The sequence below is a fragment of the Hydra vulgaris genome, chromosome 13 (assembly GCF_038396675.1).
Source record: "Hydra vulgaris chromosome 13, alternate assembly HydraT2T_AEP".
Taxonomy (NCBI): domain Eukaryota; kingdom Metazoa; phylum Cnidaria; class Hydrozoa; order Anthoathecata; family Hydridae; genus Hydra; species Hydra vulgaris.
Genome location: NC_088932.1, coordinates 5,030,450 through 5,102,538, shown reverse-complemented (window position 1 = coordinate 5,102,538; position 72,089 = coordinate 5,030,450). Strand labels below are relative to the sequence as shown.

Genomic DNA, 72,089 nt, shown 5'->3' with positions numbered 1-72,089 from the left:
TACATACATACATACATACATACATACATACATACATACATACATACATACATACATACATACATACATACATACATACATACATACATACATACATACATACATACATACATACATACATACATACATACATACATACATACATACATACATACATACATACATACATACATACATACATTTGTGGCAAATACAATAACAACAAACGAACTATATACCAAATATAACTTTGATTTCCGGTAAAAATGCTTCTGAAGGACTGCAAAACATATGATATACGTATAGTATTTTTATGATGATGAACTGCTGTATTTAAGAGAATAAAACTTTTATACTTGGAAACCCCATCGCCTTATTTTTTTTTTGGTTAAAAGACATCATACGAAATAGGGTGCAGTTTTGAAGACGTTACATTGAATTCTTAGTTCTAATATAAACTCCATAATGACTTGAGTTTCAGCATATTCAATGATTTTGAGCAATTTAAAAATCTAATAAAGACAAGTGCTCTGAAGCATACGCAGAAGCAAAGAAGCTAAAACATGGCTAAGCTACATTTTTCTATTTTAAACTTAAAAAATATACAAGTATCAAGTATACAAAAACAACAAAATACTTATTATAAAGTTTTTTTGTCAAACTGCACATTTTGACATCTTGTACCAAATCTGTCCGCTTTTCTCTGTGCTATCTTTCTAACTCAACTTCTTCTCACTTTTACTTTTGTTTACTTCTATTCTTTTTTAAACTCACTTACTCTTGATCCGTCAAAGCAGTTTATGATGCTCTTTAGTGAGCTGAACTTATCTTTACGGGCCTTGGTATGTGGCCTCTATATGGCAATTAACTGGTGGAGGATAAACCACAATATAAAAATATACTAAACATTTTTACTATAGTTATTTTATAAAGAATTTTTTGTGAATTTGTATTTATCAAAGTTTCAATTTGATCATTGCTTGATTTTATTAAACAACATTTTGTCTTACTTTTAAAAAAATTTAGGAAGTGACTATCAGAACATTGGCGAAACAGTTAGACAAAATAGATTTTTCGTTTTTTTATAAAATTTTCAATGAAACGAAATATTGCTTTGAGATTAAATTTTAACTTTAAGCAACCTTAAGACCTTTGTTGTAACTATGGTATTGCAGGACTCGCTGACGCAGAGAGGTCCAATTCAAAAAGGATCTATTTTCTGGCAAAATTGTAAAAAATATTATATTTATTTTACACAAATGGAAATTTTCTATTCAATGTTTGGATTATTTAAAAATAAATATAATATCCTTTAACCATTGAAACTTTAATATTTAATTCTAATAATTTATTTTGTGATTTATAATTGACTGTCTGTAAAGTTATGAAATTTTAAAAATCTTACAGGGTATTAATTCCAGTTAAGCATAGTTTTAAGAACCGTGGCGCAGTGGTTTGAAATCTGGCTCAAAAAGAAAATGTTCATGGTTCTATGCCAGCACATACAAGAAGCGCATGACAATAATGTCACATGGATAAATCACATAAAATTATTCAAAAATAAAATTTTTTAAAATATTGAAATACTTTATATCTACTATCTACTAAGTATATCTACTTATCTTTCATTCATTGTTATCTTAATTATGTTAACAGACCCGTAGCAACCGAGGGAGGGGGGGCAGCAGGGGCATTTGCCCCCCTCCCTTCCCTAATAACTTGTCAATAAATAATTTTTCAAAAATTGACTGAAAAAATGACTAAAAAGTGATAAAAAAAAAAAAGGTCCTTAAAACTATTTGTCTTAATCCAGCACTGCCCCCTCCCCTCCCGCCCATCCCCTTAACAGTATAACTTTTGTTCCTTCGGGCCTGTGTTAACATTTCTTGGTGCAGCACCAATAAAAAAAACTCAACAAACTGTTCAACAAACAAAAACATGCCATAAGGTGTTAGTACCCTTTAAGAGAAAAAAAATTTTAAACTTAATATTTTATAGGAACATTTATGTCTTTCTGAAGTGTTAGATTTAAATTATTTTAAAAAATAACAAAAACTGTTTTTTCAACCCCCTCCTCGGTAATTATGCGCATAAATTAGCAAAATTTAGGCAAAAAAAATTTGACCTTTTTTTAACAAGAATATCTTGGAAACCATTCATATTCTCCAAACCAGACTTTATAAGTAGTTTTATATATTTTCAAAAAATGTGCTTAATTAAAAATCATTTAATAAAACAACATTTAATAACTTTATATCATTAAATTCTGCCAATAAAAAGAAAAAAGTAAAAGTACAGCTTGCTAAAGTTCAAATTTTAATACTTTAATATAAAAAAGTTGATTTTCTTTGGTTCAGCTCATCACTAATACACTCAAGAATAATTGCTGAAAATTTGAAAAAATTCTAATGAGCGGTTAAAAAGTTGTTAAAAAATTAAAAAATGCACAAAAAGTTAATTGCTGGAAAAACGCAATTTAAAAAAATACTAAAAGTACATTAAGTTTTTTACACAATAAAAACCACCGCTATTGCATGCAATATCTTCTGCTTCATTATGTTGATGTAAAACCTTTTTTTACATCAACATAATTTAGCCATAAGCACACAAAAAAACTATACAAATTGGACTAGTATTTTTCAATATATTGAAAGAAATATATCTTTAAGGCCCGTTGCTAAGGCGCTTTATTATCCAGTACCAAATTTATTCAGCCCTTTTAATTTATTTATTTTTTGAATTTCTTTTTATTATTATAAAAAGACATAAGACAGTAGACATAATAATTATTATAAAAAGACATAAGACAGTAGACATAATTTATTATTATAAAAAGACATAAGACAGTAGACATAATAAATAAATAAAAATTATAAAAGTTTAAACTTTGAAAAAAAAAAATTTTAGTTTTTTGGGGTACTACCACCATAAGGATAATATACAGAGCAGACCGTCTTTCTTATTCACAACCACTAATTATTAATCTAAAAATTTTGAGTGTAGCAAATAATTATATATCATCATTTCATTTTTATGTACAAATTTAATAACGATACGATGTTGAATGTTTTTAAAACACTATTTAAAAAAATACAGCAAATGTATCTTTCTAGACATGCAAACAATAATTATATTTAAGTTAAAACTTATTTTTAAGCCGCTAAGTTTTCTTTCACAGCTAGAGGCCCCCAATTACGGAGCATAGTAATCAGAAACGACACCAAAATAATTGCAAACATAAATACTTTTAAATTAAAACTAAACGAAACAAATTTAAGTAATCAAAAAATGGAGAACTTCTTCTAAAGCTATATTTATTTATTGGTCTTTGATAACATTTTTAATAACAAGTTTTTAATTGCTATACTATTTATGGAGTATTAGGGGCTCGGCATGAGGACTATTTTGTCTTCTTCTTGTCCCCACCATTTGCATATTTTACAAAAACAAAAGTGGTAATTATTTTCAACGCCAAATTTATATATATATATATATATATATATATATATATATATATATATATATATATATATAAATGAAAAAAAAAAAGAAAAGTAATGCGACATTGAAATGGAGGGTGGCTTAAACTTCCTTGTCAAATGCTCTTCTGCGTAGCTTTGCATTCTTTTAAAACAAAACAAAATCTAGAAAAAAGATTTATTTAATAAGTCTCAGTAAAGGTGCTTAAAAAAAGAAGTATATAATACCTGACAATTAAGGATAATCGTTACTAGTTCAATTTAAATTAAATATTGAACATTTAACACATAATTAAAATATTTATTTTTTAACTATTTTTGAAATGTAGGGTTTCTCAACCGTCATTAAATTAACAATAGCTTAGAAAGTTTGAATTTCTATCTTTGTCTCAGTTATGGTGCATCAAAAAGTTATACATAAGAGAGTTAAAAACAAATCAAAATCTAGAAAAAAGATTAACGTAATAAGTTTCAGTAAAGGTGCGCAAAAAAAGAAGCATGTAATTCCTGACAAATTAGCATAATCATTCCTATTTCAACTTAAATTAAACATTTAACTTTTTATACATGATAAGAACATCTATTTTTATATATTTTTTGAAATTAAAGGTTTCTTAACCGTTAATAAGTTTACAATGGCTAAGAAAGTTTGAACTTTATCTGAGTCTCAGTTACGGTGCTTCAACTAATTATACAATAGAGAGTTTGAAACAAATCAAAATCTAGAAAAGAGATTAACGTAATAAGTCTCAGTAACGGTGGATTAAAAAAACAAGCGTGTTATACGTGATTAATATGCATAAACGTTTTTAATTCAATTTAAATAAAGTATTGAACATTTAATACATTGCAGTTAGAATTTAATACATACAGTTTGAATATCTTTTTTTATATATTTCGAAATTAAAAGTTTCTCAACCGTTATTATGTTTACAATAGCTTAGAAAGTTTGACTTTTCTCTGAGTCTCAGTTATGGTGCATCAAAAGTTTATATATTTGAGAGTTTAAAGCAAAACAAAATCTAGAAAAAAGATTAACGTAATAAGTGAAAAAAGATTAACGTAATAAGATTTGTCAGATCAGGTTATCCTGCTACTGGTAACATGTAACCCAGTACAATCTGCTTCATGTCCTGCTGCCTTGTAGGATACGCCTTTTGAGGCAAAGGCTAGGAGATGCCAACTCCGATTTAAAACACCCCCTGCCTTGGGGCTCTTGGTTGAGTAAAGGCTAGAGATGGTGTCTCGATAAAAATACTCATCTTGGGCAGATGTTAAATGCACCCAGCTACTGTCTTGTAGAAGGCCTCCTAGGCAAAGACTTAAGGGGTAAACAGATTCTATCTGTTGACCAGCCTCGCACCCCTTCTTCATCTATTAGGCTGGCGCAGATGTATTTTTAATACATTGTTTCCAGTTTAGGATGTTGAATGCTGGATCTTCTTGACTCAATGCATGGGTTTGCTTGTGTCACTGTTTTTATGACTAAGCAACTCATTCTATTATCTCCTTATGAGGGTACAGCTCTAAAACTCAGTTTTATGGTTCTGAGGCCGGCTGGTAGTCAGGTTTCCCGAACTCTGTGGTAGCTCTCAGAGAGGCTGATTCCATCAACAGCTGAAAAATATCAAAGTACTAACAGTGCCATGTTGCGCATGGATGGTGTCCCTGTTTGTACTCTTGGTGTGCATTGCGGAGGCCACATTTGGAGCCCTTTGTTACGGCTTAGGGTTTATTAGTAGTAATAAGGCAATTGCTTGGGCTATTAAACGGTGTTCTGAGTACTATCTATGCTTTGAGTCAAGTTCTTCAATCTAATTTAAAAATGAATAAAGTACCAAAAACTATAAAACACAAAAAACCATCATCATCACCAAGTTCTCTAAACCTATCATTCACTAATATTCGTGGTCTTCGAAGTAACTTTTCTTCTGTTGAGTCTTATCTCTTGCAAATTTCACCAGACCTACTTGCTCTTTGTGAGACTAATTTGAGTTCGGCTGTCTCATTTTGTGATCTTAGTGTTGATGGTTATCTTCCTCTGATTCTTAAAGACTCCAATAGTCACATGCTTGGCCTGGGCATTTACATTCGTAAGAATTCACCTGTTTGTCGTGAAACTAGGTTTGAATCCACAGACTATTCTTTCATGTGCTTTCGTTTAGCACCACTTCACTCTATTGCCTTTCTCTTTGTTCTATATCGATCTCCTTCATCTCAAGACTGTACTCTTTTTGATGTTATTTCTGATCATATTGACCAAGCCCTCTCTCTTTATCCATCAGCTAATATAGTTGTTGTCGGTGACTTTAATGCTCACCACTCTGAATGGCTTGGCTCTAGTGTCAGTGACTCTGCAGGCATTAAAGCCCACAACTTTTGCCTTTCTCAATCCCTAACTCAAATAGTCAACTTTCCAACTCGCTTTCCTGACAACCCTAATCGTTTACCTTCTCTACTCGACTTATGTCTTGTTTCTGATCCTAGTCAGTGCTCAGTTTCTCCGCATTCACCCTTAGGTTCTTCTGATCACAGTTTGATCTCTCTGAAACTAATATCTCATTCTTCTTCATCACCTGAATCCCCCTATTACCGAACCTCTTTCAACTACAGTAAAGCTGACTGGGATTCTTTCCGTGATTTTCTTCGTGATGGCCCTTGGGTAGAAATCTTTCAACTTCCTGTCGACAAATGTGCTTCTTACATAACTTCGTGGATTCAGGCTGGCATGGAATCTTTTATTCCCTCTCGACGATTCCAGGTCAAGCCTCACTCTCCTCCATGGTTTTCCTCACACTGTGCTGCTGCGATTGCCAATCGAAACCGTTACTTCCATATTTATCAGCAAAACAATTCTCCAGAAAACAGACGTCTGTTTATTGCTGCTAGAAACAATTGTAAAAAGGTTTTGTCTAACGCCAAAACCCGCTATTCTCAGGTCATGAAATCTCGTATCTCATCTCAAAAATTAGGCTCTCGTGACTTCTGGAGAATCTTTAATAATATCAATAATAAGGGCAAATCTATAGTTCCACCTCTCTTGTATGGTTCAGACTTTGTCACCTCACCTAAAGACAAAGCCGAACTGTTTGCTAAAAACTTTTCATCAATATCATCTCTTGATTCCACTAATTGCGTTCTACCTGATATTGCCAACAAACAGGTTGATCCATTGCTTGACATTCAAATCACTCCAGCATCTGTATCTAAAGTGATTTCCTGCCTAGACTCTTCTACAGCTTGTGGCCCAGACAACATACCTGTTATTGTCTTGCAGAAGTGTTGTCCGGAGCTGTCGTCTATACTCTCAAAACTATTCAGCAAGTGCTTATTAGAGTCTTGTTTTCCAGCCTGCTGGAAAGCCGCATCTGTTATCCCTATCTTCAAAAATTCTGGACTGCGATCTGATTCGTCTAACTACCGTCCCATAAGTCTTCTTCCTATCATAAGCAAGGTTTTTGAATCTTTAATTAACAAACACTTAATTTCTCATCTTGAATCTAATAACTTACTTTCTGACCATCAATATGGATTTCGATCTTCTCGTTCTACAGCTGATTTGCTAACAGTAATAACTGACAGGTTTTATCGTGCATTAGATGAAGGTGGAGAGGTTAAGGCCATCGCTCTTGACATTTCAAAAGCGTTTGATAAAGTTTGGCATGCTGGTCTTCTCCATAAGCTTTCTTCTTATGGTGTATCCGGCAACATCTTTAAGATCATTGAATCCTTCCTTTTCAATCGTAGCATAAAAGTTGTCCTCGATGGACAACACTCTTCTTCTTATTCTGTAACTTCAGGGGTTCCTCAAGGTTCTATCCTTGGCCCTATACTCTTTTTAATTTACATTAACGATCTTCCAGATATTCTCACATCTAAGGTGGCATTGTTTGCTGATGACACTACCATTTATTCTTGTCGTGATAAGAAACCAACACCCTCTGATTGCTTGGAGGGGGCATTTGAGCTTGAAAAGGATCTCACTTCTGCTACAGCATGGGGCTCACAGTGGCTGGTGAACTTTAATTCAGATAAGACTCAATTTTTTTCAGCCAATCGTTATCGCAATAATTTAGATCTTCCTATATTTATGAACGGTGATGTACTCGATGAGTCACCTACTCTTCATCTTCTAGGATTAACTCTTACTTCCAATCTTTCTTGGAAACCATATATCAAATCAGTTGCAAAATTAGCATCTGCTAAGGTTGCATTTCTTTATCGAGCTCGCCATTTTCTTACTCTGGATTCTATTCTCTATCTCTATAAATCTCAAATCCGGCCTTGTATGGAATACTGTTGCCATATCTGGGGCGGATCTTCTAATGATGCCCTTTCTCTTTTAGACAATGTGCAAAAACGCATTGTAAACATAGTTGGACCTGCTCTTGCAGCCAACCTTCAACCATTATCACATCGTCGTAATGTTGCTTCTCTTTCTCTTTTCTACAAATACTATAATGGGCACTGCTCTAAAGAGCTAGCGTCTCTTGTGCCATCTACTAAAATTCATTCTCGTGTTACTCGTCATTCAATTAAGTGTCATCCTTTTTCTGTGACTGTTCCTAAGTGCTCCAAAAACGCTTATTCGTCTAGTTTTTTTCCTCGAACATCAGTTCTTTGGAATTCGCTTCCTTCATCTTGCTTTCCTGATTCGTATAATTTGCAATCTTTTAAATCGTCCGTCAATCGTTATCTTGCTCTACAATCTTCATCTTTTCTCTTACAGTAACTTCCAACTTTAATTAGTGGCTGCTTGCAGCCTTGTTGGAAGCGAAGATGTTTGAAAAAAAAAAAAAAAAAAAAAAGTATCAGTAACGGTGGTTTAAAAAAAAAAGCGTGTAATAGGTGACAAATAAACATAAACGTTTTTAATTTAATTTAAATTAAGTATTGAAATTTTAATACATGGTTAGAATATTTATTTTTATATACTTTTGAAACTTAAGGTTTCTCAACCCTTATTAAGTTTACAATGTTATTACCGTTATTAATGAGTTTAAGTTATTAAGTTTACAATGTTAGGGCTTCTCAACCGTTTTGAGTTTACAAAAACAAAAACTTGAAAAAAGATTAACGTAATAAGCCTCAGTAAAGGTGCGTAAAAAAAGAAGCATGTATTTCCTGACAAATAAGCAAAATCATTCCTAGTTCAATTTAAATTAAATATTTAACTTTTAATACATTATAAAAAAATTTATTTGTATATATTTTTGAAATTAAAGGTTTATCAACCGTTAATAAGTTTACAATGGTTAAGAAAGTTTGACTTCTCTCTTAGTCTCAGTTACGGTGCATCTAAAATTTAAACGTTTGAGAGTTTAAAACAAATCAAAATCTAGAAAGAAGACTAACGTAAAAAGTCTCAGTAACGGTGGTTTAAAAAAAAAACGTGTAATACGTGACTAATAAACATAAACGTCTTAAACTCAATTTAAATTAAGTATTGAACATTTAATACATGGTTAGAATATCATTTTTTTATACATTTTTAAAATTAAAGGTTTCTCAACCGTTATCAAGTTTACAAAAGCTTAGAAAGTTTGACTTTTCTTTGAGTCTCATTTACGGTGCATCTAAAATTTAAACATTTGAGAGTTTAAAACAAAACAAAATCTAGAAAAAAGATTAACGTAATAAGTCTCAGTAACGGTGGTTTAATAACAATAGCGAGTAATACGTGACAGGTAGGCATACACTATTTTAAGTTCAATTTAAATTAAATATTAACTTTTAATACATAGTTAGAGTTTTTATTTTTATATATTTTTATTTCTTAACAGCTTTTAAGTTTATAATGGCTTAGAAGGTTTGACTTTTCTATGAGTCTCTGTTAAGGGGCATTAAAAATTTATATATTAGAGAGATTGAAACAAAACAAAATCTATAAAAAAAGATTTACTTAGTAAGTCTTTGTAACGGTGCTTCAAAAAAGAAGCATGTAATACCTGACAAATAAGCATAATCGTTCTTAATTCAATTTAAGTTATATATTGAACTTTTAATGCATGGTTAGAATATTTATTTCTATACCTTTTTGAAAACAAAGGGTTTTCAACCGTTACAAAGTCTAAAACGGCTAAGAAAGTTTGATTTTTCTCTTAGTCTTAGTTACGGTGCATTAAAAAATTATACATTAAAGAGATTGAAACAAAACAAAATTTAAAAAAAAGATCAAGTTAATAAGTTACGGTGCCTAAAAAAGAAGCATGTAATACCTGACAAATTAGCATAATCGTTTTTAGTTCAATTTAAATAAAGTATTGAGTTTTTAACATGACTATGATATTTATATTTATATATTTTTTGAAAATAAAGGAATCTTAACCATTATTAGGTTTACAACGGGAACGGGAGAGGAAGGCTACTTTTTTTTGTTTGTTCAATAATTATTCAATAAATTTTTTTTAAGAATGTTTAAAAGCAATTCAGTTTATGTAATTCTTGGTGGTTGGCCTTGTACTTCTATTTCTAATATTTTTAAGATAACAAAAACTTTAAGATATTAAAAAAAGCTACTCATCTTTATGCGTAAATATATGCAATCTAAAATTTGATTTGATAAATTTTGAATGAACAAAATTTTGCGTTGAAACAAAAATGAGTTTTATATAGTGTAAAAAATTCCTTTGAAAAATTTTTGTAAAATTAAAATTAAAAAAGATTACTGCACAGCAATTCATAAATTCGCATCAAAGAACTTGAATGTTTGCATTATTCTTGCAAATATAATTTTAAAAAATTGGCTATATTTTTAAACAGAAATGAAGTAAGTATCATGGGTTAAAAGGTTTAAAAATTTGTACTTAGCTTGTTACAAGGTATTTTTACTTGAGAATCAGATCTCAATGAAGATATAGAAAAAGAGAAAGATCTGTTAAACGCCGAAAACGATTGAAGAATGAAATATTCATTTTAAGGATACAAGTAGATCATTGCCTTAAAGATTCACTCCATTTAAAACCATAATTGTTGATTAAAATACGAAAAAACGACATCATATGTCTACAGAAGATTAAGCTAATAATTTAAAGTTTATGCTTGAAAAATTTGCACAATAATCGTCTACAACTACTTTTTTTTATTTAAAGTAATTGTAGGTGATTAATCTAACAAGGAAGTTCATGCCTCATTAATTTAAAATAAGATTTAAATATTTGATACAGTATTGTATTTTTTTTATTTTTATTTATTTTATTATCTTATCGAAATGGTTTTTCAAAAAAAAAATTTATTTTATCCGTTTAGTAAGATAAAAAAAATTTTTTTGAATTCATTTAAATGATTTTCCCTTACGATTTTTTTCTTCAAGACTCATTTTAAATGTCTCTTTGTTCTTTTGCGTTCCCGTACTCTACAAAACATACGACGCGGGTTTTGTAGTGGATGGGCACAATCATCAATTTCTAAAAAAGTCTTCTAAATCTAGAAACTCTAATAAAAACGAAAAAAAATTTTTTTTAAAAGTTTGGGGGAGGTCCTGTGCTCCTTGACCTTTTTCTCCCGGCGTCGTCGGCCATGCTCTATAATAGAGCCTCTATTGCACATTTTAGAGTTTGTTCAATTTTGTGTCGAATTGACTTTTGTACCTTTTTCAGCACTTTCATCAGTAATTTTTACTAGTTGATGGTTTTAAATTATTATTTTTGTATAAATATTCTGTCGTTCCGTGTTATGTTTCAGTATGCCACGTGCAGTACCAAAAAAGGTGCAATAAAGAATTAAGGTAAGTAAATTCAATTATTAGTTATTAAAAAACATAGTGCTATTGTTTACAAAATGGTTCAAATAATTGTTGGAATACTTTTATATTAGCAAATAATTAGAGTTTTTGTTAGAATATTTCTATGTTCGCAAACTTTACAGTTCTTGATTTAGAAAGTATGAATTTAATCTGAGTTTCAGTTTCGGAGCTTCAAAAAAAATTTTTTTTCAGAAAATAAAACAAAACAAAATCTAGAAGAAAAATAAGCTAATACGCTTCAGTAACTGTGATAAAAAAAGCAAGTGTTATCTGACAAATAAACATAAACGTATTTTATTTATTTTAAATTAAATATTAAATTTTTAATACATTATTGAATTTTTTTATTTTTAGTTATTACTTGAAAATAAACGGGTCTCGACCGTTATCAAGTTCACAATGGGTTAGAATCTTTGATATTTTTTTGAGTCTCAGTAACGGTGCGTTGAAAAAAAAAACAGTAGAAAAAGTTTGACTAATGTCTGAATATCTGAAATTTTAACTCTAAAATACATGACGGGGGTTTGTATATTTTTATTACCTTTTAACTAGTAATAGTAAGTTTAAAAAAAATGAAAATAAGAAAGTTTTTTTTAAATCATTTTCACAAAATTTTTCTTCAAAACTTAGTTTGAAAATGTCTCTGCACTTTTGCATTCGATTGCACATTTTAAAGTTTGGGGGAATATGACTCATGTATCTTTCCCGGCTCTTTTTAAAGTCATTTTACCGGCACATGGTTTCGAATCTTTTTCTGTGTAAATATTGTTGCGTTAATTAGAGTATTAGTTGACAGTGTGCAACGTGCAGTGCCGCCAATGGTGCAATGTAGAATTAATGTAAATTCCTTCCTAAAGTAGTAAAAAAATGTTATCGTTTGAACAATTGAATATATATTCTTTTTATATATTTCTTGAAAGTAAAGGAGTCTTGAACGTTATTTACTTTACAATTGCTTAGAAATTATGATTTCCCAAAGCATTGAGTCTCAATAACGGTGCATCAAAAAAATATTTTTAAGAGATTTAATTAAAATCTTGAAAAATAATCAAATTTCTCAGTAACGGTGTTTAAAAAAAGAATAAATAAATGTTCTGTCGTTTCGTAGTAATTTCAGAGTATGCCACGTTTAGTACCGATAAAGGTGCAATTAAGAATTAAAATTTGTAAACTTAATTTAAAATAATTTATAAAATACATGTAACCGTTTAAACAATGGAAAATTTATTTTTATATATTTATTGAAAGTAAAAGAGTCTCGGCGGTTATTAAGTTTACAATGACATAAAAGTATGATTTCCCCATCGCTCTGAGTCTCAGTTACGGTGCATCAAAAATTATTTTTTGTGAGAGACTCTTAATCTTTAGGTTTTAATTTGAAACTTTTAATCTCTCTCAGAGAGATAATCAAAATCTAGAAAAAAGATAATATTTACAAGTCAGTAAGGGCGTTTAAAAAAGTATTAACTGTAATACATATAAGCATTAAATGTATTTAATTAAAACTAAATTAAAAATTCATGAAACAGTATTAGAATTTTTATTTTTATATATATAAAAAGTAATATATAACTTGTAATTCTTCGCCATTTTTAAATTTAAAATGGTTGAGTTCTGACCATTATTAAGTTTAGAATGGCTTAGAATGCATGATTTTCTCAGAGTCTAAGTTATGGTGCACCGAAGAACTATTTTTTTATAGATTAAGTCAAAACAAATTCTATATAAAAAGGTAATAAGTCTCAGTAATAGTGTTTATAAATCTAATTCATTAAAATTAAATGTATTATTTAAGTCAAAATAAATGTTTATTTGTCAGGTATTACATTCATCTTTTTTTTAAACACCTGAGATATAGTTTAGATTTTGTTTTGTTCTAATCTCTTTTTAAGAAATTTTTTTTTTTCATGCACTGTAACTGAGACTCCGATATTAAATATAAGATTTTATATATAATATGTATAATATCTTATATATTCTCCGATATTAAATATAATATTAAATTAGATATTAAATATAATATTAAGTATATTCCCCAATATTAAATATAGTATTAAATTAGAGTCGATTATCCGGTGGTGATAAACTCTAATTTAATTGAAGTATTTAATCAATTTTTTGTTTTGTTTACCCCATCATTTTGTTTTCTATATCATAAGATATTTTTAAGCATTAAACCTTATATTAGAGTATCTATAATTTACATAGGTATTTACTAAAATTTACATAGGTTACTATAAATTATATTATAATTAAAAGTATCAGCTGTATTATTATTTTAGTCAATTTATATGCATTAGCATAGTCTATATTTATAATTTCTACATAATTTAATGATATATAATGATATTAATGAAATCCAACAAAGTAACAAGTTATTTTTGTTGCTATTGAAAGTTGAAGAAGTTCTTATTTTATTTATTTTTTTTAATTTTTAATTTGAAAAAAATTTGAACTTAAGAGGAAATAAATTATAAAATAAAATATATAAATAAAATAAATTATAAAATAAAATGCTTTTTAACCACCAGTAAAATGGAAGTAATTTAAATAAGTGAAGCTAAAAAAAAAATTTGAAAACCCTAAAGTAATTTTTCAACAAATTTACTCGCATTTTGCACCATTACAAGGACTAATGCATAGCAAAATATAGTCAACACAAACTGTTATTTTGGTGTTCATATGTCCTGGTAATGGTGCCATAAAAATTTATGCACCATAACCAAGACATTAAAACAATATTTTTCTAAACTATGAATGTTAAATTGTTTAAGGAATGTACAGTAATAGTAAAATTTTAAAAAAAGGAAGGGAATATTTTTAAAAATGTAATTAAATAATATATTTAGAACATTTTGAAAACAACTTGGAAAATAAGAGATGGCCATTTAGAAGCAATGTACCTTCTTTAGAATGAGATCCAACTACATATAAATGTTGTATATAAAAAGAGGATCCTGAATATTTCAAAAAATACTATATCAATGCTATTAATTGTTAGTCAAAAGTGAATACATTTATAGTTAGTTTTAAATTTATGGGAATTAAAATTTTAAATGAATTGTTTTCAGGATATAGTGTTTTCACTGAAGTTATACTAAAAAAGGGTCAATTTATATGTGCTTATTTTGGTGAATTAATATCTCTAGAAGAGGGTGAAAGAAGAGAAGATATCTATGAAGAAAACAAAGGAAGTTTCTTTTTTTTTTCTTGAACATGAATGACTTGAGTATTGGTAAGTATAATAATTTATTACAAATAATTTTTTTTTTTTACATCTACAGTTTTTTTTTATTTGCTTATTTTAATGAATTGTTTTAATTTAATATTTTTTTTTGAATTTAGCATAGATGCAAATAACACTGAATGTATTGGTAAATATATAAATGATAGTCCTATGAAGAGTGCAAATGCTATTATTAAAGTTATGATGGTAGATTTTCAGCCATATTTGAGTATCTTTGCACATACGACAATTTTACAAGGTACTGAAATTAGATACAACTATAAGGTGCCTAATCCATGGTGGCGAAAGCTTGTTTGTGAAATCGATCTTCTTTCTAAAATCCCAAGGCATTTAGAATATATTCATAAGCATGAAGAACTTGTTACAGAAGCCCTTAGTTTTCCAAAAAAAAATAGTAAAGAGCGAAGAAGTATGTGGACTTATATAGAGTGGAAAGGTGATTTTAATATAAATATAAATAACATTAAAAATTTAAAAAAAATAACATCTGTAAGAAAATGTACAGTCAACAAAGATGATGAGCTATTGCCTTGTGAATATTTTAATGGTTTCTTCTGAGCAAGGAAACTTTGCCAACATGTTTCAAATTGTTTTAGGAGTAGCAGTGATAACAAGGAAATAAGTTGTATAAAAGCTTCTTGTGTATTAGTAGGAGAATCCAGTTTGACCAGCAATGCTAGAATTGTACACATGCACATACTTACAACTATGAAACATGATGAATTTTATCTAATTATTTGCAATGATAAACTATTATTGACTTATGGAGCAGTAGAAGTTGGTAAGAAAGAAAGAGACCGTTACCGTGATATAAGCTACTTGCTTCGAGTTTTAGCAAAGTTATTGTTGCAATACAGAAAACAATTCAATGCAGAAGATGCATCTGTAAGAGATTTAAGAATAGGATATTCATTAAAAACTCTAGCTATAATAGTCAAGTTAGAGTACCTGAAACTAGGCGTACAAGACATGGTTGAAAACATTCAGATTTTTTTTAGAGCTCATGGAATCAGACTACAGCATTTTATTAAACAATGCACGCAATGTATAAGATTTAAAAAAAGGTAATGCACTAGAAATGTTGCCGGAAGAAAGCGACATAAAAGTTTTAAGAAATTATTGTGTTAGCGAAATCACCAAGTATTTAAACAATCCAATTCTTACATCTAATGAATATATACATTTGTGTAAACTTACTTATGTAAGAATACTAACATTTAATGCTAGGAGAGGTGGAGAACCTGGAAAGTTAACACTACTGGATTGGGATATGGTAGAAAAAGATAGGTGGAAACGCCAAACTGCTGGCATAAATGCTTTATACGATCCAATAGAAAAAAAGCTTGCTGAACGATTCAAACTATGTTACATTGAAGGCAAAAAAAAAAAGGAGAGGTATGGAATTTATTTACTTATTAAAATTTTAATAACATCTTAATATATTTATTTATTCAGATATTAAGAGTTTTATTTTTTATTCAGACGTTTTGTTTTTATTCAGACATAACAATTTTAATGTTTTTTTTTGTTGTTGTTGTATATGTTATTAAATTAGGTTCTACTGTGAAAGCATTAGTTCCAATTATTTTTGCTGAGGAAGTTGTAGATGCAGTCAGACTGTTAATCAGCTCAAGGCATTATGCTAATATTTCCCAAAAACATAATTTTGTGTTTGCCTGTGGTACAGGCTGTCTTAAATTACGTGGTTGGGGTGCACTGCAATCTATAACAAAAAAGCCTTATTTGTCTAAGCCAAAGCTTATTACACCAACTAGAACTAGAAAGTATTTGTCAACCATTCTGCAGTTGGTTAGACGAAAAATTCTGAGCTTTTGTGGCTTACAAATCACATACTAAAGATGTCCATCAAAATTGGTATCGACGTGAGGATTCTACCATAGAATTAACAAATGTTCTTCTTGCTATAGATAATGGTGATGCAAAATGCATTCAAAATAGGAAAATCGATTCACTATTACAAAATGGTTATGGAGGAAATGGTTAGTTTGTTTTTTTTACTTTAGAACTTTTTTATTTTTTATTTGACGTTTTTTTTTTCTGCATATAAATGTTGGTTACCTGTGATAAAAAATTTTTTATATGTTAGTTAAGGTGAGTATATAAGGAGCTCATTTACAAAATGCCTTAAGTTCAAGTAAACTCATTTTAAGAAAGCAACGAAAGACTAAAGCATCAACAACCCTTACATTTAACCCTTAGCATCAACAGAAACTGATATTTTCTTTGTCCAATTTTAAGACCATAAATTTTTTTTATTGGTCTAATATTTAAATTTTCAGTATGTAGTATCTAATATTTAAATTTTCAGTATGTAGTATCTAATATTTAAATTTTCAGATTTTAGTAGAATGTGGAAATGGAATTAACTTACAATTTTTATTTTTTTGACTTAAAGCGTTTTGCAGATAAGGCACTTCATATTTTGTCTTAAACATCCCGTTTTGTAAAATAGTCTTTTTGTATGGTAAGAAACCTTGTTGTAAATCTGTTTCTAACTACTTAGTGTCGTTTTATATACAAATATGATATGAATAATAAAGGTTCTAAGACAAACAGGTGTGGAAAAAAAACATGAATTAAATAATGTTGAGTATAAAAGAATACAAAATTAAAGACAAAACATGCACGAAGAGGTTATTGTCTGAAATTAAATTTACTTTGTTTTTTTTTTAAAAAAAGAAAAATTCGTTTTAAAATCATAAATAAAGCCTTAATAATATAGTATTTAAATTTTGTTGTTGCTTATAGTTTAGTGTTTTTATTTAGTCAAAGAAAACCTGGAAAGGTTGGACGGAAGAAGAAAACGCATCGTAAAGCGTTTTCGATATACATGACGATACACGAGAAAGATTCCGTGTCCGCTTCTTGATGCAAAAAAAAACTAACGAAAGTGTACCTTGTCTTCAAAGAAGAGGGCATAAGATCGTTAAAGACAAATTGAACAATATTATTAGAAGGAAATAATCTATGCGTGTTTATATATTTATATACGTATGTATGTTGGTGGAAAGCTGGGTGTAAAACGGTATCTTCAAATAATGGTGTGTTTTGAAGTTATTATTTTGAAAGCAAATTTATTAACGTTGATTGAATATTTTATTATTGTTTTAAGTGTACATAAAAAGGTCAGAGTGTTAAATTTGTGTATTGAATATATATCAAATTGGTTAAAATTGTTTATTTACTTTGTTTTTTAAGCATATTCTAGATTTCTCTAATAATTCACTGAAAAGGAAGTTTAGCGTGTAAAAAAAGAAACTAAAACTTAATTAATCTTTAAAAAAAAAATTTCAATAACTTCGCTTTAATGATTTTAATTTAACAAACTTTCAAAAAAGAAACTAGAATCTAAAATTAATCACAAAACGTTCCCTAACGAAAAAAAAATGGCTATCGGCATAACAATTTTCATAATTTCATGATGTGATTGCCAAAACGATAGAAAAAGTCGCGGTTAAAGAACGCGAGAAAATGCGCGTGTATGTAAATCGTGTAAGTTAATAACTCTTTAGTGGAGTAGAAGTGAACCACTATTTAACGATATAACATAGTATCTTGAGCATATGAATGTATTGAGCATTAGATTTGCAAAAAAAAAAAACATTTTTTTAAAGTCCCTATAACGGTGAATTTTCTTGTTTTTTAGTGTAAGCTGAATGTTCGTGTAAAGCCCCATTATTGAGACATGAAAAGCAACACTGCCACTCATTGAAATACATCGATTTAACATAGTTTTAGCAGTTATTTTTATCGAGACTTAAAAATGTCCCGACAAAAAAAAAGTCCTCGTAAAGGGTCAGTATAAAAGCACAATGTCTCACTAAAGGTGCGGATGTAAGTATATACATACATACATACATATAAATACATATAAATACATATATATACATTTGGGTATTTATAAACCAGATAAGTTGGCTATTTTTAATAAATTTAAAACTAAGTAGAGAGGTATTAGACAAATATATAATTATATCTTCATAAAAATAGTTCTTAAATCGTAATCTTCACAACACGCCCATACTACTATATTAGTGTCAAATCGCGTCCATATTATATTGCTGTCATATATACAACGTTTTAAAGTTTTTTGGTGATTTTGTCTGAAGACGTTACTTGTTTCACAAAATACTTGGCACTTGAATAGGGTTGCATTTCTATTTTCTCATAATTATTTTGAGTTATGTGCGTTGCATATATTTCTGATTTTTGGGGTGCTTTTGAAAATAACTCATCAGTTTTAAATTTTTTATTGTATCTATAATATCTTCCGTAAAAACAAAATAGTATCGAATTCAGTATCATTTTTATTAGCTTCATGAAAAGTTATCGCATCAGTTGTTATAAATTTTCTCTGGATTATTTTTCGCGTTGCTATTCTTTTAACGGTCCCACCAACAGCACCTACCGGTCCTTGACCATGTGAGCAGCAAAAAAATTCCAGAATAATTTTAAATCAATCCAAACAGAGTATTGCTGATGCAATATAACAATTTTTAAATTGATCACTTGGCCCGTCTGTCCAAACCTGTAGTATTTTAATACTTGATTCAATATGCTTAGATAATAAATTATAAATAAATAACACCTGTTCCATAAAGTTTGAGACTGGCTTTAAACTAGGATAAAAACTTAAATAAACACAATAAAATTTTTTTTATGGAACGTTCTTAGAATTAAGTATGCAGAATAGGAAAACAAAATAAATTTATCACAAGACTCCATATCTTTGAATTTGATCAAGTCTGTTATTGGTGCCTTTTACCAGCTTTTGTACAGCATTTAGGTCAAGTCTACTGTCAAAATAACGATTCCGACGCTCAAGGTTTGATATTATTATTTGTAGACCATCCATTCTTGTACACATCCCGCTTAAACATTGCTCAAAAATCCTCTATAGCACGAGCTTCTGGTAAGTTTGCTGGGTTGTCCTTTTTTTTTGAACAAATGGTATCTTCTGGGTTTTTAACCATTTTGTTACCAAATTGGCATAGTGAGATGTTGCTAAATCGGGCCAAAAGACATACTTGGTGTCTCGATAATATTTATTAATAAAAGGTTGCAAGCGCTTTTGTAAACATTCTTTTAAATAGATCTCTTGGTTTACCGCTTCGCCAGAAGGAACAATGTAAATAGATGTGACCCCTCGAGGAGAGATTGCCATCCATACAAGTAATTTTTTTTCAAATTTTGCAACATCATAATACTTAACAATGTCTGGTGTCAATTTGTGATCATTTGAATAGAATGTATTATTACCAGCCACTCAACGCCGTTAATGCAAGTTCTCAAACTTTTTTGTCTTGTTTGTTCTCGGTGATAACAAACATATTTTTTTCCGGTCTGCAAATTTGTTTATAAACAGTATATGTTAAGTTCTAAAAGATATGTTAAGTTTAAATAATATCTATATATATTGTTTAAAATTCAACATATCTTTTGCGATGGAGTAAGAAACTCTATATACATATTTTCTACAAAAAAAAAAATAAAAAATATATATATATTCAAATAAAATATATATATATTAATCTATGGTAATTTAAAGACCGGAGTTTTAGTTAAATAGTTTTATGACTATAAAATAGGGGTGGTTCACATCACAGTAATGTTTAAATTTTGAGCTTAGACTTTTAAATAAACCTTAAAAGGTTTAACTTTAAAAGTCTAACTAGTCGTATGTCAATTTGTGTGTTCTTCACACTCATATTAATAAAAACTTTCATATAAAATGGAAAAAACAGATTTTAAACTTCAAATGACAAATTTTTTTCGACCTTTAATACGTTTGCAGACATATGACTGGTTAGAAATTAAACATATAACTTAAAACTTGTTTGAAAAAGTTGTTTTCTCAATTTAATGTTTTATCTTCATTGAGAGCAGCACCATTTTATACCAAAAATGGCTCATCAACTATAAAGCAAAATTTTATATCAAAACTTAAGTAATTTAAAAAAAATTTAACTTTGTTTGATTTTAGACAAACTAAAGCGCTAGGAGAAAGAAAAAAAAAATTAAAAAAAAAAAAATTATATGGGCTAAAAAAATGAGGTGAAACATAACCTTTTTATAAAAATGCAAAATTCGTGTATTTTCCAGTACATGCATTAAAGGCGTTGAGCAGTGTTCTATTCGACAAAGTAAAGTATGACTCATCGTCAATAATAAATTCATGTTAGCGATATTTTGAATAAAGTTAACCACATTTTCGGCGACCCCAAAGTCTCTGTTTAGGAGTTCTGTTTGGTCTTTTTTTTTCTTTTGTAACAAAGAATAGGCTTTTTAAACCATTTTAAGATTCGTCCGATGGTGCTTTTGCAACAGCTAAGTCTTCTAGAAGCCTTTGAAAGTGACACACCTCTTCGATTGTTAAACATTTTTCTTAATTTGATAAGATTATTTTGTGTATTAAGAGTAGGCCTTCTTCCATTTCCAGCTTTGCGACCCAATGGTTTATTTTGATCGTAACTGTTAATATATCTATAAATTGTAGCTTTTGAGTAGCGCTCCATCTTAAAATGGTTCCAAACAACGTGTTTTCCATCTTCATGTTTTTTTTATAAAAGTTATACACACAGGGCTTGTTGATTTGGCATTTTAAATTGTTACCTAAACTAAAAATAATCAGAGAATTTATATGCTAATTGAAAGAGGAAAGATAGAGCTTTCATTTGATACCAAGTACTAATTATTTTATCAAGCTTACTAATTAAATACCGCTAATTCAAAGTCTCAAATTTTATGGAACAGGTGTTACAAGAATAGATTCTTTTAAATGGCTTAAATCATCTGAAACTATGACAGCTGATAAGCATGAATTTTGGTACCAAAAAACAGTAAAAACAGTAACTTGCTTTTTGTGCGTCAATGTGCTGACTGCACTTCATCTTGCCACAAAATTGAAAAACTTTCAGCAAAATCCACTTGAAGAACGGCTGTGTTTAGATTACTTTAATATTGGATCTAATGATCACGATATGTCTTTGATTGTTTCTGTTTAATAAAATAATGCCAAAGAAATGAAGATTTTAAAAAGGTGCAGTAAAGATCATCAACTCTTCCCTTTTTTTCAATTTTTTTAATATATTCCTTTCCATTACCTTTTGCAACTTTTTCCCATTGGTACAATGAAATCCATTTATTCTTGTCAATTTCATTCAAAACATATATATTATGAAACTTTGCAGCATCTTTACATGCTGTACACATATTATTATAACAAATGTCTTTTTCACTATCACATACAATGCTGAGAGGAAATTTAGGTGAATACAATGGAAAATTTGAATCAAACTGGAGCAAAGGCTTCAAGGATAGCTAACATACTTTGATTTTCCAACTGATTCTTCAGGATAATCACTTTTAAAAACAGCATAAGCTTCATTAACATTCATATACAAATGACGTTTTTGCACAGTTTCTTTCTTGTTCTTTAATCTCATTACAAAGGCGTCTCTTTTACCGGGTGCTTGACGGGATATATTATCACGCTGGTAAAGATCAAGAACCAATTTTACAGTTAAAGCATCTAATGCATTTTCACTAAGTATTTTTTCTGGGCTAGGGATTTCATTTATTTTTGTTAAAAGTTTTTGTACAACTTTAGCCCTCTTTCTGGGTGATTTTGGTAGTGCTGACTCGGCTCTCTTAACAGCTTTTCCAAGAGTGCTTGCAGATTTGTAAGGGCGTGATGTAACAGCCACAGATTTTGATTCTGCTAGTTTTTGTCTGCTCTTTCTCTGTCGCTGCCTTTTTCTCGTTCTCCAATTTTGCTAGTATTCTTTATTTTCTCCTTTTTGATTATTTTTCTTTAACTACTTTTTCGCCAAACTGCCTTTCACGATATTTCTTTTGACGCTCAGCATGAGTAAGAGGCATGTTAAACCCTTGAAAGATTTAAAAAAAAGGCAACATGTTAGTTGCGGAAATGCACGTAATACAACTAAGGCTCTATGAAGTTACAGCTATCCCTTAGAAGAGCTCTATGTATCCCAAAAGGGAGCCTCAAGGATAGCTGAGCACCCATCCTCCAAATGTTGCCTATTTAAAACATACCTATATTTTGTAGTCTTTGTTGAAAATGTTCATGAAGGTGGGCCGCATTATAATCTGGGTCATTAAAATTGATAAAAACTCAATTGTGGTTTCAGTTTAGAAATTTTAAATTTTTTTTTAATTATTGTTAAAAAACTGTCACGCCATGACGTCACGGCGTGACATAAGAAGATTCAAAAATAACTTGGGGCCTGTTTATATGGAAAAGGGCTGGCCCGTTTGCCGAGCTAGCCCGGAAAACGAGCCAGTTTTAAAATTGCGTTTATATGAACTTTTGCCAAAAAATAAAAAACGATATCGAGGTTAGCCTAGCTTTTTCTAGCAGGGCTAGCCTCTTTATCGGTAAAATAATAACTTTAAAGATGGCGGCTATCGACAAAAAAACACATTGCATTTTAACAATATGTTTAACCGGTGTTATAACACAAATAATGCTTCTTAAAAGCCTAATAGTATTATACAAGCTTCACAAGTTTAAATTTGATAATTTTTTAAATATTATTCTTTTACGAAAACGGTCTCAACCACTTCAAAAGATGAAACAAGCAAGAGAGAGGCGCTTTAAAAGAAAAAATCGTAGTTGCTGGTTTAAAACTGGCAGAACTGATTTATGGTGGGATAATATAATAACTGGTGTAGCTCCAATTGATGTATGGAAAACAAATTTTAGGCTTTCACGGTTTCTTTTCATGAATTTGGTTTCAGAGTTAAGCCCTTATTTATCTCCTGACCCTTTTTCGCCTAACTCTAGAGCTCTATCAGCAGATAAAAAAGTAGCTATTACTTTATATTACTTAAAAGATACTGGATCTTTGGGAATGACTGCAAATACTTTTGGAATTGCGGTATGCACTGCTTCTGCCGTTATAGTTTCAGTTTGTAAGTCAATATCAAAGTATCTTGGGCCAAAGTATCTATTTCTTCCAAGAAATCAAACTGAAATGCGAAATAAAGATCAGAATTTGAAAGTAAATTTGGAATGACACAAGCCTTTGGATGCATCGATGGTACCCATATCCCTATTCGTCGTCCATTAACTAACTCACAAGATTTTTTTGCTATAAGCAATATTTTTCTCTTAGTGTTCAAGCTGTATGCGATTACAAAGGCTATTTCATGGATGTCGAGTGCATGTGGCCAGGAAGTGTACATGATGCTAAAGTGTTTGCAAACTCATCAATAAATATGAAGTTAAGAAATGCTATTCTTCCTCAAACGTTTCAAAACCCAACAAAAAAAGCAGAGAAGATACCTAATTATCTTATTGGTGATCCAGCCTATCCATTACTACCATTCTGTATGAAAGAATATGAACATTGTTCAAATAATGAAGAGGTAATTTTTAACAACATGCTTAGAGCAGCACGAAATCCTATTGAGTGCGCTTTTGGTCGCCTTAAAGCTAGATGGGGTATTTTAACAAGAAAGGTTGACCTTAAACTAGAAGCTGTTCCTACTGTTATTTATGCTTGTTTTGTATTGCATAACATATGTGAAAAAGCAAATTCTTATGTTGACGACGACCTAGCTAAATTACAAACAGATCTCATTAAAAAAACGAAAAAGAATACAAAAATGTACCAAACTCAATATATTCTATAAATGAAGCTGAAGGATTAGTTATACGAAGAACTCTTACAGACTTGATAAATTAAACATACACACAAACACACACATATTTATATATATGTATATATATATATATATATATATATATATATATATATATATATATATATATATATATATATATACATATAATAAACATCTTAAACATTATATTTATTAGACTCTTTATAAAATTATTTGTTTTTATAAAATTATTTTTTCTCAATATTTTCGAAAGTGATTTTATCTAGACAAGTATTTGTTGGTAACACTAAGGGACTAAATTGCATTTGTGAATATACGTTAGGTGAATGTTGATAGAACTGATTTTGGTTTGATGATTGTTGTTGAGTTTGTACTATCATAGCTTGTGCCAAAAGCTCAATAGAACGACTTATGCCATTTCCCAGGTCAGTCATTGATTTACTTACAGTGTTAATACTTTCTGTGAAGCACTTTGTCGATTCTCGCATTGCTTCTGCCATTTCTTTTCTAAATTGAGCATCGTCTCTAGCTTCTTTAAGCAGTAGCTGGTCGCGTTGGGCGGCGCTTAAATTTCGTTCCAAGTGCTTTCTTTTGTTGTCAATAAGTTGTGGTACACAGCTTTTTCTTTTTTTAGGGTTATTAATACTTTCAGCAGTATCACTGTTGTTGACTAACTCTACCTCTTCTGATAAGTCTTGATCAATTGAAAAATGAGTTTCTTCGGTTTCAATAAAATCATCCCCTTTAACACCAAATATAAGTGGTTCAATATTGGCTGAACTACCCCACAAGGAGATGAGCTGGTCGTAAAACTCAAATATAATTTTACCACTTCCACTTCGACTTCCACTAACAACTGCTTTCGAAAACTTTTGTCGAATTTCCTTCAATTTTTCTTGAACTCGTTTAATTCCTCGTTTTATTACTTCTTTTGAGTCCTTTTCATTTAAAGTATCAATGGCAACAGGTCCAAAATAAAACTCTTCATTTTTATTATAGATCTCTGCCATAGATAAGCGAACTTCTCTATATAAACCAACTTTATCGGCATCAAAGTCAAGGTTTTTATAAAGCATCCTTGCTTTATAGCTGATAGCACAGTTTATAAGGTTCTCTACCATATTATGATCCCATTTGAAGTTTTTTCTTTTTGTTTTATCAATAAAATCAGCCATTTTGAGTGAGAGTTGCAGCAATATAAATAAAACTGCAACTAATAAAATCGAAAATTAATTGTAAATTATAAAAGCAAAACAACTAAATTTTTAAGTACACGGAAATTGCCAGTTTTATTATTAAATTTATCATTTTATGCGGAAGCTAATAAATTTAAAAAATGTAAGAATTTGTACGCGTGCGTACAAGTTTATATATGAAATAAACCAGCCCGTTTGCCGAGATCTCGGCAAAAAACAGTGAGATATCGCTATCCGGGCTAGCTCTTTTATTCATATAAACGCAAAATAAAATTAAGTTAAAATATTGATGAGGTCGATATCTCGGCAAACGGGCTGGCTCGGCAAACGAGCCAGCCCGTCTTCCATATAAACAGGCCCTTGAGCTACTTATTTTTTTAAACATGTTTTTTAGATGTACTAGATAGAATTCTCATTGCGCTGGAGTTTTGAAATCCTAAGTTTTACTGGTAGTCTTAGAAATAAAACTATTAGTACTCTAATTGTCAACATTTGATTAAAACAAATAATTTTCTGAATTCGTCTAGCAGTAAGTAAGTTTTTATCATAAGTAGGAATGATTAGTGCAGCTAAAAACCTGAATGCAATGAGCAAGACAGTTTTTGAATTTTTTATAGGTTCAATTGAACTTTTGCGATTAAAAATGAATCAAGTTATCGCAAAAATGCCTACTTTTACCTTCAGTTTCAGCCCATATTTTTTTTTATAATAGCGGCATACTATAACAAGCTATAAATTTTATGAAAGAAGAGAAGTAGAGCTTTCTACTAATATATAGTATTATCTATATTGGCTTGATTTAATTTTTTCATTTTTTGTGAGACGGTCGTGGAATTGCTCTCTCTTTCTCCTTTCTCTCTCTCTCTCTCTCTCTCTCTCTCTCTCTCTCACTCTCTCTCTCTCTCTCTCTATATATATATATGTATATATATATATATATATATATATATATATATATATATATATATATATATATATATATATATATATATATATATATATATATATATATATATATATATATATATATATATATATACATATATATATATATATAACTGTGTGTGTGTGTATAAATTGAGAAGGAAACAAACTTTACAAAGCTCTAAAAGTCAAATTGTGAAGGAAACAAAACTTTCAAGGCTGTAACTTTTGAACACTAGAAATCATTGCGTAAAATTTGTCAATGAATATAAACTTTATAAGTTTATAATGATAAAAAAAATTATAAACTGGTCATTCTCAAACTAAGTATCCTTATATCGCAATTTTTTCTAAAGCATCCTAAACAAGAAATGTTTAGAGTTCAGTTCATGTATGGAAGTTTTCTTCCATACATGAAGTGAACTCTAAACAAATCATGTTTAGGATGCCTAACATGAAATATTTAGAGTTCAGTTCATATATAAAATCTAAACATGAAATGTTAAGAGTTCTGTACATTTGAAACTCTAAACATTTCATGTTTAAGATTTTAAAAAACAAAAAACGCTTTCTACGGGCCTGATTAAAGAATCAAAAAAGTTAAACGAATGGTTTACATCCAACAATTTATCTTTGTATATCATTAAAACAAAGTTCCTGAAAATTCATAAAATAAAGTAAAAAGTATCCATCCTATGTTGCCGACACTATTCGTCAATGAAACTTATATTAAAAGACAATCATCGGCGAGTTTTTAAGATGTCAATTTCGATGAAACTTTATCGTAGAAACCTGAAAAGTACTCAACTAAAAAAATGTTTGAAAAAAATTTACTATTTTTATAGAGTTAAGTCATACTTAAATATAAAATCTCCAAATGGTTTGTAATTTTCATTTATGCATAGCCAGTTGACCTATAGCAACTTTATTTGAAAGGTTATTTGTGAACCTCGTCTACGAAATTTAGTCTACGAAATTTACCTAATATTTTTAAACTAAACATTCATCCTCTTTTATAGTTTATGTAGGAAGCAAAGTTAGGTTTATCTCCTAAAATGTTTAATTCTTACTATTCAGAAACTAAACAAGTACTCTTGTAAATTTTTGGAAGCAACTTCTATGTTAAAAAATCAAAACTATGTTCTTATTCTATCTAAAATTGTGGACCATTTTTTGTAGAAACAATTTGCAAAAAAACATTGTTGGAAAAAAAAATTTCTGCACTTTAAACCAAATCTAATCAATACATATACATATTAAGTTTTAAATTTTCTTTTGATCAATATAAACGGATAAACAGAAATCCCAATTAAACGAATCATTATATAAAAATAAACAAATCTTTACCACAAAAGACATTTTCGTAAACTTATAACATTACCTATATGTAGTTTGATAAAATTCTTGTGAAATATTGCAATGCTGGAGTTATTTTGTTCCATCTCCATATTTTTGAGCTCTTAGCCTTAAGTGCTAGGTACTGCATTGTCACTTAAGTACTAGATACTACATTGTCACTTAAGTACTAGGTACTACATTGTCACTTAAGTACTAGATACTACATAGTATGTTTTCTACACTTATTTGGTTTAGTGTTTTTGGAACATTCTCCTCCATCAATATTTTAAAAAACACTTTTTTTTCTTTTAGGTTCCATTAGTGGAACAGTTCTCTTATTACTGTTGAATTACGATTCTTATTACGGTTGTGTAAATTTAATTTTTTTTCCATTCTATCATACACTGGAAGTTTAAGCCATGAGTAGTACATGTAGCAATCGCTTCATTTGTAAAATATTTTTTTTGTGTTGCCAGTAATTGCTTTAATATCAGCAAGTTTGATTACTTTACAGCCTGATAAAAAGATTTACCTTGTTTTAAAGAAGAATAGTTAAAAGATTCTCTATTTTTCTATTTTTTTTATCCTCTATTTTTTATCCTCTCGTTTATTATATATTTTTTATCCTCAATTAAATATCCTCTTAAAAAACTATTAAGACCTTTTGCTATATTTTGAGATACAAAATAAAAAAGATTTTAAAACCGCTCTTCCAATTGCATCTATGCTGATATGAGAGTTTGTGCTAAATTTGCATAGCTCCATATTTATGCTTAGGAACTGTTAATAAGTTATACTGGTAAACATTTGCCAAGGACTGTCAAAAATAAATTCCACTGCCGATTAGAGCTTTTACAATGTTGCAATTTTGTTATTATTAGTATCATTATCGAATTGGAAACCTTAATATTTCAATTTATTTTAAATATATATTGAAGTTCCGTTAATTTGAATGACGTTGCTTGAAATAGAAATTGTTCCAGAAATTCCATTTTTTCTGTGTTTAATTTTATAAAATTGGCCACTCCACAGGTTTGAAATTGGTCAACTCGTTCTTCAAGGCTAGAAATTGTAAGACTTAGCAGGATTACATCATTTTTATTTGCAATGATACTCATAGTTATACCATTTACTGTCGATCATACTTTGCATTCTAAAACTGTTTTCTTTAGGATGCTTTCAGTATAAATTTTATATAGATGAGACACTTAAAAAAACCTTGCCGCATTCCTTGTGAGATATTCAATTGATTCTAGGTAAGTATTTGATATGTTTGCAGTACAGGATAGATAAAGCGGTAAAATTGTGTGTACAACGAACAATTGCTTGTTTGTTTTTTGAAATAAATCTTTGAGATGAAAATAGTTTTTAAAGAGATTAAAAGTTTAAAACTGTTATTGCTATATAATATAGCAATAACAGTTTTAAATATGTGTATGTATATATATATATATATATATATATATATATATATATATATATATATATATAATATATATATATATATATTAACTATTGTAAATACGGCAAAAAATGGTGCTTGGTGAAAGGCTTTTTTGTTTTCTTCTTGCTCCTTTTATAACCATTTTTTTTATAATTTATTTATATTGATTGTGTTTATTATTTCATATTTCACTATCTATTATTAAATAGTGAAATATGTTTTGAATTTAAATAAAAAAAATTATAACTTTAAATACAAAATATATTTTGTTTTAGCTAAATTTTTTTATAAACTTTAGTAATAAATGTTTAAATTTGACCCACTTTGAGTACCACAGAAATTCGTTACTATTAGCTAAATTTTTTATGAAAATGCGGGTTTGTTTTAAGGCCTATTTTTGACATATTTGCAGTTTTATGAAAAACGTATTTTTGTTCGAAAATTTTCTCAAACTGACTCTATTACTATTCAACAAAATTGAGCTATATTACAAAAGTCATAAAATAAGGTTATATAATAATAAACCGAGCTCGCGAAAAATGCATAATATTTAGTGAGCTCAAATTTTTATTTTTGTAAATAATAATATATTGCAACAAACATACCCTGGTCACAAAGAGATCTGAAATTAGAGGAAATTAAATACACAAAAAACCGAAAAGCTCATAAGGTAGTATAATATGTGCAGATGATTTAAAATTGTTTTATCTACTTCTATCAACAACTTTTTTATTAGAGTCAACTTTTGAGAGTTACCTAAAAAGCTCGAATTATCATCAAAGCTGAATATCCTTCTTAGAGCTGAACCAATACTATCTCAAAAGAGCATAACAATTTTTTACTGATCTTTTATAAATAACTCACGTATATACGCCGGCATAAGAATGCATTTACTAGATTAAAGTGATATCTCTATCAACGACAAACATCAGTGGCGGATCTAGCATATTTTAACCTTTGAGATAGCTAACTTCCAGACATGGAGCTAACTTTGAACATTTATATGTTTATACTTATGTCAAATAATGAGAGTTTGCAAAAAATTGCGATGGTTGGAGGCTGGAAACAAAAAAACCCCAAAATTTATGCAAAACCTGCCGCAAACGTGAGAGTAACGAGTTGTTGAAATATTTTTTGTACTATTCTCAACTAGACTTAAATTAATCGATAATTTTTAAGTTTCATAGTATTATCTCTCAGCGTTCAAAAATTATTACCATTGATAAACAAACTAGAAAGTAATAACCCAATAGAAAGTTCTGATAATTCTGAAATCAAAACAAAAACTCCTCGTCCAACTTTGTTAAAAGTAATTTCAAAACTTATAGAGTTAGTTCAAACCAGAAATAAGATGTTATCGGCTGGAAAAAGACTTTAGAAGTATGGTATTTCCAAATATTTTAAGACTGATACTTCAAAACTCTGAACAAGTTTCGCTCAGATTCTTATATCAAATTTTTTTAATCGAAAATTTTATCTTATATTCATTCACCTTTAGGTTTTTCAGGAAAAAGACAAAGGAAGAATATTCTAACATCCTAAATGATATTTCAACAGTTTACCACGCGTCAAATAGTTGTGCGTCAAAGAATCCTAAAAGAACCAAACTTTAAGTTTATGGGTTTACTACGCTTGGTATTCTACACCTGGTTTGATATGCTATCAATTTTATACACATTGCTTGACAATAGTATTTGCAGTATACCACTCGTTATGATGGTATCTACAAAAAGTAATAGACAAGTCTATATCAATGTATTTACAGAGTTAATACATTGTTTTAGCAGAGTTGATACATTGATCAACAGATTTGATAAGTTGTTTCATCAGAATTATGTACAATTGGATTTTTAATTTTAATAAACAACTTAGATTTGAGCTGACCATGCCATTAATATTATTGTTCACGATATACTTAGACGTTCAAGGACGTGAAATTCCCACTCGGAAGAAAACAACAATGATCATATGAAGATGGAAAATCTGATTACATGACTTTAACTTACGGCTCCCCAAGTATCAAAACATCCCATAAGGCTAAATAATTTTTATATTGATAACCCTAAACTAATTAGTCATCATTGAAACTTCTAGGTGTCATATTTAAAGAGAATGCAACAGGTCAGAACACATAAGAACGATAGAAGGTAAAATATTAAATATTGGCAAAGCCAAACAAATTAAATCAAAACGGCTTGAAAATTCTTTATTTTTCCCTCAAACATTGTTATATAAACTATGCCAATATTGTTTGGTTTAGCTTTTATGTAAGTAAAATTAGAATGCTGTTTAAAAGTTAAAAACATGATGCGAAAAATATTTCAGGTTGAAATTGGTTCAAACTTTTTAATGAACTATTCGAAAGCCATCACATACTCAATAAATTTTAGTTAAACATCGAGTTCTTATTTTTATGTACAAATTTCATAATAAAACAACTTAAATAATATTTAATATACTTTTCAAACAAAATTATTAACATTTAGCATACAAGGTTTTCTTAATTGCAATTGAACCCGTCATTTCGAAAAGGATACAGGTCCATTTATATAAACTTTTCAGGATCAGTAAAATAAGTTTTTTAGAAAAAAAGCCTATGGTGCTAAAGAAATTAAAAATAAGAGCAGCTAAAAAATAATCATGCATAAGTTTTTAGAGTTTTATTTATTATAAAAAAACAAAATATAATACATATACTTTTAATTTTTATTTATGGACTTTTGTCTTTTTCAAAATGAACACTTTTTTGTATATAAAAATCCAAACAACTAGTATTAGTTAATCATCGCTTATTTCTTAGAATTGCCGAAGTTGTTGGCAAAAACCTCTGTATTGAAGTTTTGGTACTCTTTTATTGAATATGGAATGTATTTTTCCTATTTTTTTTAAATCTGATATTTTTTTTAATTGATAGGCAATTTTTCAACATATGCAAGAGCACTACTTAATGGTAAGATTGGCGTTGCACCCATCCTTTATAATAGCTAGAAGTAATAACTGACTGAGAAATTTATGGATTCATGTGTTGTCACTAAACCTGGGATGGTCTTAAGGAATGTGAAATGTGACACTTTAGAAATATCAAAGTTACTTTTTTGTCAAAGTTTTTTTTGTCAAAAGTTACTTTTTTGTCATTGCGTACTCCTTTTCTATAGTAATCCACATATAGCACAAGTTTCTTATAATGGTTCGGCCACCATTTTTTTACATCAATAATATCTTCAGTATTGGGCCTTCTAATTTCATATTTTTTGTTTGCTTCAGCTATAAAATTTTCATATTCTGTTGGTGTGTAAATCTGGTCATTTTTTCAAATATGTTGTTTTGCTGTTCCAAACATTCTATCGTTTGGCAAGAATGAGTGACTTCTTTTAGTATGTAATATTGCATCTCATTTATATTACTTATAGTTCAGCTACCAGTAATAAAAGTTTTCAGACCATGGCATGATTTCTATTTTGGCCTGCCCAATCATCAGGAAATAGATGCAATTCTTTGGCTTCGTTACCAATATTTTTTAAAATATAATCCAGAACAAAGCTACATACTTCGTTAGAACTTTTGTCAGCAACTCCTTCACAATATGAATAAAATACTGATTTACCAGTTTCAAAATCAGATATGAAAAACTCATACAGCCATAGTTGACGTAGATAAAATATTTCCAAGACAAGGATATGTGGAAGTGGCAAAGTTTGCATAAAATCAAAGCAATACCATACACGTTTGGATGAATTTTGCACATAGTTTCAACTTCCTGTATTTTTTTGTAAAATATGTTTGTTTGATTTTTGTGGATCTCAATATCTGCTTCATAGACTTTTTTTGCATTGTCATTAAGGTGTAGGTTTTTTAGTTAAAAACTAAAAAACACACCTTAATGTGTGGTTTTTTAGTTAAATTAAAAAGTTAACTCTTCACGCAGTCCACAGACATCAATTTGCTTTCTACTCAATGATAAACTAAAATTTTCTTGAAAATATTTATGGTAAAATTAATATTTAACAGGATAATCTGTTAATTTTACAAATATGGATAATTTTACAAATATCGAAAATTTGTTTAAAAATATAGAAAAGTTAATTATCAAGAAATTGGAGGAACAAAAAATATGTATTCTGAAAGAAACAGAAAAGTTGTTAAAGGAACAAGAAAAGAGCTTTGCGTCGATAATGAGTGCAAACTTAAAAATATTAACCGAAAGAATTGAAAAAATCGAAATTTATTTAAATAACATTAAATCCAATGTGATGAATATTCAAAAAGACTTATTAGCGATGTTAAAACTACATTAAACTTTCAAGAAACAAACCTAGTAGAAAAAATAAAACAAATTCAGAAATGCTATGATAACGAGTTGAACATTTTCAGCAAAAAAACAATCGACTTAGAAAACAGATCTAGACGAAATAACCTCCGAATAAATGGAGTAGAAGAAAAACCGAATGAAACCTGGACTGATTGTGAAGATACAGTAAAAGATATTTTTAAAAACCAACTTAAAATAAACAACGAAGTAGTTGTAGAAAAACCACATAGAGTAGGAAAAACAAGAGATAGCAAAATACCCAGAACAATAGTTCTGAAACTCTTAAACTCAGGACAAGAACAGAATTTTAAACGCCGTTAAAAACTTGACAGGTACTGGTGTGTTTATCAACGAAGATTTCGCGAAGGAAACGATCGAGAGTCGCAAAAAATTATGGGAAGAGGTCAAAGGATTGCGCGGTGAAGGTAAGTATGCTATTATTAAATATGATAGAATTTTATGCAGAGAATTTAGAAACCCTATCCCTTTCACTAAATTTTAAAAAGAAACTTTTCTAAAATGAATGATCTGATAAATTAAAAAAAATAATAAAAATGGCTGGAATAAGTGATTTTGAATTTATAAGATTTAACTTTACTGAATTGAATTCTGATGAAAATATAAACCCTAATATAAAAAATTGCTCGGATTGCTTATATCACTATCCATGCGAATTAGAAGGGTTTCTTTTTAAAAATGTTTATGGCAAAAATTTAAATAAAATTAGAATTCCACACGTAAATATTCGAAATCTTAATAACAATTTTGAAAAACTTCTTAACTTGTTAGATGAAACAAAAAATCGTTTTAATATAGTTTGTTTAACTGAAACGTGGATTTCGAATGACTTTGATAGTAATTCTAATTTTAATATTCCACATTTTAAATTAATTTCGCTCAAAAGACAAGTAAATAAACGCGGCGGAGGAGTCCTTATTTATGTGAATAAAAAATATTTTTTATTACGTTAGGAATGATTTAAGTGCTTCTGATTGCGATAAAGAATTTTTAACTATAGAATTTATAAACAATCAATCACAAAACATTTTAGTAAGCTGTTATCGACCACCTGACGGCGTGAGCGAGAATTTGAGCATTTTTTTTGAACAAAGTATTTTTAGAAAAGGTATTAAAAAAAAAAAATAGTTTCATTATTGGGGACCTAAATATGAGTTGTCTTCTGTATAATGAAGATAGCAAAATTAAAAACTTTTATGACTCCTTTTTTGAAACGGGTGCAATTCCTTTAATAAATAGGCCGACCAGAGTTACAAAAAACTCGGCATCTTTGATTGATAATATCATTACAACAGATATATTCAACAATGATATTCAAACGGGTATCCTAAAATCTGATATTACTGACCATTTTCCTATATTTTTTACAATTAATTCAAAATATGAAAATAAAAATAAATCAATCAAAATTAAAACACGCACTTTTAACCATACTAATATAAACCAGTTTAAAAACCAATTGTCGTTACTGCACTGGCACTGTGAGCCATAAAGACCGTCAGGTTCAACTTTTCCCCACCTCTAATTTTTTTTTTTTTTAAGTAAATGCAGTTTGTGTAAGTCTTTTTCAAGTGCAGAACAAATCTAAAGTCGATCAGAAGAGTTAGTATTTTAAGTATTAAAAATTAGAAAAACCTAAAAATTTAGCCTTAAAAGTAATGCAATACGCCATTCTTGGCTTCTTTTTCTTTAATAGTTTTGAAATGATTCAAGTAAAAAAATATACATACGGTAAAGATGGCTGATTTAAAACAGTCTGTTTGTGCAGTCTGTTTGGAAAAAAAAGGTAAATATTCAAAATCTTTAGTAAAAGTACAACCATCTGTAGCAAATAAAATCAAGGAGTTTATTTGGCCTGAGTACAATGCAGAGTTTAATGTCTGTCCGGATGTAATTTGTTCAAGTTGTAGAAGAAACATCTTTTTGCTGAAAAGGGATCAAGCACTTATCTTTCGAACTGGATAAGTAAAGTTTCTCAGGTACATGACTTTAAACTTGTTTAAGTTAAATGATTAATACATATAAAGATATAGATTTTTTATTAAGTGTTATTTTGAATTAGGTTGACAGACCAAGAATTAGACGTAGTACTGAGCTTAGTGATATTATACAATCATCTCATGTTAATACAAAAGATGTTGAATCTCTGAAAAAAAATATGTGCAGCTGCTGCTTTACTCTCCTTGCAAGAGGTTAAAAATTAATAACTTACTTGATAAGTAAATAAAAAGTTATCAAATATTCATTTATAAACTTCAATAAAAAGCCTTTAGGCGTATATTAATTTAAGAGTAAATTTTATTCTTCAGGATGTCATAACAACTGTTGTTCTAGTCAGGCTGTTTTGAATTTAATTAATTTGGCAGAAACTCTTGATCCATCATCATGTGAGCAAGTTGCTTCAGGCATAATAAAAAACAAAATGGAGCGAGAAGGCATTGAGAGAGGCCAGTCCTTTAAAATATCTACAGGTGTGTAAGCTTTTATTATCATTTTTAAATAATTAAAAAGAGTTTATATGTTCAGATAAAACTTAAATGCACATATAAAACACTCAGTAGACTCAGTATGAGGCTTTTGTAACTAAGCAATGGTATAGATTGGTAACAACTTTTTCAAAATGTTTGCATTGTAAATTTAAAGTAGGGGTAGGTTAAAGATACATATAATTAATTATACTTTATCTTTAAGGTGAAAATCTGTTAACTTTAACTGTTGGAACTAAAGACAATAAATCTTCTAGAAAGTTTTTTAATCAGATATCATTTCAAACAGTGATGGAATTAACTTCTGTTTTGGAATTGACAAAAAATAAAACAAAAAAACTGATATCAAGTCTCCATAAGAATCTGGGATCATCTACTGTTGTGGAGAATAATGTAATTAGTACGATGACATCATTACAAGAAGAAATTGAATCTAAATATAAAATAGAACAAGAGAACTTTATTTGGAATAATGAAATTATAACAAGACATGTAGTATTTATCTATGACACTTCTGAATTTATTCTTAGTATTTTAATCGAAAGAGGAATGGGTCCTCTCTCCAGTATGGTACGTATATCAATTGATGGAGGTCAAGGATTTCTTAAAGTAATTGTGAATGTCTTTGATAAAACTAATAAAACTGAGATTTACATTGACAGTGGAGTTAAAAGTTGTTTTATTCTTGCTATTGTTGAAGATGTTTGTGAAGACAATGGAAATTTGCAGAAAATTTTGAGTAAATTAAATCTGGATAATGTTACATATCATCTTGCGTTTGACTTAAAATGTGCTAACAGCATTTTTGGTTTGTCTTCTCATTCAGGTAAATATGCCTGCTTGTGGTGTGAAGGCGAATGTTCCCTAGAAAGTGGTACTCCAAGAACGTTAGGTTCTTTTGATCATTGGTACAACTTATTTGTTGAAAATGGGGCAAAGCGGTTAGAGATGAAAGATTTTAAAAATGTTATTCGTCCTCGACTCGTTTATTGAGACAAAAATGCTGAAGATGAAATTAATCACTTAGTCCCTCCACCAGAGTTACATCTTCTTATGGGGATTGTGGCATTACATGGTAGACTACTTTTAGATCATTGGCCTCTTTTTAAAAACTGGCTCAAAGAACATTATATCTTACTTCGAGGTTATCATGGGATAGGCTTTGATGGGAACAATTCCAATAAACTTCTGGAAAAAGTAGATATTTTAGAGAGAGATGTGTTAGCATCTCAAACTAATTTATTGCCTATAATTCATTGCCTCAGAAAGTTTGAAAAGGTTAAAGAGTGCACCTTTGGATGCGAATTAGGCGGCAATGCTTCTTCAGTTATTGAAGATTTTAAAGTATCATTTTGTGACCTACAGCAGTATGTAAAAATGCATTTAAATACAGAGCTGAAGGTTACCTGGAAAGTCCATATAGTTGTCTGTCATATTCTTCCATTTGTGAAGTTTAATTGTTGTTCTTTGGGATCATATGCTGAACAGACTGGAGAAGCTGTTCATAGTGCCTTCAAACTAAGTTGGTCTCAATACAAGCGAAGGATTGAACATAAAGATTATGCTAAAAGATTGAAATCTGCTGTTGCAACTTTTTGCTTAGATAAAATGTAAATATTGTAATATAAAAGTAGTTGTGTTATTTTTGTTGCATTTATTGTATTTTTTTACTTTTAACTATTGCTATAATAGTGTAAAAGGGGTTTAAATCACTTCAATTTTAGATTAGTAAGAAAAAGTAAGGATTGTTTTAAGGAGGATAATGAAAGATTAATTAAAAAAATTTTTTTTTTTTTGAAAGGAGGTAATATCATCATAAAGGAGATAACTTTATCACTTGAAGGGGGGTAAACAGGGTAAAAAAATAAGTTTTTATGTTACTTCTGATCGACTGTAGATTTGTCCAATACAAAAAAATAACATCTAACCATCACTTGTCTTAATATGAAAAAAAATTAGAGGTGGGGAAAGGTTAAACCTGGCGGTCTTTATGGCTCACTGTGCTGGAAGCATATTAACTTCAATGACAATGCAGACAAAATTTACGATAATTTTTTTGAAACCTTTTACTCCGTATATGATGCAAACTTCCCTATTATTCAAAGAACAATAACTCCAAAAAATATAAACATTCCTTGGGTAACAAAAGGATTTAAAAAATCATCCAAGATAAAACAGAAGCTGTATATAAAATATCTCAAAACAAAATCATCTTTAAATGAGAAAATATATAAAGATTGCAAATATCTATTTGAAAAAGTTCGTAAAAAATCCTAGATAAATTCAAAAATAACTCAAGACGCATTTGGCAAGTAATGAACAAAATTAGTGGTAGACAAAAGAAATGCTCAGATTCTCTCCCCCAGATGATTATTGTTGATAACAAACGTATATGTGATCCAAGAGATATAGCTCATGAGTTTAACAAATTTTTTATCGACATCGGTCCTAAACTAGCAAATAAAATTCCTTTTACCAAAGCAAAATTTAACGATTTTCAAGTACAGATGGATAATTGCAATGGTTCCAACGAATTATATTCAAAGCTATCTTTTCAAGAATTTGAAAGAGCATTCAAATCAATTAAAAAAAACAAAGCAAGCGGAACAGATAACATAAACGTTAATATAGTTATAGAATGTTTTGAACAATTAAAAGATATTCTTTTTAAAGTATATGGAGCGTCTATCCATCAAGGAGTATTTCCTAACCGATAAAAAATTGCAAAAGTTACCCCTATTTTAAAAGAGGGAGATCAAAAAAATATCAGTAGTTGTCGTCCTATTTCTGTCCTCTGCACATTTTCAAAAATACTAGAACGCATTATGTACAATAGACTATACAATTATTTTCTTATTAATAATTTGTTATACGTCAACCAATTTGGTTTTAAAATAAAGAATTATACGGAACATGCAATTATTCAATTTGTACGTGAAATTTTAAATTCTTTTGAAAAATATAAATATACTTTAGGTGTTTTCATCGACCTATCGAAAGCATTCGATACTGTCGATCATCAAATTTTGATACAAAAACTGAAATACTATGGAGTAAATTACAAAGTCATAAAATGGTTCAGAAGTTATTTATCAAACCGTAAACAGTTTGTTTTTAGTAATAATAATTATTCTAATGAGTTTCTTAATATTTCATGTGGCGTTCCCCAAGGCTCCATTTTGGGACCACTGTTGTTCTTGATTTATATAAACGACCTAAATAAAGCCTCAAATCCCTATGCGCGCATCACTAGTGATTTAGTACTGCTCAACGGTGATTAAGTGGTGATCACTAGTGATCGCTACTGAATCACCACTCTATCACCACTAATACATTACTTATACGCGAAAATCAAATATCCCGAAATAATTTTATGTAAGTGGTGATTCAATGCTTATTTAAGTAGTGACTGTTTAGTAATATATCAAAATACGAAAATAGTTATAACTCGTCTCATTAAAAAATGGCAGATAATAAGCGCAAGCACTACATGAAAAGCTATATGAGAGATTATAGAAGTTTTAAAAAGTTGTTCAATGAAGAAGAAGAAGGTAAAGAAGAAGACGAAGAAGAAGATGGTAAAGAAGACGGAGAAGAGGAAGCTAATGAAAATGACGACAAAGAGGAAGAAGGTAAAAAAGACGACGACGAAGATAAAGAAGACGATGAAGATAAAGAAGATGATGAAAAAGTAGGATATAGCGAAAAAAATGGTAATACAGAAAGTGAGGTTTCTCAATCTGTCAAGACTCGAAATTTATTCATAAATGGGCTGTTGAAAATAATATCAAGTCTAAACCGTTAAACGAGCTTTTGACACATTTGAACCATGGCGCACTATACTGAAGGCCTATTCATCGCGCAACCGTAAGCCGTGACTGGGGGCCTATTATTTTTACGGATTATCAGCAACTCTGCTATAAAATTATATTTTGGAGTCAAAATATGACTCATAATGAGTTTAATTAGTTTATTTAGAAATATTTATATTAAAATGTAATTAAAAGTTGAAATTTTACATAATTAAAAAAATTAAAACAATGAAAATATTTGCATATATTTGAACAACAACAGATACAAATCATTCTTTTCTAAACAAATTTATGATAACTTTAAAACTTTTAATGCAGGTTCTTTATTAGATCTTGGTGTAATTTGCTAATATATTTTTAAACAAAAATTGTTTAAAAATATATTAGCAAGTGTGTTGCAATGTTTTTGATTAATTTCAAAATAGTAAAATTCAGAAACTAGCAAAAAGATGTCACTTAAGGACTTACGACAAACTTTATCTTTTATCGAATGGAATAAGACAAAGCAAAAAAAACCCCATTGGCAAACATTGTCTGGTGGAATTTTAAGACCACCACGATCTATAGACTTGAGGTACTCACCAAACTTTTCATAATAAAGTAATGTTTGATTGAACAAAATGTTTTCATTATATTCATTTCTACATACATAACCAGCAATATTTTAACAATACATAACATAACAATAACATAACAAAGACATTTTCGTAGTATCGGAAATTGATGATATAGTTTTTCTAAATTGTCAAATATTTCACTACCTGCTTCACATAAAACATATGTACAAAAAGCACACTCATGACCTGAACTAAAATCAAACGAATCTATGTCAATATTTAAAGACAACAACAGTGATGTGTGATTTATATGCCATTTTTCTATAACTTGTTGAACATTTATAAAGTAGGCACCTCCGGAACCTTGTCTCAATTTCCCAAATTCTTTTTCTAAGTGGTCACTTGTAAACATACCAAGAAGAACATAATCATGACTTGTTGCTAATAAATATTTACATAGCTCGACAATACCATAGCAAGTATGGTGAATTGATTTTGCAGTGTCATTAGATAACTGCTTCACTCTTTTGCCATTTTTACAACACATTTCAAGAGCCATATCACCAAACTGAAGTAGAGTATTAAGACGGCAATCATCAGGACTACAAATAGGTGCTTCTAGTGGATCATTGTGTCTTATATCAGCTCCACGACCTTTCACATTCAAAATTTTCCACCAGGCTATAACTTCATTTAAGGTTTTTCTGGAATAGTATGATATAATTTAAAAAATGCTTGGTTTACACGATTACAATCAGATAACAACTTTTACATCGCCAGATGATGATTATATAAGTTTTATGCTGGAGTTTATTTGTTCAAACAGAAAATTTGAACTTAATTTTGAAATTGAAATCATCTTGTACAGAAATTTAGGACCATCTTTGAGACATACTTTCATAATTCCCAAAACAGTTTTAGCCAATAGTGATGGATCATCTAAAGATTTACCAAACAATGTTCCACCATGGTAAAGCATCATTTTTTTGACATATACTTCATCGTGAATAATTATACAAATTTTTTATTTTTCTTCAATGTTTTTGAAAACTGAGTCTAAGAAACTAGCATCATCAATTTTGCAAACTTTTGATGTTATGCGTGTCAAAGTACTAACAATTGAAAATCGTTTCTTAGTTTATTGTATAAAGCACGAGATGTTGAAAAATATTCAAAACTACGTATAATTGTATCTGATTCATTTTTTTTTTCCAATAAGTTTTGCAGACATAACTGATATTTGTTGCTGAATAATGTTTTTCTTATGATCTATTTCCATGACATTTAAAAAATGTAGTATTTCCTCAAACTTTGACCAAGAATCAACAATATTTATACGATTTTTACACAAACTTTTTATAAAACATTTTATTCCACAATGAAATGTTTCAAAATCTAAATTCTCAAAAATTTTAACAAGAAATAAAGGAATACCATCATAAAACGTAATCGATTGAACATTAATTGTTTTTTCAATCATATATGCTATTACTGAAACTGAAAAAACTCTGAGATTATTTAATAAAACATTTTTAAAATCAATATATGTTGCTGTATCAGCCAATAAAAAAGTGCTAAGTTCATCAGTTCTAACATTTCTAACAATGCTTAAAGATTTCAATGTTGTGCGATGACGTGGTAATGGAGTAGGTATTTGACTTGAAGGTATTCCTGACCATACAGATGGTGGCATTTTCGGTTCTTGTCTTCTTTGAACAGTAACTTTTTCAAAAACTGTTGGCCAATGTAATTGGCAAATAACAGTTTCATCTGAAACTAAAAGATTCGAATTTGGAATACTTTTTATCCAAATATTTCTTTGTTCTTTGTCTTTAGGAAAACGATAAACTGGGACTTTTTCAAAGCTTTTATTAATTTTGGTACTTTGGTAATTAGTTTTGCAGCCATATACACAACACTTTTTTGGCATCTATAAAGTATAATTATTTAAAAGAATTTAAAAATATCCAAACCATAACATAAGATTTTTAAACACTTTTGTCAAATATAATAGATCACAACCCATATCAGACATAATAAATGTATATATATATATATATATATATATATATATATATATATATATATATATATATATATATATATATATATATATATATATATATATATATATATATATATATATATATATATATATATATATATATATATATATATATATATATATATATATATATATATATATATATATATATATATATATATATATATATATATATATATATATATATATATATATATATATATATATATATATATTATATAACTCCTAACACTCTAAGTAAGTAAAAATACAGTGTTTTAAAATCATTTACAAAAATTTATAAAACATTAATAATACAAAGTTATTGGAAATATAAAAGAATAAACAAGATTAAGTTGAAAAAGTTAAAAATTCTCAAGCAAGTTTTTCAATGTGAGCTTTTCACCTTCGCAATTTTTAGAATATTAAAATAGGCCCCCAGTCACGGTCAGCGCAAGAAAGTATCACTCAGAATACGATCAAAGTCCAATGACAAAAATACGTAATTATGCGTGTATTATTTAAATTAAGTTATGCGAATTTTATTTTAATTATTCCATCTTTATAAAGCTTGTTATTGACAGCGTGCTCGTAAGCTAAAAAATAATAAAATTATAGTTTTAAAATTAAAAAAAGTTTTAAATGGATATAGAAATGACAAGGTATGTGTTAATTCTAAAGTTTAATAAGCCGTTGTAAGGATTTTTCCAGTTTGTATAAGTTTTTTATTCTTATTGTCAATAAGCGTAACTTACACAAAAAATTGCACTTATTGTCAATATTATTGACATAAATGATTGATTGATTATTGACAATAATCAATCAATCATTTATTTTACTTTATAAAATAAAATTAATACAAAGCTAGGATCAGTCACAAACAGTTATGTAACTGATAAAAACGTGACGACCTACAAATATTATCCGTAAATTTGTAAAAGTATATAAACTTATTAGTAAATTAATAATAGTAATAAAATTAATAATGATAATACAGTAATAATAATTGTGATAATAATAGTAGTAATAACAATAATAATTTTAATAATAACATTAGTAATTTGCAACAGTAGCAATAATAAAAATAATAATGTCAATTATAGAGATACTAATACTTTACAATAACAATATGTGGCATAGAAGTGGTCATTTGAGGAAGTGCTATAAATAATACCATATAAGCTATACCTACATTTATTTAAGACACACACATACATTATATTTATATATATATATATATATATATATATATATATATATATATATATATATATATATATATGTGTGTGTGTGTGTGTGTGTGTGTGTGTATATATGTATATGTATATATATGTGTATGTGTATATATATGTATGTGTATATATATATATATTATATATATATATATATATATATATATATATATACATACACACATATACACATATATACATATACACACATTTATATATACAGATACATACATACATACATACATATACATACACACATATATATATATATATATATATATATATATATATATATATATATATATATATATATATATATATATATATATATATATATATATATATATATATATATACAAACATACACACAATACATACATATACATAATCACACATATGCATTAATGTAAATAAAATCATATAAAAAAATAAGTAAACACATTATACATATACACATACATACACACAATGCACACTCAGGTTCATACAAATATATACATATATGGAACAGAAGGGTAAGGAGTGGTAGAAGAGATAACTGATAATAGGTTTAAAATAAGGGAAAACTAAAAGCTGTTATATTTTAGAATAATAGACAGAATTAATTGAAGATATAAGATAGTGAAAATGCTGTGTTAGAATTTTATTGAGTATTTTTATGAAGGATAAATTTTTTGATATTGGCAATGAAAGCATTTCTAGTAATGTTTGGGAGATTTATTTTTATTGAAAGTGGCAGAGAGTTCCAAGAGTGAATTGATTGGTATTTAGTTGATTGAATACCATATTTGCTAGTTTTTTTGAAGGTAGAGCTAGTTTATAACAAGATATTGTGCTAAGTTTGTAACTATGGATATCACTTGTGAATTTAAAATAGTTGTTGAAAGCAATAGGCATGGTATTATAAATGATATCCCACACAAAAACACAGTTTAAAAAAAAGATGAGTTCATCTAACTTCAAGATATTTGATAAACTATACAATAAGTCTGTATTAAAATTACTTGGCTGGAAATGAACTATTCGTATAGATTTATTTTGAAGTTTTATGAGATTTTTAAGATGAGTAGATGAAATTTGGCAGCCATACCTTAGGTGGGAATTAAATATAACATGCCAAATATTTATCAATGTTTCGTAGTTGACAAAATGCCTTACTTTGGAAAGCATTCTATTAGCTCGACTTAGTTTGGAAGATATTGCTTTTACTTGTCGGTGAAACAATAGACTTTCATTTAATATAATGCCTATATTATTTGATATTATATATAGTATTAATTTTTTTACCGCTTATTCTGAAATTAAGTTTTTTTGTAATTTTGTTGCTTTGAGATTTAAAGATAACTATTTCAGACTTGGTACAATTTTGTTTGATTGTAGCCATTGTACCAAACATGTGAGGTCATAATTAAGATTTTTATTTAGTTTTTTAAGAGATTTACTAACAATAAGAAGATTGGTATCATCAGCAAAATGATATGTTTTGGAGAACTTTACACATGTGTGCAGATCGTTTATATAAACGAGGAAGAGTAGAGGACCTAAGATTGAACCTTGTGGAACACCAATACATGTAAACCTAGTATTGGAGGAAGTGTTTCCAATGCTTACAAACTGAGAGCGCATATACAGGTACGACTTGAACCATTTGAGAGCAACTCCTCTGACACCATAATGATTTAATTTAGTCAGCAAAATCTCATGATCAACAGTATCAAACGCCTTATGCAAATCAACAAACACTCCAGCAGCAAACTATTTTTGATCCAGAGCTTCACGTATTGTCACATTTATATCAATGAGTGCTTGATTTGTACAGTGCTTTTTGCGGAAGCCAAATTGAAGGCTATAGAAACTATTAGATTGATTTAAAAAGTTTTCTAGTCTGTTAAACATGAATCTTTCAATTAGTTGGCCAATATTTGAAAGTAAAGATATAGGTTGATAGTTACAATTATCTAGTTTGGATCCACTTTTAAAAATAGGTACAACTTCAGCAACTTTAAACAAGTCAGGAAACACTCCAATTTCGAATGATTTATTCATCATAATGCTCAAAGGGTAGCTTAAATCTTTCGATGCTAAGATCAATATTTGAGTAGGAATGCTATTAGGATCAGTGCTTTTTCTAGGGTTCATACTGGATATATAATCATTTATTTCTTGTGGTGTAACAGGGGTTATATAAAAGGAGTATTTTTAAGGTAGTGGTTAAAGTTATGCTTAGGAGAGATGATTGTTTTAGAAAGATTTTCTGCAATTGTGGAAAAATAGTCATTAAATGAGTTAGTGATTAGGGCATTATCAGTTATAATTTGGTTATTTATAGTTAAACTTAAACATTCTCACTTCCTCCTTCATGATCCTCTTCATGCAACAATATCTTTGTAGAACATACTAGGACAATAAAATTTGGCAGCGAATCAATTAAACATTAGTGCACCAATGCTTGGAACAATCTCCCTCATTCTTTGAAAAGAGAAAAACCGAAAACTCAATTTCTCGTTATAATTTTCTCAATAGATTAAAAAAACAATATTTGGATAGCTACTAGAATAATAACTCCAATAAAAGCAATATATCACTGTTAATAGTCTTATTAAAAAATACTCTCTTATGTATATATTTTTTATTTTATACCTTTTTTTTTTTAAGAATCTTTACATTTTTGTACAGCTTTTTTGTCGTCCTTGTACAATAATTGAATGTGTATGTACGTATGCATGTGTGGGTATATGTATGGGTACGTGTATAATGTGTGTGTATATGTGTATGTATGTGTGTTGTGTGTATGTATATGTATGTATGTGATGTATGTGCGTATGTATACGTTTATATGCGTATGTGTGTGTGTATAAATATATATATATATATATATATATATATATATATATATATATATATATATATATATATATATATAAATATATATATATATGTATAATATATATATATAATATATATAGTATATATATATAATATATATATATATATATATATATATATATATATATATATATATATATATATATATATATATATATATATATATGTTTGTATGTGAGTATGTGTATGGATGTATGTGTGTTTATGTGTATATATATAAGCGTATGTGTGACATGTATGTATGTATGTATGTATGTATGTATGTATGTATGTATGTATGTATGTATGTATGTATGTATGTGTGCGTGTATAAGTATAGATATATTTAAATATACCATTGTTATTATTATCATTGTTATTATTGCTATTACCTTTATTTTTATTAATATTGTCATTTTTTATTAATATCATTTTTTTATTAATATCATTATTTTTATTAATACCATTATTTTTATTGTTATTAATACCATTTTTATTATGATAGTTATTATTAATGTTATTATTATTGTTAACGTTATGATTTTTATAGTTGTTATTATTTTACTCTTATTCATTATTATTAGGTGTTTACAAATCATTAGTAATTATACTATTTGTAAACATCCTTGAATTGTAAAATCATGTAATTCAGAATATATTGATTAATTGATTAATGTAAATAAAATAAATAGCAGTAATTTATTATTTATTATTATTAGTAGGTTAATAATCAATAATAACATTTATAATAATAATATTATAATAATCATATAATTTTAGTAGTATTATTATAATATTATAATAATAATATTAATTATTGATTACGATAATATTGTTATCAATTTTTATCATTACGTTATTAGTTCAGATGTATCAGATTACGATGATTCAGACATATCAAATAATGAGGCAAAAGATGATTTAAGTCTTCAGGGTGATTTGTTTAACTTTTTTTTTTTTTGAATATTTAATTTTTACTTATATCAAAAACATTCAAAGTAATTATGGTTTTGACTTATGCAAATTCAAATTTTAGATAAAAAAACGGTTTGTATTTACAATTCTGTCGAAGAAGCTGAACACTATCTTCTCTCTGTTAATGAACCAACAAAAATTTCAAGTTTGCAAGATTTTTAGTTATTATTTGCTCTACAATATTTTCTTTGCATTTATTTTGAAATTAATAAGATCTTCACATTTCAGGTAAAAGTGATATCTTCATATGTGATTCGGTTAAAGAAGCCAATCAGTGTCTTCATAACTATGAGATAGATAATACTGTTCGCTTTGCTGCTTTTTCAACTCCAAAGGATTTTGGTAGTACAGGTAAAAAGTTTTGGAACAATGTAAACTAAATGAAAGTTCAGAGTTACTTTATTTAAGTTGTGATATACACTTTGCAATAATCAGTTATTCAAATTTATGGAGTTTTTTGTCTCTACTGTGTTTACAGCTTATGGTTATATCTATACAGTTTAAATAATAAACAGTTCATACAGCGTTGCCACCAAATCAGGGAGTTTAGGGAAAGTCAAGGGAATTTTCGTTTAAAATCAGGGAAAGTCAGGGAATTTTTTAATTTTGTATTAATATTCTTTTTTTAGGTTACTATTTTAAAAATCATATCGCTCAAAAGATTGTTCAAATATATTAATATTTAATCATTATGAAAAAAATTTAAGTTTTATTCTAAAAAAAATTTAGTTATTAGTTTTGGTCTTTAGCATTGTTTACACTTTTAACAGAAAATATCAGGAAATCTTTAAATGGTTCTTTTCAAAATTTTCAAATGGATCTAAAATTTGATTTTGGAATAGCAATCTAAATCATGCTGAATACAAATACTTTGACTCAAATTTTGGGCCACCCAAAAAATTTACTTGAGTACAACATCTTTGGCAACAATCAATTGCATAAATCTGACGAAACTGTGTGTGGATGGCCCAAAAGTAAAATGGTGACCTCTTGATATTATTAAAAAGCAGTGTGAGCAACAAGAATTTCCTAAACTTCCTAAAACTAAAAGTTGCAACCTCATGTAATCCAATATGCTTTTAAAACTGGTTTTCAATCAGGGAGGTCAATGAAAGCTTTGAATGACTTTTGAATGACAGACTAAACTGTGTATTGATGAGATAAAAGTAAACTGTTAACCTTTTCATCTTATTAAAAAGCAGTTGAGCAACTCTTAGACAGACACCCTAATGATTCCATTTCTCTTTAAATATTTGTTTTCAACTGCTTAAAGCTTAATGAGTTTAATATTATATAAATACATTTTTGAATAACTTTTGTTTCATTTTTTAGATATATTTTCACACAAGCACAAAGTGTTAAGGGAAACATCCCCAGAATTTTTTAATACGCTTTATGTTGTTTTGTCATCAAAAAGGTTTGATTGTCATCATGGCGTTGATTGGAATTCTAATGCTAAGCAAAAGTATATCGATGCAAAAGAAAATCAAAAAGTAACAATTAAATAGTCTTATTTATTATTGTAACAAATGTTCTTTAATTTCACTTAAAATTCTTTAAATTAAAGATATTTATGTTTATTATACTACTACTACTACTACTACTACAACTAATAATAGTAGTAGTAATAATAATAATAATAATAATAATATGATATTATTATTGTTATTATTATTACAGAAGTTTGATCATTGGTACAGAGGTGAATATGTGATTATTCAAGACACCAAGAAGTTTGAATGTCCTGCAAAAGTTAACATGAAAGAGATCGTATATTTTACTAGTTTAAAGGTATTTTACAAAACAGCATTTTTTTTTTTTAGTCACATTTTTAATGAATCTATCGTTGTTAGAAAAATTATAACAATAAAAAGAATGATCAATTCTGTCATTTTATTTTCAGTTTGTCAACATGACAAATTATTACAAAAACCAAGTATCAAGAGATATTCGAAATTCTTTGATGAAGCATAATACTTTTGTATTTTGTAGAAAAATTAAAGTTGAAATAGACTGCCTATTATGTCACCGAAATCATCCACTTGGAAAAGTAATTGCTTTGCGCTTTGATACTATATTGCAAACTGTGTTAATCATTAATTCTTCTTTTTATTATTATTATTACTATATTTTTGAAACATATTTTTCATATTGTAATGCTAGTAGTAATGCTAAGCATGATTTTTATACATGTACAAAGTTATAACTAATTTTATATTATTTGTGCGTAATAATATGTACCTTTCATATCTTGCTACTGTTTTATTTATTGATGTAGTAGTACTAATGCAGATAAGTAGTTACATTTTGTGTTACTCAATACTATTTTTAGAGTGAACTCCTGTCTCAGAAAATTGACCATCGGTTGTCAACAAAGATTTCTGAATTTGTGAAACAAGGCATTTCACATCTCACTGTATGTGAGATGAAGAGGCTTTTAAAAATTATGGTTAGTGATATGTTTGGAAAAAAAGATTTGCCTCCTTCTAACAACAGAAGGTTCTATCCAAAAAATAATATCATTCGTACACACATAGTCATTGAACGTCAAAAGCTTAGGTAATTTTTTTATTTAATTTTTAGTACTTTTAGATGTTTCATATTATCAAAAAGTTTTTTGATTTATTAATTTTTCAGATTCTCAAACATTGATCAAGATTGTTTAGAAAACAAAATAAATGAGTGGAAGGTTTCTGACGCCACTGTCAAAATACATTACCATCCAAAAAGAAGTCATAGTAAGGATGAGCTGTTGTTTGTTTATCAAGCTGGTTGGCAAAAAAAACTTCTAAATAAATATGATAATGAAATGGTGTTTTTAGATGCAACATATAAGACCACTAGATATTCATTACCATTGTTTTTCTTAGTTGTTAAAACTAATGTTGATTTTCAAATAGTTGCAACATTTGTATCTGAAAGTGAAACTTTTGATACAATAAAAAAAGCACTTAATGTCATCAAGTCTTGGAATCTTGATTTTCAACCTTTATACTGCATGACTGACTACTGTAATGAGGAGATACGTGCTTTGGAATCTGTTTTTATTGGTTTGTTTTTCCAATCTGTATTTACTTATTTAATTTTTAAGTTATTAACTTCTTTAAAGGAATCATTTTTTATATTTCATGCGATTTAAGTTCATAATCATTTTAAATAAAATTTTGTTCTCTTATTAGGGCGTGAAGTATTCATCTGCGACTTTCATAGAGAACAGGCATGGGATCGTTGGATAAAAAAAACTTCCAATGGTTGTTTTAGTAAAAAAGAAGATATTTTAAAATTGTTAAGATGTATAGCTTGGTCAAGATCTTGTGAAGAAGAAGTAGATGCTATAAAAGCGTTAGAGCTTTCTGACTTTTGGTGTCAAGATGGTTTTTCTAAATTAAAACATTATGTTGAAATGTATTGGATGCCTATAAAAAAGGTATTTATTATTAAGCATGAGTTTAAATAATTAAACCTTTATTTGAGAATACATTTTGTGGCAATCATTTGGTTTGGTTTGTATTATTTTAAGGTGAGGTATGTAAAAGTAGAATTTCTTTCTTATTGGTTAGAGATGGATCTGGTGGTATAGGCAAAATCGTCTTCTAATTAATTGCAACACAAACAATGGTGTTGAAAGACAAAATGAGTCATTTAAGTATTGCTATTTAAAGAAATATAACAACTCTTCTTTGACAGGCATGTTAACTTTATTAATTGAAGAATTCTTCACTGATAAGCTAAAAAGGTTAGTTTAAAAGAAAAGTTAAGTCAATGAACTGATGTTTAAAAGGGACTATTGTCAATTTAAAAGTTCACAGTAATGATATTAATATAATCTTTTTATTTTTATAAAGTTTTATCTATTCAATTTAGCTACACTGATGCCAACTTCAAAATGGATGCAAGATACAGGAGATATGGCTGCTGGGTGCCAAAATATTTATATAATCGCCCTCGTAGTTTAGTTAAGCATTGCTTGTTGCGAAAATCTACTGCTGATTATATGGATTTGAACACAGTTGTAATGATGAAACATGTTATCTTTACTGTATCTAGTACCATTGATTCTTCTACAAAATACTTTGTGCATTTTGGTGATGAAAATATTATGCCAAAATGTACTTGTTATGATTGGATATCAACAGGCTATCCCTGCAAACATTTTTTTGCTATATTCAAAAAGTATCCTGCTTGGTCATGGAATACATTATCAAAACTTTATGTAAATTCTCCATTCTTAAATTTAGATGAAGATAACTATGATATATTCCATGAAAAAAAACCTTTTAATTTTTCTAAGTCGCTTTCACCTTTAAAAGAGTCATCTTTGTCTTTAAAAAAAAATACAACTGTAGAAGATCAGAATGACATATGTAAAAAACATATTCCCATTTATTCTGGTGTCGATGTTAGGGAGATGCTTAATACTATTAAGAACTTATCATTTGAATTTGAGGCAAACTCTGATGAACTAATGATGTTACATAAAACTCTTTCCACTCTAATAGACAAACTAAACAAAGGAAGAGTAAGAGAATCTGGGATTCCTGTCACTCAAACAAATAATAAATTAAGCAAAAAACATATTTCTATTCCTGTACGGAAACCAATAAAAGCTCAAACTAAGCGTGTTGGATCACAAAAAGAAAAAACATCAAATGCTTCTAAAGTGTTTATAGTAGCAGAGAGTTACTTAGTTGACTCGATTGAACATAAAATTGTTGATGAGCCTGTAAACAAAGAAAGGTTTGTTGTTGATCATGAGATAGTTATTTCACATAATAATGATGAACATTTAGTAGAAAAACTGGTTTTACTTCCTAAGACAAAACTCTCATCAGATGATATGAATGATATTACAAACCATCAGATGTTGTCAGACAATGTCATCCATTCGGTACAAAAAATGATAACTGGTGTTTCTGGTCTGCAGGATCCAGTTTTGGGGCAAAATTTGTCATTTTGTGTGGTAAAGGACTCCTTTGTACAGGTATTACATGATGGTGATGTACACTGGCTGACAGTAAGCACTTTTGGGTGCTCTGAAGGTGAGGTATTTCTGTTAGACAGCATGTTTAAGGGCAAAAATATGTTGTCAGACAAATTTTGTTGTCAGACAAATTTGTGCAATAATGCAGTGCACCAAAGACAGTTTGAAAGTACGAGTCTTACCTGTGCAACAACAAACAAATGGTGTAGACTGTGGTTTGTTTGCATTGGCGTTTGCACAGCACATTGCTTGTACCAGCTCAAATCCACACTACATTTCATTTGAAAATGATGAAATGAGAAACCATTTATTTAAAAGTGTTATAGAAAACCACTTAAATGAGTTTCCAAAGACTGGAAAATTGACTAGGTTTTGCAAAGAAAAAGAATTTAATTTTACTCTTTATTGCGTATGTCGGCAAATTTGGATGGCTTCTGATAAAGTTGTCAAAGATAAATAAGTGAATTATTTAAATTATGTTTTAGCTTTTCAATCTAACTAGTTACACACACACACACACACACACACACACACACACACACACACACACACACACACACACACACACACACACACACACACGTATTACTTTTATTTTATTTACACATTACTTTTATTCACTTTTTTTTTACTGTTTTTTATGTGTTAATACATTTAGGCATATGGTGCAATGTGGAAAATGTGAATGTTGGTTTCATCGTGTTTGTGAACGCATACCTGATTTTATTTTAGAATGTGAGAGTGTTGAATGGTTTTGTTCGCAATGCACAATAACTTTACCATGTAGTACTTTAACTTAAAAGAGATTTTGACTTTAACATTTATAATCCTTTTTTTTTTTTTTTTTGTTCTTTAGGAATTTTTTTTTTTTTTTTTTTTTGTTATGGTAGGCAAAAAGTGTATGGTAGATAAAAAATCTTATTTAAATAGTTTTTCATTTTCTAATTTTCTAATATATAGTCTTAAAGGAATACATGATTTTTGAATGATAGCAATGCCTAAAAAGTTGTGTTACATAAATAAGGTTTATTTTAGTCAAGAGTCCCTTAAGTAAGATGGTCTGGTTAACTAAGTAAGATGATCTGGTTAAGTAAAGGCATGTTCAAGAATAAGATCAATTTTTACAAACTAAATGGTTCTTTTTCAACTCTGAAAGTGGTGTTGTTGTCTTTCAATTTATTTATTTTTACCGTAAACACTTTTAGTTTCAGTCTAAGTATAAATCTTAGTATTTGTAATAAGTATTTATTATTAATTACATTTCAATGAATATATATTTTTTTAATATATAATAATTTTTTTAAACAACAATTTTCCTTTTTTTTTTAGTTGCGTTTGTCATTGCTTTATTAGTTTGCCTACTGTTGAAACATGGTTTTAATTTAGTAAATTTATATGATGTGAAATTTACTCTATTAATCATCAGATAACAGTTAGGGAGAAATTGGAATTCTACATAATTAAGGTAAAAATGATTTTGTTTACTGGTATTACCATTAGTTGCCGATGGTAACATTACAAAACTTTTATAGTTGATTGTGTTTCAGCTCTTTAGTTTTACACTGTAACATTGATGACAAATATATAACAAAAACAACATGTTGTTTTTGTGATTATCGATAAAAGTCATTATCGATAAAAGCTTTTATTACGATTGTAAATCTTAATTATATGTTTTTTTAGCACTTATCATATTTCGTTATATCACAAATAATTATGACAACGTAAAAAATATTTAAGGATTTACTTTTAATTCATGATATAATTTTTCAAATTGCTCAACTCCTATTGTCCCTCTAGTTTAAATATTTTAATAAATGAAATCTCTTGAGTTCAAGTATTTTGTTGTAAAGTGTAATTATAGTTAATGATTGTTTTAAAGGTAACGATCGATTTGAGTTACTTGTAAATAATTGTATATGTATATAGACGTATTTGTATATAATGTAAAGACATAATTGTAAATATCAAGAGAATAAGTATATAAATTATGTTGAATTACGTTAAGAGAGAGGCGTTTTACGCTTGACTTATAAAGTTCTTTTTGATGAAGCCGAAATAGCTTTTTGAAACAAAAAGCTATTTCGGCTTAAATGTCGACTAAAGTTGATTTAAAGTTAATTCCGGAGTTAAGTGGAAACGATCAACAATCAGTCGCAGAATGGCTGGAAAAAGTTGAACTGGTATGTAAACTACAGACGTGCTGAGCCGAGGTTGTTTGAAGATCAAACGCAACCAAATTGTTATGAATGTTAACTCCCCATTCATTTCGCAAGAGATAGTCATCTGCGAAGAAATAGTAATCGAAACAAGTCGGGTCGAAGACGGGAGACAAGCGATGTTTTGTCTTACTCGTGTCAAGAGAAAGGACACATCAAGATGTCCAAAAAACGTGCCGAGGGAGAAGATGTTTGCGCCAGTTCTCTCCCTAAACAATCAATAATGGCGTTACCTATTATACGGTTGGACATTAATGGCGTTTCTCGGAATGTGTTAATCGACTCAGAATGTACCTGCTGCATCATTTATAAATAATGTGCGCCAAAAATTACGAAGAAAATAGTTAGCGTGGTAACTGTTAATTGACAACAACAACAGTACGAAGAACATTAGCCGAACTAGAATTGTCACACCTAATGAAAATGAAGTTTTTGTGGAAGCACTTGTAGTTGACTTCAAACCACTTTGTTATTGTTTTTGATGGGTATGGAATAGTGGCTTTTGGTGGAGTATCAATATCTGCAACTCGTGATGTTTGTTTTATGGGAAGAAACGAATCATGTTTACTTGGACTAAAAGGTGATATTTCAAAAGATGTCAGTAATACGAATATAATATCTCGGGATTTCACAGCTTTGTTTAAGAAACAAAATCGAGAATGGATAATTGCGTGGAAATGGAATAATAATTCTGAATTCTGAAAATGGAATAATAAACCTGAAACTCTAGAATAAGATTGCTGAATACACTATCCCTGTTGGCATAAAACACGATTACGAAAAAGAAATTGAAGGGTGGATAGAGAAAAAATGGCTTCAAAAGTACAATTTGAAGAAACACGGTCCAATAAAGGGTTTGGTTCCTCTCATGGCAATGGTGCAGCGAAACAAAGGGAAAGTGCGACCAGTATTAGACTTCAGGGAGTTGAACACGTTTATTAAAGCATTCACTGCAAACACAGATGCGTGTGCTGACAAACTTCAAGACTAGAGACGGTTTGGAAAAAATGTTTTAATAATTGATTTATCTTCAACTTATATGCAACTAAAAATCGATGAGAAACTCTGGACTTACCAAAATGTTGTGTTCTGTGGACAAAGTTTTGTTTAACACGTTTGGGATTCCAACTAAACGTTGCGCCAGTCATAACGAAAGCGGTATTGGACAAAGTGCTATCGCAAAGTGAAACAATCTGGAAAGGAACGTCATCATACATTAATGATATTTTTGTTGAAGACATAGAACCTGTTTGTCGCGTGCTTGATCATTTGGAAATCTTTGGGCTTAATTGTAAGCCGGCGGTCCGCGTATCCGATGGAGCAAGAGTTCTTGGTTTACAAGTCAGAATGGAAAACAAAAAGTTACGTTGGAGAAGAGATAACGATTTTTGTGAAATTCCGAATTGGCTAACAAGACGTTTGTGGTTGGTTGCGTGTAGCATTGTCGTATGTTAAAAGAACAGCAAACGCCCTGACAAAAACGTAAGGCAACAAATTGGGTAGATGCTAGTTCAATCGTACTAGACGTGGTTGTCGAGTTTAATGGCAATATAATTGAAGACGCATGTTGGTTAAGAAAACATACACAGCGCATATAAACATGTCCGAACTTGATGCAGTAATTAAAGGACTAAATATGGGCAATAACTCGAAAATGGATGTTTTGCACATCTGCATCGATTCGAAAGCGGTGTTCCATTTAGTTACCGACACACTCGCGGAAAAATCTGGATTGAGGACAAACGCATCAAACGAAATGCTGTTAAGGAGAATACTCAAGAATATTGCAAATATAATGGAAGAAAAAAATGTGTGTCTTGATGTTTGATATTTAAAAAAAAAAAAAAAAAAATTTGTGCAGAAAAAATTAAGCGTGAATTTGTGTATTTTCAGATCTAATCGTGGTTCAACCCCCATTGCCCATTTAACGTAAGAGATCAACTTGAGGATCTCGAATCAGGGCCTATAGATAAAATTATCAGATAACTCGTGACTGTTCTGAAAACATTGGTACATCAATACAGACATATGTGTACTGTTTATATTGTCATGCTTTTTTTTTTTTTGTGGTTGCTAATTATTTTTACTTATGTTTCATTTTGCATTTGTTGCTATTATTCAAGTGATTTCATTTTTTTTTGTCTTATCATAGTATTTATTTACATCTTTTTGTTTATATTTTATTTTCTATCACCCTTCTTAGAAGGAATAAATGAGATAGCACAACGTTTAATGATCAGAATCTGATCATTAAATGTTGTGTTATCTTAATTATTCATTATCTCTCATGTCAGCTCATTCACTTTTTCCTTTTTTGTTGTTAGTCTAGCTTTTTTTAATATTCTCCTTTTTAATAGGTAAATAATGTCACTCAAATGTTTTACAACGAGTTTTTTAAAATAAATCTCCTTTGTTTTAAGATAATCTATTTCTTTTGAATTGACACACAAAGCATTTTACAACTTTTGAACAATGCTTTATTTGCACCTATTTTACTTATTGATCGTTGGTTGACATCTTGCCTCACAAAAATTCCTTCATTCCAGCATCTCTGCAAGGCAAATAGTGCAAAGCAACCACTGCACTCGTTATTCCAGTGTCACTAGACCATACTAGTTGCCAACATTATTAGATAAAGCCAAATGAGGTCGAGCCATTGCACCGCTATTGCTGCATTTTAAAGTCATCTAGATTTGCCGAACATCATCCCAAGATCTCTTTCTGATTTTGATTCCAGCAGTTGAACACCATTAATAAAGGGGGACTCTTTTTGTAACTTGAACCGTGATCCGTAACAATACATTTATTTACGTTAAATCCTAATAGCCAATCTTCATAATTTTAAGGCTCTGTGTTTAAGTCATTTTGAATTTCTCTCACACACGATCAGAATCCACACTTGCTAAAATCTTAATATCATCTGCATATAAGTTTGTAATGTTTTTCATTATCATAGGTAAGTCGTTAATATAAATAACAAAAAGGAAAGGATCAATAGCTAAACATTGCGGTACACCACTTTCAGTGACCCAGCTCATGATTTCACCTTTAACTATGATCTTGTTGACTATTTGTTAAGAATGATTCAATCCATTTCAAAACAAGACCAGTGATTCCATATGCTTTTAACTTTAATATCAGTCTTTTATGCGCAACAGTATCTTTTTTTAAACCATTTTCTATGCATTGTACATGACTTTTTTTTCACAAACCCATGTTGCTGTTGTGCCAACAAATTGTTACCATAAAAATATTTTTTTAAATTTGCTTGGATTATTGTTTTAGTATCTTACATGGAACTGAAGTGAGAGAAACTGGACAATAATTTACCGCTACAGTTTTATAGCCTTTTCTGTAAAGTGGAGTTAGGTTTGCAGATCTAAATTGAATCGGCAGTTGACTAGTAACTAAAGATTCCTAAAATTTGATGTTAATGGTGAGCAAAAGCATTTGATGAATTTTTGAGTACTGCCGGATGAAGATTGTCTGGACCACGTCTTTTGTTTTAATCAAGTTTTTGAAGTTGATTTAAAACTTTATTGTATGTTATTTCCTCAGGATAAAGATCTGTAAATCTGCTAGTGCAATTTTGTACTCTTGATTTAAAGAATGGTAGTTCACCTTGGTCTTCAATTACAAAAAATTTAGTTAAAATATTTGAAATTTCTAATTGATCTTGAAATAATTCTACATCAGGTTTTCTCAAAGTCTTTATTGACTCTTTTACATTTAACTGATTGTTAATGTATTTAGCGAACAATTTAATTTTTTCGTTGATTTCAAAACTAAATCTCTTTAGTTAGCTAAATCGTATACATTCTTGATTTTACAAGACAACGCATATAAATTTTTGTAGTCATTGCCCAAATTCACATCTTTTAATTTACCAGCACAGTTTGTATAACATAGATTCTTTTTTTTCTGATAAGATCTTTTAATTCTTTATCCACAGAGTTGCTTTATTATTAAGAAGTGAAAATCAGCAAATAAATAAGTGAATGAATAAATTACTTGTTTATTTATTATACGATGGTATAATAAATAGAACTAATAATATCCTGGACCTGTTTATTCTCAAATAAATTGACCCAGTCAACATTTAAAATGAATTGTGATATTTTATCAAATTTTACTTTTTTGTAAAAGAATTTACAAATCTGTCTTTTGAAAGTACTTACTTTATTTTTTAAATAGCAATCAAAAAAAGATAATCATATGCCCCTTGTCAATATTTCCTAGCACGAGATTTCTTTTCTACTGCAAACATGTTGCCAGATTCAGTTGGAAAAATTACAGCTAACATAATTGATGCGAATTCATTTAACATTTGGAATGTAGGGATATTTACATGTTGATATAAAAAGGCTTCGTTTGACAGATTTATGAATTTTTGCTCAATGTCATTTTTGTTTTTGATTGAAGATGCACTACCATTAGACCAACAGATTGACAGAAAATTTAAATCTCCGATTATCAAAACATCTTTAAATCCTCTCTTATCAATTCCTTCTTGAAAAACTAAATCAAAATCAACCATATCAATAAAATCACTCAGCCTATACAGACAACAAATTAGGCTTTTCTTACCAAAATACACGACAATCCATACTTATTCAATTTTGCATGAACCAAAGTAACCTAATTTCACTGATTTCATATGAATCAATCGAATTATCAACATAAAGACATACACCATCTCCACTTCTACCATCACATCGGTCTTTGCTGTAAAGATTATATTCATTTATGTTAACAACCGAAAAATTTTTAAACCAAGTTTTGCTAACACCAATAAGATTCAAATTTATCTTCTAAAGATGTTACATTAAAGTACATGGATTTCAAAGTTTCTTTAGGAGCCATATGTTTAATGAATTCAAAAACACTGAACTGTTTTGGGATTGTGCTTGATTAGAAAGACTTTTTAAATCTTGGTACTTGATTCCCACATATGCCATGTCGAAAGGGTCTCTCCCTCCTTAATATAAAGTCCATTTGTCAAATTTTTTTGCAGCCAACAGAACGGGATGTCTGATACTTAAATCAGAAAGTTCAACAAGAATAGGGTCAGGCCTACTCACAACTTTTGATTTTAATCTTCTCATATAAACAGGCTTAACGTCATCTTTTTCAGGTTCAGGTTTTATCAGGTTACTTCACTTTCTCAACTGTTTGGTTTACAATTTATATAAAGTTGAAACTTTATATAAAATGAAAAAGTTTTTTATAATTATATGATTCTTAAAAAATTTATTGTATAATGTTTAAATCAGGTTAAAAAAATATCTTAGTCAGATTTCTTTAGTTCTTTAATTACTGGATTTACTATTTATATGAAATAAACTTGTAATAAATATACCATAAATTTTTGTGATAAAAAATTTGTGTTATAGTAAAAATATCATATTTTTAATGTTTACAACAAATAAAAAGACATACCTGAGGCAGGTTTCTTTTCTTTAAATAAATATAAATTGTTTTTTTAATTTATAGTACATATTTTTACAAAAACATTATTGAATATTGTTTAAAATTAATTAAAACAGTATGTGAGTCAGGTTTCTTTACTTCCTCAATTATTTGATTTACTATTTATATTAAAATGTTTTAATATTTATTCTATACCTTTTAAATCAAAAATTTTATTTACAAAGACTCAATTGTTTAATGTTTAAAAGTAATAAAAGACGTACTTAAGATAGGTCAATTCACAACAACTTTATATAAATAGTAAACCTTTGGTTTACTGTTTATATAAAGTTAATTTTGTATTATAGATATCATAATATAAAATTATTATAAATATATTATTTATAAAAAACACCATTGTATAATGTTTAAAATATGTTAATACAGTACCTAAATCAGGTTTCTTTACTTCTTCAGTTATTGGATTTACTATTTATATAAATGAAAAATTTTTAAGAATTTTTCTATACCTTTTGCAGAATCATAAAGATGTTATTCATAAAAACATTTGTATATAATGCTCTATAGATCAGAAAGACAAGTTTTGTGTTGTGTCAATTCAATAAAACACTTTTCATTTAAAAGTATTTGTAGTTTACATAAATTGAAAATTTTTTTTTTCATAATTTTATAAAATTTTAATAAGGTTCTAAAGGCTAGTAATGTGCCAAACAAGTGTGCTATTATGGTTTTCCATCCTTTTATATTTATGAGTGATTACGATCAAGCATTTTTATGTTTTAGAATTGATTCCAATTTGTAAAAAAACTAGTTTTTTTACAACTTTTAAATAATTTCAGTTGATTAAATCCATTAATACTGCTAACATAAAAAACTGCTTCTTGTAGTTAGCTAAATTATAATTAATTCATTCTTTAATTCAAATTCTTACAATCTTTTTTGTTGACAGAACTTGTAACACATTTTTTTTTTGACTTCGTCACTAATCAAGTCACAAGTTTAAATGTCGCTCAAAAATCAAAACTTGAAATCAAAACAAACAGTAGAAAGTGTGAAATTTGCGCATGCGTTAATTTTCAGCCGCAGAAGCAATTTATTAACGTTTAGAGAGGCTGAATTTTCAGCCGCAGAAGACTCGAGCTATATATATACATATACATATATACATATATATATGTATATGTATATATATATATATATATATATATATATATATATATATATATATATATATATATATATATATATATATATATATATATATATATATATATATATATATTGGTAACAATGTATACTTAAAAAGTCCATAGTAGCATATATGATACATATAAATTCAAATAGCATTTTGTGGTAGTTTCAAAAAGAGAAAACTCTCTTAAATACTTCTAAAACTTACATGTATTATTAATTTACAATAAAATAAACAAATAAGCTTCAATATTCATAAAAAAAAGGTTGAAAACTTACTTTGAAAATACCTTGCCTGACAACAATCACCCGATTTTTAAAAAGACGATTTTCGATGTGTTTTTATGCCTTGAGTTATCCAATTATATTAACCTTACTGACAAAATCTGTTGTAAATATGCTACAAAAGGTGTTTTTGAGATCACTGTGTTGACAGGGTGGCCATAAAAGGTTTCTGAAGTTATGTAGCAGATCTGCTACACCAGGGGCGCTAAAGGGTTAAAGATTTGTTTTAAGCTTAATGAGTTTAATAATATATAAATACATTTAGAATAACTTTTCTTTTCATTTTTTATATATATTTTCGCACAAGCACAAAGTGTTGTGGGAAACATGCCCAGAAATTTTTAATACGCCTTACGTTGCTTTGTCATCAAAAATGTTTGATTGTCATCATGGCGTTGATCGGAATTCTAATGCTAAGCAAAATTATATTGATGCAAAAGAAAATCAAAAAGTAACAATCGAATGAGTTTTATTTGTTATTGTAACATATGTTTTTTAATTTCACTTATAATTCTTTAAATTAAAAAGAACAAAAGTAAATGTTTATGTTTATTATACTAATAATAATAATAAAAATAATATTAATAATAATAATAATAACAATAATAGTAATAATAATAATATCAGGTTATCCTCATGAAATTCATATTGAACGGGATAACTAAAAAGGAAGTGAAATTTTACAGTAGCCAGAATTGACTACATTGGAATTAAAGAGTCATGATAAACTAAAGCCTATTGAAAGCTTTCCAGAGACCACTGTTACTTCATCAAGTTCTTTTAAAAACATACTTCAAGTTCCAAAACTTTATCCTCCAAAAAGAAAATCAGCTGAAAAATCTGAGATAATAACTATTTCTCAGTATAGAGAAAAAAATTTAACTTAAAAAAAAAACAATTAGAAAGGAACAATAAGAAAAAAAGAACATTAAAAAATTTTTTTAAATTGAAAAGAACATGACCATAAATTAAACAAAAAATATATAAAAAAGAACAAAAAGAAAAGAAAACTGAAGAAATGTTTGATTGAAAAAGATGTAAACAATGAAGAGGAGTAGTTTCGTCCAGTTTGTCAAGGGAAATGGTGAAATGATACCCAGATTGCCTAGATAGCTTGTTGTGTATGTACTATTTGGGTACACGCACGTTAAATGATGTTTGTTTTTTATGAGAATTTTATTCAAATGTTTTGACTAAAATGAAACTTTGTATATTAAGCCACTGTCTAAACATTTTTTTTCGGTTCCAAAAAAATTGGCTAATTTGATTAAGGTTATTTTGGGAAATCACTTAAAAGTTTTCGACTATTTGTCTGTTTTCTCAAAAAAGTTATTATCCTTTTTTTTGTTGTTGGAAGATTCTTTTTTATTTGAGAGTGTTCACAGAGAGTTCTGATTTTGATTTAATTTAGGGTAGTTTAAAGGAAGCTAGAACTTTTATCTCACGCCTTTGCGCCTTGCATATGGTTTACCTAATTTTTAACATTTATTATTGCAATACAAAAACTTTTTATTTTTCTCATATTGGAAGAAACAACCGACTGTATTTTAAAGAAATGTTTGTCATTTTCAATACATATTTGTAACATAAAAGATGATAAAATTATTTTGAAGAAGAGTCTGCAATGGTCGCATTTTTCTTGGTTTCTATTCTGCTCTGGTTTTTAACCAGGATGCAATAATGCCTCTTCATCCTTCCATAAACTTTTTTTAAAGCTTCAGATAAAAGATTTAAAATTCATGACCAATTGTGAGTTGTTTGGTAGATCAGCGAGAGAAATTTTATTAACAGTTTGAATAGTTTGTTGTAACTTACATGAGGTAATAAAAAATGAAGTAGGACGCATAAATTGGAATAAAGCAATATCAAAACCAACATCAAGCGACATTAACATCAACAAACTCCAAGCTTCAACTTTGAAGTTTAAGGGTATTACTGCCATAGCTTTAATTTTTGACATAAAATCCGGATTGATTTCCCTGAAATAGTTGCTCCAAACTTCAGCTTTGAAGTTCAAGGGTATAGCTTTTTTGATTTTTTGCTTGAAATCCCATTTGATTTCCTTGAATAGCATAATTTGAAGAATTTGATCGAGTGGGGCTCTTATAACTTTCTCATTGTCTTGCAGCGTAGCATCAAGAAGAAATTTTTCTCAAAAAAAGCAGCAGGAGTGACCCTGAAGATTTTTAAACATAACTTTTAAATTAATAAAAGGTTGTTCATATACGAAAACTTCAAATGTTTGTTGACCAGTAGGGTCTATAGTTTTTAGGATCATTCGTTTTTCTATTTATGATCTAACATGACAAAGAGGTAACTCACCATGGTGAAGTAAGCATACCACTATATGAATGCTACGCTTATCTTTTCTAATCGGACAACTAAACCATTGTTAAACCCGGTGTTAGTGCTTGTATTATCAAATACGTGATAATACATAATAATAATGCTTCTCGTTTTCAATAGTATCATATTTAGTAAGAACATTTAGTGTTGCTGAAGCCATACTGTTTACTGTACCATTTTCTAATTCAACATGTTTCAGATGTTTTCCAGAAAGATTTCTTCTTTAGCAAGTAAAATTGATGTAATGTTCATCTTGAGCTGTTCTATACAATTACTTGTATAGAACAATAGTTGTTCTATGCAGGTTACTCTTGTGTTTCATCGCACAGACTAACAAATTTTTGTCATTTTTGCCATCCACACTAATAACTTTTTGAAGTGAAACCTATGGACAGTGCTTAGTTTTAATTGAACTAGCCACTTGCTTTTTAACAAAACACCTTATATTCTGTTACTATCTGAGATTCGTTATTCTTAGTTACGACTCCATTGTAAATTAAAGTTGCCATTGCAGCTGTAGCAGCATTATTAACCTTAAATCTTATTGCAGCCTTTATTAAATTAGTAACCATCATCATCTTCATTATTATCATCATTATCATCATCGTTATCATCGTTTTAGCTTCTCTGTTTCCGTGATTGCACAGGTTAGACTTTCCTCATAATGCCATTTCTCTAACATACGCGGTCTTGAACATCTTCTTTCCTTAAATGTAGCTTTTGCAAATCATCTGAAACACATTCATTCCAAGTTTTTCTGCTTCTACCTCTAGCTTTTTCTAAAACTTGACATGCTGATAATCAGTCAGCGGCATCTTTACGCTTTACATGCGCAAACCACCTAAATCTCCCCTGAAGCACCAATCAGGTATACTTTGCAACACCTAATCTTTTTCTTAAATCATCACTGCTTTTATTTTCTCTTTAAGTCACACCTCATATCCATCTAACCATTGTCTTCTTTATTCTTTCCAAAAGCTGGGCACCATCAGTGTTCATTGCCCATGTTTCACTGCTATATATCATAACACTCAGGACATATGTGATGTAGAACTTTCCTTTAATCATTAATGAAGCACCTCTTGCTGTCAAAAGTAGATATAACTCTCAAAACCCCAAGTCCCAAGCAGACCTTACTCGCTTTGCTGCTTTTTCAACTCCAAAGGATTTTGGTAGTACAGGTAAAAAGTTTTGGAACAATGTAAACTAAATGAAAGTTCAGAGTTACTTTATTTAAGTTGTGATATACACTTTGCAATAATCAGTTATTCAAATTTATGGAGTTTTTTGTCTCTACTGTGTTTACAGCTTATGGTTATATCTATACAGTTTAAATAATAAACAGTTCATACAGCGTTGCCACCAAATCAGGGAGTTTAGGGAAAGTCAAGGGAATTTTCGTTTAAAATCAGGGAAAGTCAGGGAATTTTTTAATTTTGTATTAATATTCTTTTTTTAGGTTACTATTTTAAAAATCATATCGCTCAAAAGATTGTTCAAATATATTAATATTTAATCATTATGAAAAAAATTTAAGTTTTATTCTAAAAAAAATTTAGTTATTAGTTTTGGTCTTTAGCATTGTTTACACTTTTAACAGAAAATATCAGGAAATCTTTAAATGGTTCTTTTCAAAATTTTCAAATGGATCTAAATATTTGATTTTGGAATAGCAATCTAAATCATGCTGAATACAAATACTTTGACTCAAATTTTGGGCCACCCAAAAAATTTACTTGAGTACAACATCTTTGGCAACAATCAATTGCATAAATCTGACGAAACTGTGTGTGGATGGCCCAAAAGTAAAATGGTGACCTCTTGATATTATTAAAAAGCAGTGTGAGCAACAAGAATTTCCTAAACTTCCTAAAACTAAAAGTTGCAACCTCATGTAATCCAATATGCTTTTAAAACTGGTTTTCAATCAGGGAGGTCAATGAAAGCTTTGAATGACTTTTGAATGACAGACTAAACTGTGTATTGATGAGATAAAAGTAAACTGTTAACCTTTTCATCTTATTAAAAAGCAGTTGAGCAACTCTTAGACAGACACCCTAATGATTCCATTTCTCTTTAAATATTTGTTTTCAACTGCTTAAAGCTTAATGAGTTTAATATTATATAAATACATTTTTGAATAACTTTTGTTTCATTTTTTAGATATATTTTCACACAAGCACAAAGTGTTAAGGGAAACATCCCCAGAATTTTTTAATACGCTTTATGTTGTTTTGTCATCAAAAAGGTTTGATTGTCATCATGGCGTTGATTGGAATTCTAATGCTAAGCAAAAGTATATCGATGCAAAAGAAAATCAAAAAGTAACAATTAAATAGTCTTATTTATTATTGTAACAAATGTTCTTTAATTTCACTTAAAATTCTTTAAATTAAAGATATTTATGTTTATTATACTACTACTACTACTACTACTACAACTAATAATAGTAGTAGTAATAATAATAATAATAATAATAATAATATGATATTATTATTGTTATTATTATTACAGAAGTTTGATCATTGGTACAGAGGTGAATATGTGATTATTCAAGACACCAAGAAGTTTGAATGTCCTGCAAAAGTTAACATGAAAGAGATCGTATATTTTACTAGTTTAAAGGTATTTTACAAAACAGCATTTTTTTTTTTTAGTCACATTTTTAATGAATCTATCGTTGTTAGAAAAATTATAACAATAAAAAGAATGATCAATTCTGTCATTTTATTTTCAGTTTGTCAACATGACAAATTATTACAAAAACCAAGTATCAAGAGATATTCGAAATTCTTTGATGAAGCATAATACTTTTGTATTTTGTAGAAAAATTAAAGTTGAAATAGACTGCCTATTATGTCACCGAAATCATCCACTTGGAAAAGTAATTGCTTTGCGCTTTGATACTATATTGCAAACTGTGTTAATCATTAATTCTTCTTTTTATTATTATTATTACTATATTTTTGAAACATATTTTTCATATTGTAATGCTAGTAGTAATGCTAAGCATGATTTTTATACATGTACAAAGTTATAACTAATTTTATATTATTTGTGCGTAATAATATGTACCTTTCATATCTTGCTACTGTTTTATTTATTGATGTAGTAGTACTAATGCAGATAAGTAGTTACATTTTGTGTTACTCAATACTATTTTTAGAGTGAACTCCTGTCTCAGAAAATTGACCATCGGTTGTCAACAAAGATTTCTGAATTTGTGAAACAAGGCATTTCACATCTCACTGTATGTGAGATGAAGAGGCTTTTAAAAATTATGGTTAGTGATATGTTTGGAAAAAAAGATTTGCCTCCTTCTAACAACAGAAGGTTCTATCCAAAAAATAATATCATTCGTACACACATAGTCATTGAACGTCAAAAGCTTAGGTAATTTTTTTATTTAATTTTTAGTACTTTTAGATGTTTCATATTATCAAAAAGTTTTTTGATTTATTAATTTTTCAGATTCTCAAACATTGATCAAGATTGTTTAGAAAACAAAATAAATGAGTGGAAGGTTTCTGACGCCACTGTCAAAATACATTACCATCCAAAAAGAAGTCATAGTAAGGATGAGCTGTTGTTTGTTTATCAAGCTGGTTGGCAAAAAAAACTTCTAAATAAATATGATAATGAAATGGTGTTTTTAGATGCAACATATAAGACCACTAGATATTCATTACCATTGTTTTTCTTAGTTGTTAAAACTAATGTTGATTTTCAAATAGTTGCAACATTTGTATCTGAAAGTGAAACTTTTGATACAATAAAAAAAGCACTTAATGTCATCAAGTCTTGGAATCTTGATTTTCAACCTTTATACTGCATGACTGACTACTGTAATGAGGAGATACGTGCTTTGGAATCTGTTTTTATTGGTTTGTTTTTCCAATCTGTATTTACTTATTTAATTTTTAAGTTATTAACTTCTTTAAAGGAATCATTTTTTATATTTCATGCGATTTAAGTTCATAATCATTTTAAATAAAATTTTGTTCTCTTATTAGGGCGTGAAGTATTCATCTGCGACTTTCATAGAGAACAGGCATGGGATCGTTGGATAAAAAAAACTTCCAATGGTTGTTTTAGTAAAAAAGAAGATATTTTAAAATTGTTAAGATGTATAGCTTGGTCAAGATCTTGTGAAGAAGAAGTAGATGCTATAAAAGCGTTAGAGCTTTCTGACTTTTGGTGTCAAGATGGTTTTTCTAAATTAAAACATTATGTTGAAATGTATTGGATGCCTATAAAAAAGGTATTTATTATTAAGCATGAGTTTAAATAATTAAACCTTTATTTGAGAATACATTTTGTGGCAATCATTTGGTTTGGTTTGTATTATTTTAAGGTGAGGTATGTAAAAGTAGAATTTCTTTCTTATTGGTTAGAGATGGATCTGGTGGTATAGGCAAAATCGTCTTCTAATTAATTGCAACACAAACAATGGTGTTGAAAGACAAAATGAGTCATTTAAGTATTGCTATTTAAAGAAATATAACAACTCTTCTTTGACAGGCATGTTAACTTTATTAATTGAAGAATTCTTCACTGATAAGCTAAAAAGGTTAGTTTAAAAGAAAAGTTAAGTCAATGAACTGATGTTTAAAAGGGACTATTGTCAATTTAAAAGTTCACAGTAATGATATTAATATAATCTTTTTATTTTTATAAAGTTTTATCTATTCAATTTAGCTACACTGATGCCAACTTCAAAATGGATGCAAGATACAGGAGATATGGCTGCTGGGTGCCAAAATATTTATATAATCGCCCTCGTAGTTTAGTTAAGCATTGCTTGTTGCGAAAATCTACTGCTGATTATATGGATTTGAACACAGTTGTAATGATGAAACATGTTATCTTTACTGTATCTAGTACCATTGATTCTTCTACAAAATACTTTGTGCATTTTGGTGATGAAAATATTATGCCAAAATGTACTTGTTATGATTGGATATCAACAGGCTATCCCTGCAAACATTTTTTTGCTATATTCAAAAAGTATCCTGCTTGGTCATGGAATACATTATCAAAACTTTATGTAAATTCTCCATTCTTAAATTTAGATGAAGATAACTATGATATATTCCATGAAAAAAAACCTTTTAATTTTTCTAAGTCGCTTTCACCTTTAAAAGAGTCATCTTTGTCTTTAAAAAAAAATACAACTGTAGAAGATCAGAATGACATATGTAAAAAACATATTCCCATTTATTCTGGTGTCGATGTTAGGGAGATGCTTAATACTATTAAGAACTTATCATTTGAATTTGAGGCAAACTCTGATGAACTAATGATGTTACATAAAACTCTTTCCACTCTAATAGACAAACTAAACAAAGGAAGAGTAAGAGAATCTGGGATTCCTGTCACTCAAACAAATAATAAATTAAGCAAAAAACATATTTCTATTCCTGTACGGAAACCAATAAAAGCTCAAACTAAGCGTGTTGGATCACAAAAAGAAAAAACATCAAATGCTTCTAAAGTGTTTATAGTAGCAGAGAGTTACTTAGTTGACTCGATTGAACATAAAATTGTTGATGAGCCTGTAAACAAAGAAAGGTTTGTTGTTGATCATGAGATAGTTATTTCACATAATAATGATGAACATTTAGTAGAAAAACTGGTTTTACTTCCTAAGACAAAACTCTCATCAGATGATATGAATGATATTACAAACCATCAGATGTTGTCAGACAATGTCATCCATTCGGTACAAAAAATGATAACTGGTGTTTCTGGTCTGCAGGATCCAGTTTTGGGGCAAAATTTGTCATTTTGTGTGGTAAAGGACTCCTTTGTACAGGTATTACATGATGGTGATGTACACTGGCTGACAGTAAGCACTTTTGGGTGCTCTGAAGGTGAGGTATTTCTGTTAGACAGCATGTTTAAGGGCAAAAATATGTTGTCAGACAAATTTTGTTGTCAGACAAATTTGTGCAATAATGCAGTGCACCAAAGACAGTTTGAAAGTACGAGTCTTACCTGTGCAACAACAAACAAATGGTGTAGACTGTGGTTTGTTTGCATTGGCGTTTGCACAGCACATTGCTTGTACCAGCTCAAATCCACACTACATTTCATTTGAAAATGATGAAATGAGAAACCATTTATTTAAAAGTGTTATAGAAAACCACTTAAATGAGTTTCCAAAGACTGGAAAATTGACTAGGTTTTGCAAAGAAAAAGAATTTAATTTTACTCTTTATTGCGTATGTCGGCAAATTTGGATGGCTTCTGATAAAGTTGTCAAAGATAAATAAGTGAATTATTTAAATTATGTTTTAGCTTTTCAATCTAACTAGTTACACACACACACACACACACACACACACACACACACACACACACACACACACACACACACACACACACACACACACACACACACACACACACACACACACGTATTACTTTTATTTTATTTACACATTACTTTTATTCACTTTTTTTTTACTGTTTTTTATGTGTTAATACATTTAGGCATATGGTGCAATGTGGAAAATGTGAATGTTGGTTTCATCGTGTTTGTGAACGCATACCTGATTTTATTTTAGAATGTGAGAGTGTTGAATGGTTTTGTTCGCAATGCACAATAACTTTACCATGTAGTACTTTAACTTAAAAGAGATTTTGACTTTAACATTTATAATCCTTTTTTATGTAGTTTTAGTACTTAAGAATTTTTTTTTTTTTTTTTTTTTTTTTTTTTTGTTGGCAAAAAGTTGTTTGGTAGTTAAAAAATGTTGTTTAAATAGTTTTTAATTTTATAATTTTCTAATATATAGTCTTAAAGGAATACATGATTTTTGAATGATAGCAATGCCTAAAAAGTTGTGTTACATAAATAAGGTTTATTTTAGTCAAGAGTCCCTTAAGTAAGATGGTCTGGTTAACTAAGTAAGATGATCTGGTTAAGTAAAGGCATGTTCAAGAATAAGATCAATTTTTACAAACTAAATGGTTCTTTTTCAACTCTGAAAGTGGTGTTGTTGTCTTTCAATTTATTTATTTTTACCGTAAACACTTTTAGTTTCAGTCTAAGTATAAATCTTAGTATTTGTAATAAGTATTTATTATTAATTACATTTCAATGAATATATATTTTTTTAATATATAATAATTTTTTTAAACAACAATTTTCCTTTTTTTTTTAGTTGCGTTTGTCATTGCTTTATTAGTTTGCCTACTGTTGAAACATGGTTTTAATTTAGTAAATTTATATGATGTGAAATTTACTCTATTAATCATCAGATAACAGTTAGGGAGAAATTGGAATTCTACATAATTAAGGTAAAAATGATTTTGTTTACTGGTATTACCATTAGTTGCCGATGGTAACATTACAAAACTTTTATAGTTGATTGTGTTTCAGCTCTTTAGTTTTACACTGTAACATTGATGACAAATATATAACAAAAACAACATGTTGTTTTTGTGATTATCGATAAAAGTCATTATCGATAAAAGCTTTTATTACGATTGTAAATCTTAATTATATGTTTTTTTAGCACTTATCATATTTCGTTATATCACAAATAATTATGACAACGTAAAAAATATTTAAGGATTTACTTTTAATTCATGATATAATTTTTCAAATTGCTCAACTCCTATTGTCCCTCTAGTTTAAATATTTTAATAAATGAAATCTCTTGAGTTCAAGTATTTTGTTGTAAAGTGTAATTATAGTTAATGATTGTTTTAAAGGTAACGATCGATTTGAGTTACTTGTAAATAATTGTATATGTATATAGACGTATTTGTATATAATGTAAAGACATAATTGTAAATATCAAGAGAATAAGTATATAAATTATGTTGAATTACGTTAAGAGAGAGGCGTTTTACGCTTGACTTATAAAGTTCTTTTTGATGAAGCCGAAATAGCTTTTTGAAACAAAAAGCTATTTCGGCTTAAATGTCGACTAAAGTTGATTTAAAGTTAATTCCGGAGTTAAGTGGAAACGATCAACAATCAGTCGCAGAATGGCTGGAAAAAGTTGAACTGGTATGTAAACTACAGACGTGCTGAGCCGAGGTTGTTTGAAGATCAAACGCAACCAAATTGTTATGAATGTTAACTCCCCATTCATTTCGCAAGAGATAGTCATCTGCGAAGAAATAGTAATCGAAACAAGTCGGGTCGAAGACGGGAGACAAGCGATGTTTTGTCTTACTCGTGTCAAGAGAAAGGACACATCAAGATGTCCAAAAAACGTGCCGAGGGAGAAGATGTTTGCGCCAGTTCTCTCCCTAAACAATCAATAATGGCGTTACCTATTATACGGTTGGACATTAATG

At 28.8% G+C, this 72,089-nt stretch overlaps 5 protein-coding genes and 1 long non-coding RNA gene across 6 annotated transcripts; 5 read left to right on the top strand and 1 right to left on the bottom strand.

Annotated features, from left to right (window-relative positions):
* The first annotated feature begins 23,644 nt into the window (after positions 1-23,644).
* On the top strand, positions 23,645-24,130 carry LOC136089563 (uncharacterized). Its single transcript, XM_065815614.1, has one exon. It carries the CDS (start codon positions 23,645-23,647, stop codon positions 24,128-24,130), a length of 486 nt encoding a protein of 161 aa, XP_065671686.1.
* A 218-nt stretch (positions 24,131-24,348) lies between these two features.
* On the bottom strand, positions 24,349-25,296 carry LOC136089562 (uncharacterized). The gene has a single exon (XM_065815613.1). The coding sequence runs from the start codon at positions 25,294-25,296 to the stop codon at positions 24,349-24,351; it is 948 nt and encodes a 315-aa protein (XP_065671685.1).
* A 9,787-nt stretch (positions 25,297-35,083) lies between these two features.
* LOC136090194 (uncharacterized) lies at positions 35,084-35,818 on the top strand. The gene is made up of 3 exons (XR_010643240.1): positions 35,084-35,329; positions 35,413-35,542; positions 35,660-35,818. It is a non-coding gene; the product is annotated as an uncharacterized LOC136090194 (long non-coding RNA).
* Positions 35,819-39,299: 3,481 nt separating this feature from the next.
* On the top strand, positions 39,300-39,641 carry LOC136089561 (glutamic acid-rich protein-like). Its single transcript, XM_065815612.1, has one exon. It carries the CDS (start codon positions 39,300-39,302, stop codon positions 39,639-39,641), a length of 342 nt encoding a protein of 113 aa, XP_065671684.1.
* An 8,533-nt stretch (positions 39,642-48,174) lies between these two features.
* On the top strand, positions 48,175-53,129 carry LOC136089560 (uncharacterized). The gene is made up of 9 exons (XM_065815611.1): positions 48,175-48,295; positions 48,654-48,814; positions 49,002-49,112; positions 49,225-49,371; positions 49,654-49,880; positions 49,959-50,371; positions 50,501-50,748; positions 50,882-51,057; positions 51,186-53,129. Exons 1-9 carry the CDS (start codon positions 48,175-48,177, stop codon positions 52,585-52,587), a joined length of 3,006 nt encoding a protein of 1,001 aa, XP_065671683.1. The 3' UTR covers positions 52,588-53,129.
* Positions 53,130-61,800: 8,671 nt separating this feature from the next.
* LOC136089559 (uncharacterized) lies at positions 61,801-70,509 on the top strand. Its single transcript, XM_065815610.1, has 10 exons — positions 61,801-61,878; positions 64,825-64,954; positions 65,937-66,097; positions 66,288-66,398; positions 66,511-66,657; positions 66,940-67,166; positions 67,245-67,657; positions 67,787-68,034; positions 68,168-68,343; positions 68,472-70,509. The coding sequence occupies exons 1-10, from the start codon at positions 61,801-61,803 to the stop codon at positions 69,871-69,873; spliced, it is 3,093 nt and encodes a 1,030-aa protein (XP_065671682.1). The 3' UTR covers positions 69,874-70,509.
* The last annotated feature ends 1,580 nt before the right edge of the window (positions 70,510-72,089 follow it).

What these genes read in the sequence shown, in the direction of transcription:
- LOC136089563 (XM_065815614.1), top strand. Translation starts at nt 23,645, where the DNA reads ATGGATGTCGAGTGCATGTGGCCAGGAAGTGTACATGATGCTAAAGTG.
- LOC136089562 (XM_065815613.1), bottom strand. Translation starts at nt 25,296, where the DNA reads ATGGCTGATTTTATTGATAAAACAAAAAGAAAAAACTTCAAATGGGAT.
- LOC136089561 (XM_065815612.1), top strand. Translation starts at nt 39,300, where the DNA reads ATGGCAGATAATAAGCGCAAGCACTACATGAAAAGCTATATGAGAGAT.
- LOC136089560 (XM_065815611.1), top strand. Translation starts at nt 48,175, where the DNA reads ATGCTGAATACAAATACTTTGACTCAAATTTTGGGCCACCCAAAAAAT. An exon ending in TATATTTTACTAGTTTAAAG is followed by an intron (nt 49,113 to 49,224) that starts GTATTTTACAAA and finishes TTTTATTTTCAG; the next exon opens with TTTGTCAACATGACAAATTA. An exon ending in ATTGGATGCCTATAAAAAAG is followed by an intron (nt 50,749 to 50,881) that starts GTATTTATTATT and finishes CTTATTGGTTAG; the next exon opens with AGATGGATCTGGTGGTATAG.
- LOC136089559 (XM_065815610.1), top strand. Translation starts at nt 61,801, where the DNA reads ATGTTTGATTGTCATCATGGCGTTGATCGGAATTCTAATGCTAAGCAA. An exon ending in ATTGAACGTCAAAAGCTTAG is followed by an intron (nt 67,167 to 67,244) that starts GTAATTTTTTTA and finishes TTAATTTTTCAG; the next exon opens with ATTCTCAAACATTGATCAAG. An exon ending in ATTGGATGCCTATAAAAAAG is followed by an intron (nt 68,035 to 68,167) that starts GTATTTATTATT and finishes CTTATTGGTTAG; the next exon opens with AGATGGATCTGGTGGTATAG.